Source organism: Leptosomus discolor, chromosome 9, assembly GCF_034619465.1.
Source record: "Leptosomus discolor isolate bLepDis1 chromosome 9, bLepDis1.hap2, whole genome shotgun sequence".
Taxonomy (NCBI): domain Eukaryota; kingdom Metazoa; phylum Chordata; class Aves; order Leptosomiformes; family Leptosomidae; genus Leptosomus; species Leptosomus discolor.
Window position 1 is genome coordinate 28,914,283 of NC_141399.1, and position 60,948 is coordinate 28,975,230.

Below are 60,948 nucleotides of genomic sequence, written 5' to 3' on the forward strand. Positions count from 1 at the left end.
CCAGTAGTAAAGCAGCTTAGTTCCCTCTGAGCCACTCCTATACCTGGTCAGGGGAACAACACAGGACTGACTAGTGGACATTTCCAGAAGCAATGCTTCAAAAAGAAGTTTCAAGTTGCCACAGGGTAAAATGTAGTGTGCCTCATCATGATATTCCTGAAAGGCAGGGAGCACATGTTAATCTTATGGGCTCCCTGCCCTGAGGCAGATTTAGGCACATCTACTAAGGCTAAATTGCACTGCAGGAGCAACAGTGAAGCATTTATTTGCTAAATTATTTCTTCAGAGATAACTAAATCATCATGAAATGTGCTTGCATCACAGAGATACTGCAGCGTGTGTAGTATCAGCAGAATCTGATGAAACTAGCTATCTCATTACAGGGTATTTTATTGCAGAAGCCACACTCGTATAAATCCTGAGTTTTGAGTTGTAACTGCACTAAAAGTCCATGCCCTTATCTTTCTATCCAGCACAAGGATATTGACTGTGGAGGTAAAACAAAGAAGCCGTTCAGTCCAATGCTTTAGCAATAGGGGAACATTTCAGCTACTTGCATACTGAATTAGCAAGACCAAGATCTGCAAGACCAGAGAGGACAGAGGCAAATTTTAGAGACTCTCACTGAGCCTGAGTAAACAGCACAAGGAAGGTAAAACTCACAGACGAACATAACAACACAACACACATCAGAAGAGAAAAAAACCTGAGCTTCTTGTAAGGTTCACAGCCCAGCTCCTGAACAGAATGATGCTACACAAGGTCTGCTCAGGAATGTCTGTTCTGACCACTAAGATTTACTCTCTTTATAAGCTTTCTAACATAGGCTTCATTTAGTGAGGCATGTTTGGCTATAAACAACAGCAATCAGGCCATAGTGTCGTGGTTTCACTAGTTCTAGTTGATCTCCCATACAGTGCATTGCTATGTAAAGGTTGCATGAGCAAAACCTCCTGCTCATCAAAGCTCTGTATCTGTCGATGGGTCATCCTAAATTTTGTGTATGAGAAAGAGGGAGCACAGCAAAGAGAGTCAATGCAGACAGAAATCTTGATAACCACTGGCTCTTCTCGCTGTGCCCCAGCACCTGTAAAACCCTGCTTGTTTTGTTGCCGGGAGGGGAGATACTATTTTAGTTTTGAAATTTGAATCTCTGTGTTTTGGCAGAAGTTCTCATCAGCATGCAATCCTCCCTTCAATGAGACAAAATGAACTAGCATAAAGTGGGGGTTGTAAATTACAGGTCATCAGTATTGGCAGGGAAATTATAGGTGCTCGGCAGCACGATAAATACTGGAGGTGAACCCGGCCAATTGCTTTTGAAACTCCTTATTTAGTGCTGGCCCCAGCTGCAGGGTCATGATGGCTGTAAACATCACTCTTGAATAATGGGACATGGATCACATAGAACATCTCTCCACAGGGTATAGAGGCAAACCCATACACAAAACAGTGGAATGCAGTATCAAAAGTAATACAGATATATAGGGTGTCTGTGTCAGTGCAGCTGCGCTTCATTTGGTTGAACACATCATTGAAAATAATTTACATTAAACTACATAGCAAACATTTTCAAAATATCCTTGAAAGGCTCCTGGAGGTGATTGCAAGCACCTGATGAGCAAGCACAGCTAGGGCTCCTTTGTGCCATTAAAACCAGAGGCACAGAAGCGAGTGCTGATCGTCTTTTCTCCAATGTTTTGTTCTCTGGGTTTCCTGATGGTTTTTCATGTGATGACTGGAGCCTGCACAGCTGGGAATTCTGGGGACTTTACAAGGCAGATACTTTTTTTCTCTTTCAGATGTCCTGGATGTCTGCTCTCTAGCAATCTTTTCAGCTCCAGGGAGGCAGCCTTAGGGAAGCTCTAATCCAGGTGGTCAGAATGAGAGGGGAAAAGAAAACTGTTTCTACATTTCCCTTCAGGAGCAGAGATTGCAACGCGCTCAGTCCACGGGCTGTGCCTTGCAGGCAGCCCTGTTGAATCCAGGCTCAAGGATGCATCTAAACGTCCTTTGCCCTTTCATGACCGAGCACGATCCCTTGACATCACGGGTGCCTTCCCGATGACCACCCTGTCATGTATGGGTGTATTTATCACATCCATTTAACACCAAAACTCTGCCTCCCCTCCCTGCCTTGACACACTTGCCACTATCCAGCGGAGGGGCTTTTGCTGTTCCTTTCCACCCACATGCCCTGGGCACACCAGCGGCAATCAATTTTCCTTGCATGGGCAGATGTGCCACTGCGTGTGGTTTCCAGCCTGCTGGGATGCTCAGAGCCATGCTGGGTGATGCAGGGCTGCCTGAAAATATTGTTGACTTTATTCCTTTTTTTTTATTCAGTGAGGAATTTAGAGCATTTTTAAAAAATACTTTAATATATGTGTTACATTTTTCATATCCAACTCCATTTCCTGGCCAGCCCTTGCGTCCCAGTGGGGTGACGTGCCTCATCTGTGACTCCTCCTGGCAGAGAGTCACTTTATTCAAAAACAAAATGAGGATTCTCATTAAATGAGAAAAATCATGTTCATCCTCAGAGCTGTTCTGTCTCAAGGCATCATTGCTGAGCTGCTTAACCCTCTTTTCTGTCTCCCTGCATGAATCGTTTGTATGCAGTGCCCCAGAGGCAGCTCCCAAAGGCCCTGGACTCTTCAGGAGAAAAAAAGACACTAAGGTACTTTCAGTGATTTTTTTTTTTCATCAACAGACCTACCATTAAAAACACACATTTCTAGCAGCAGAAACTTTTGCTGGTTCCACCACATCATTGGCAAGGAAGCCTGAAAAGAGAAATTACTGCTTGTGCCTCACTACATCCTTCATACTTGCCCATGGTGCTGCTGATGCTCAGAAATGCATACAGATGTCCTGGATGCTGCTTGCTTTTTATTATCTAGCTCCTGAGGGGCGGTAAGGAATGGCACTTTAATCCAGTGCATCTGAATTTTAATTGAATTGTAGCCTGCAGCTAAGTGCAAAGATATTAAAATCAAACTTCAGTGTTCCACTGTATAGTTGATGTTCCGCCATACCTCTGAAATAATTGATCATCTTTACTCACTATATATTGGCTCTTTCTTCACCCATGGCTCTGTGAACCCCTGCCAGCAGCCTGATACCACTTCGCATGCAGGTCACAAAGATGAGGACTGTGACCCAGTAACACCTGCTCAAACCACTGCCTGATGCTGACAGTGCTGGACCACGCATATTTTCTATGTAAACTATATTTGAATGAGGACTGCTGTAAGGGCTTACCCTTACAGATAATCCCTCAGTATAAAGAGGGATCATGACCGCGTAATCTGGATCTAAGAGAAAGACACTTCTCTAAGGAGGTTGTCTAAATGAACAGCAAAACCCCTTTAGGTGGGAGGTTTTAGGCACTTCAGCTCACTGTTTTTGTTTCAGAAGAGAAGGGCAGCTATGGCAAAAACATAGTTGCTTTTTTTCCAGCTAAAGGAGTCTAAGGAACCATCTCTGCCCCAACACTTCCCAACTAGAAGCCTCCACCAGTGTGGAGCCCCTGCTTAGCCAAAGTGGGACAGAAATCAGCATTGCGCCAGAGGAAGGGGTCTGGCCAGCAACATGGGCCATGTGTCATCAGTCCTGCTGCACAGTGTCAGCAGAAAAGCTTTTTCAAAGAGCCACAGCCTTCTGCTCCCTTCTTGGTGCCACAGATGGGAAGCAGCCTCCAGGCTGGCACCTCTGAGGGAGCTGGGGAGCGTGGACCGCAGATAGACCCATATACACACCGCAGGTGCATACAGCTCCTGCAGAAACCAAACCAAAAATAAATATTATAGGTACTAAAAAGCATAATAAATCAATAGCACAGACCACTTCAAAAAAACGTATGAGTCACTGTGCACTTTATAGCTCCCCAAATCAATTGCTCTTTGAATACAATTCAGTGACAGCTGCAAATTTATTTGATTTGAATATACGTTGGCTCACTTAATTCATCCTGCCTGGGTCTTGCAGCGTGACTCGATCCTGATGCTGCAAAATACAAAGCAGGTGTCAGAAACAGAAAGGTATTAGATACACCCATCCCCGTGCCTGGGGTTTTTGGGCACACAGCACCCCAGAGACAAGAGCAGCCCGGATGCTTGGTTCCCAGAACATCCCTGACAGTTTGGTGATGCACGAGAGGTGCTGGTGGTGGTGACCATGGTGGTCAGTGGCGGCTCTTCCCCCCGCAAGCAGCAATTTAATATAACCTCCTTCTGCTACAGCAACTGCATCCGCTGTGCCTCTTTTCCAGGCATGATTTAGTTCTCACTGAGTGCTGTTGTTCTTGGTTACTCTACATGTGACATGAACACGGAAAATGTGCAGAGGAGGATTGTAAAAGTTGCTGGTTTAGCTGGAACTCAACAAAAGAACAGGAAAAACTGTAATCAGAAACATGGAGCAGCTCTAAATGAATAGACACACCCTTGCAAGACTGGAGATCCAATAAATATTTTAATATACTGACCTCTGAAATCAAAACGCTAAAAATAGTCTCTAGCTTTTATTTTTCAAAAGGAGAGTATCCTGTTGCCAGAAGAGGTTTCTCTAGCACTTGAGAGGAGAGATTAACAGCACACTTTCCTGCTTATGTGAACCTGCTGCTCGCCAGGAGCAACAGAAGACATTCGAGTTTTGCAGATGCTGCTTCCCACAAGGCGTAATTGCAGTTTCCACCCCGCATCCATTCCCGCTCCATCCTTGACCCTGCGAGCCGCAGTGGGAGGAAAGGGCCTCTCACTTGCACTCCAGCCACTTACTGGAGCAGGCGAGGAGGAGGAGGAAGGGTTCTGGCAGTTCTGCTCACTGCAGAGGCAGCGCCTGGAAGGAACTGTCACATTTTCCCTATTTTCCCTGCAGAACAGGAACGTCCCGCTCCTGTTCTTTTTTATATATTTTAACATATTATTTATGTTATTTGTCCATATGAAATTGTGAGTACAGGTGCAACATTGCAGTGCAGCATGGCTGCCTGTGTGGGTCCCGTGCAAAGCATCACTCCTGCTCCATGGGGACTGATCTTTTTTTTTTTCTGTGCAGTTTCACTGCCCAACATTGTCAGTTAAACCCTGGGCACTTCTTCTCCGTTTGCATTTGAAGACTGTGGCTGCTATTTCAGACCTGAAGTATGGGTTGTATGCGCAAAAGCATGTCAGTTCCTCCAGCTCTAACAATGTCACAGAAGAAACTTGTGTCTTCATGAAACTTGTCCCACTTCCCTTCTTAAACCACCACAGCTCCAGGAGTGCCAATGCTAAGCATTTTCTACCCATTTTTCTGTTTTTCCTGTTTTTTCAGGGGGGTCTTGCTTTAAAGAAAGTCATAACAGTATAAGAAGCAGCTTTACATTAACAAGAAAAACTTCCTTAGTATGACCTTCTTCACCACTGGAAGAGGTAGCGTTTTCCCAGTTTAGCTCCAGGGATCCTATCCAGCAACCTCCACAGATATTTCATAATTCATTGCCTAGTATATTTGATGAGCCATTTAATGTGAATGGAAGAGATGAACAAACCAGGGTCCACACACCAAGTCTTGAAATGCCTGTGATGTAGAATATAAATATTATTTGTGTAGAAAGAAAAGAATCATTCTCCTAAGAAAGAAAGGCCACTGAAGGAGCCTTGCACCGCAGCAACACCAGATGGCTCATGGTTGGCCCTGCTCCTCAAGGCAGTGAGGAGGGATTTAAGCCCTTCTGCCGCTTCCAGCCAGTGGCATTGGGGTAGAAATTGCTCACCTTCCTGGGGCAGCGTCTGGAGGCTGGCCTGAGCTCATTCCCTCACCTCTTGGGTGCTCAGGAGATCACTGTGAGCAGCAATGGCAGGAACATGGTCCTGGCTCACCCCAGCTCCATACAGGGGCCCAGGCACAGAGTATGTCCAAGGTCAGGGGGAGAATGCTGTGAAGGGAAGATGCGGACAGCCAGGAAAACCCCAGCTCCTCCCTGGGAGACCTGAGATAAAACAGGCTTTATTTTATAAATCTTTAATAATGGTAGAGCAGCATTTAATTGCAGAAATTAGTATGGAGGGTTACAAACACACAAAGCAAAAATGCAAAGGCACCAGTCACTGTACAGCAAACTGGGGCATTTGTGTTAGTCATCCCAAAGGGCACACAGCACCTGCTCCAGTGGGAGCAAAGGACAAGTGATGCTCCAGACTCCCCCTATCCACAGAAGCCATTTCAGACCTTGGGGGACCACAGAAGACTGAGCTCTGCTGTCCTGTGTACGTGTGCCAGCGCCCTGCGCGTTGCCTTTGGCCCTTGTGAGCATTTGCAAGCCACAGGAGTAATAGCTGAAGTTCAAATTCAGCCAAGAAAAACATCCCCACAAAAGAGGTGTTACTACCTGCACTTGAGTGCTGCACAACTGCAAAAAAACTGTTCACTGAAATACTGTATCTTACTGGAAAAATCGTAAAGTGAGAAATTAAAAGAAACCAAGTATCATGATAGGGAAGAAAACATGTCTGGCTGGGGAAAGGAAATCTCTAGGAAGGGATACACAAAATGCAGCTGATAAAGGTCAACTACTGCCCTGTGGCAGTTTCTGGAGGCTATCGAGCAATGTGATCTACAACAAAAAAACCCTGAAAGTCAGAAAAGAGATGCTGACATGCCAGACAAGGAAATATGCAGAGAGAAAATGCAGGTTGAATATGTGCACACAGTGGTGATGCCCAGTGCAGCACAGACCCCTGCCTCTACCAGTGAACTCCTTTGAAGGGAGACGTGGGTCTGAAATGATCATCTGAGGTGATTTCCACTGAGATCTGGTTACATGCAACTGCTGGCTGATGGTCAAGAAAATTTATAGACTACACTGAGGCCTCCACCAGGCATCATTCTTGCTGCTGCAACCTCTGTAGTAGCCTTGACCTGTAAAAGGACACTTAAAAATTATTTCTTTATAGCTTTTTACTTTCTATGCCACAGCTTCAGGTTTTGGAGAAATACTCTCAAATAGGATTTCCTTGCATTTTTTTAAAGAAAATGGAGATAAAGTGCATAGTCCAACAATAGGACAGCCGTGGCCAACAGAAGGAGGGAGAAGACTACGTGGAGGTAAATGCAGGCAGAAATATGGTGGCACTGTGTCAGCCTTGAGCTTCTGTTCTGAAAAATGCCTGGGCCTTACTGAAACATGCTGCTGCTACCTCTGTCTCGCTCATCCCAGGCATGGCTACACCAATGGCCATGGGCATTAACATGCTCCCTTGTCACAGCCATGCAGCAGCGCTGAGCTGCATCCATACTGGGGTTTTTTTGCATTAATTTGAAGTGCTTTGTGTGACTCTCATGCCTTCACAACTCTCTGTTCAAAGCATTTGCCCACTTCAAGGAGGATGGGGCATCTCTGGGGCTGGGTTCTGCCTGCTTTGGGTATCTGCCTGGGGCTTATGGGAACCACAGGGAAGAGTGGTCCATTTTCATTTACCTATCAGCCTCAGATTGAGACCCATTTGAACGTACACATACCATCACAGAAGATAATTGTGTTTACAAGCGTGAATGAATCTCATCAGTTTTGCTTATTATTTCAAGGGATTTTTGCTTGCTTAATGCTCTGTAGTCATTATCTCTGCTGTAGAAGAGATAAAGCTATTGCTGTGTTCTCAGTCACAGCTATTTATATCATGTAATAACACTCTGCAGGACACAAGGAGAGGTATGAGACCAATAGGGTAAAATTAGGACAAAGACACAACCTCCAGGGCCTTTCTGCTCAAAAGCTGTCACTAATGTTAGCACGTTGCTTTCGTTTTCTCTGCTGGATTGCTCCCCCGCAATCTTTCAGGTAGATGCTCTTTAATTCTATTTATTTAAGCTTAATTCAAAGCAAAAGGAGTCCATGCCTTTGGGGAGATCAGTCCCACATTCAGCACTAGACATGCTGACACCTCCCAGCGGCCAGTGATAATAAACCTTTTAAGAGCCTCTAAATGGTGGGAAAATTAGAGGTAGCTATTGCCAGCACTGGTCAGACGGCACCCCAGCTCTGCCTTTGATTGCAGCTCTTGCTGTGTGCAGCCACTCTGGGTTGGACATGTCCAAGCCTCCTGGTCAGTGTGAAGCCACTTGCTGGTAAGATTCCCAAGGGAGTAAAGGGAAAGCAGACCCGTGGAAATCCCGCCACATCTGAGCACTTGGCACTTATTGTGCCTTGGTAAATGCTTTCTCTGACTTTAAAACCACAGCTTGTCTTTTCAGGAGCTTGTTGAGATACTGCTTTACTGCCCTCAGGATGTTTTTCCCTTAACGATTCCCTAAGGAGAAACTGGCTGACAAAAATAAGTACTTGGTGATTCTTTGGAAATCAGATGTGGATGCCATTCCCTTAAACCTCTGCTGCCAAAACATATATGTTTGTAGCAGATACGTAGTTCCTGGTGGCAACATTTATACAGATGATTTTCTAGTTGTTTCTCCTGCTATTAAGCCCATCTGCTAAAGTTTCACAAACATAACATCAGAGGTCCCACTATCTGAAAAAGATTTCTGTGCTTAGAAGTGAGTCATGAAACCAGATGTGCCACAGTGTGTTATATGCATTCAGTGCTATTTTTATGCCTCTCTGTTTTCTTCAATGAGCAAAGCTTTTATCATGTAACCCAGCACTTTGAAACAGCTGTTCGAGTTCGACACCGCAGTTCAGTGCTCCATCCCACATTAATCTCCCCCTGATTGCAGGGAGATGATGCCCTAAGTGCTCTGGGCAGATGGGGCTGTGCTTTGAGCAGAGCCTTGATGCCACCTTCTCTGGGTTTTGCCTCCTCTAGATAAGGATGAACTATGTGGGGTGTCCTTCCGGGTCTCCTTGGGCCTGAAACAAGCCAGTCCACGCCAGGAGAGCTACTGGGATGTTCCCAGACTGCTCTTGCGTCGTGCCTGCCTGCCAGTTGTCGCCCCAACATAACTCACTGGCCAAACAGCTCTGCAGCTGCTGGCCAGGAAAGTTACCCTCAACTCTTTCCCTTCCCCTTTTTCCTACATTTTTTTCTTTCAGAACATATGCAAAGGGTGATTGAAATTGTACCTGGTTTCAAAAAAATTTCAATTGCCTGATAAATGTATCAGAAAAATGTCAATTTAAAACCTCCAGCTGTTGTGTGAGGTTTTTAGAAAAACAAAAAACAAACAAAAAAAAAGCTGTCAATATTTCAAACCCCAGCATTTGTGATCAAGAAGCAAGGAGGGGAGCTGGGCCTGTGCATTGCCCCATGTCCGCAGGGAGCACACCTGGGGCTGTCATGCTAGTCCAGGAACCAACCTGCCCCTATGTGGTTTCTCATCAGCTGAATGCTGTTGCCTCAGCACCTGGCTGCAGGAGGGGTGTGTATTTGATCTAGATTACAAATATGCCTTGTTCAACAAACATTTGACTAGAAATGCAGACAGCATAATCATGATACTGATCTGCTTCAGAAAAGGCTTCTGAGGAGTTAAGTTACACCCTTGCTATGTCATATATCCAATTATAATTCAGCTACCCCCCTGGGAATTAGCATAGAAGCTAATCACTATGTAAACTGCAGAATGTGTGGGAAATTGTCTTTTATCAGCACCAGTGTTACCTCTGGGAACGGGAGGGTTCAGGCACTAGTATGCAAGGTCCTCCCTGCAGCAATGCCGCCTGCTCCTCTTGGCTGCTGGGTGTTTCAGGGCTTGGGGAAAGCAGCTTGGCCCAGGGTTTTCCCTGCCCCAAGCCCTGTGGGTTGGACACCACAGACTCTGTCACATTAATGGGCAAAGAAATTTGGCAGAAAATAAACCCCCTTGCTTTCCAGCTTGTCCTCATATACCAGAGGGACTGGGGGCAGCTGGGCTTAAATTCTGAGTGATGCCAAATTCAGCTCTAGGAGTCCGGTCGCGCCCAATATCAGTCTAGCAGCACTTAACAGCTCACACATCTAGATAGATAATTGAACTATCATGATTACAGAGTCCCTGCACCATCAGTCTAGTGGTGCTCGACAAACTATCACAGCTACATGTAGGAGTGTGGTCACGTTCACAAGAGCTCACATGGCTGGACTTATTAGAGCAGCAACAGATACACAAGTTGTTTGGATTACCAGTGATAAATTCATCGTCTGCAAAGCACGTGTAAATTTAGGTAAGAATAACACAGCCTGGCTATAAAACATACTAAGTTGTAAAAGCTACTCTATAGAGATTTCTAAGTTTCCCAGGGAGCACTTGGTGGAACCAAGTGTTCGAGTCTTACCCAAAGGCATCCCTATGGGGGGAAAGAGAGGCTCAGCCCATTGACTGATCCCAGAAATCTAAGATGGTCCGTGACTTGTCATCGATGTTATCTTTCCTAACATTCTTCTCTCATAGATCATTTTTTGTACTAATTTTTACCTTTCAAGTGGAGCTTGAGTGACTCTAGTCACACATACCATTATTATGATCAGTGTCATATTCTCTCACTTTGCTTTTAAAGGCACAGACTACAGAAATTCAGGGCACAAGCTCGGTGAGGGGTGGTCGCACCTTGAAGCTGGGTAGCTTTTGGGATGGGGGTGTGTTTTGGTGTTATAGTGAGATTATAGTGAGCAAAGTTCACCCAAAGGGTGGTATTTTGTCAAAAAACAACAGTGTTGGTGAACAACCAATCATGAACAACCCCATGTACCAGTATAGGTTGGGGACTGAGCTGTTAGAGAGTAGCGCAGGGGAAAGGGACCTGGGAGTCCCGGTGGACAGTAGGATGACCATGAGCCAGCAATGTGCCCTCGTGGCCAAGAAGGCCAATGGCATCCTGGGGTGTATTAGAAGGGGTGTGCTCAGTAGGTGAGAGAGGTTCTCCTCCCCCTCTACTCTGCCCTGGTGAGACCCCATCTGGAATAGTGTGTCCAGTTCTGGGCCTCTCAGTTCAAGAAGGACAGGGAACTGCTTGAAAGAGCCCAGTGCAGAGCCACAAAGATGATTAAGGGGGTGGAGCATCTCCCTTATGATGAAAGGCTGAGGGAGCTGGGTCTCTTTAGCCTGGAGAAGAGGAGACTGAGGGGTGACCTCATCAATGTTTATAAATACGTAAAGGGCGAGTGTCAGGAGGATGGAGCCGGGCTCTTCTCGGTGATGGCCAATGACAGGACAAGGGGCAACAGCTGCAAGCTGGAGCATAGGGGGTTCCACATTAACATATGGAAAAACTTTTTCACTGTGAGGGTGACAGAGCCCTGGAACAGGCTGCCCAGAGAGGTGGTGGAGTCTCCTTCTCCGGAGACATTCAAAACCTGCCTTGACACATTCCTGTGTGACCTACTCTGGGTGGTCCTGCTCTGGCAGGAGGGTTGGACTAGATGATCTTTCAAAGTCCTTCTCAACCCCTGACAGTCTGTGATTCTGTGATTCTGTGATTCTGCGTTGGCCCAGGGTAGCAGCTGTGCAGCTTATCTGTTCCATGGTACCATCAAGTTCCCATCCTGGCAGTGGTATCACAGAGCCCGTCCATGGTGATTTCACTCTGCTCCACCCTCTACACCGTTTTCTCTTGGAGTCAGCACATCGAACTCCCCTGATGTTGCCAATAGCCAAGGTTGCCTGGGGAACTTCTATGGGATGGATGAACGGATTCCTTGCGTACCCGTTGCAGTCTGTTCTGTGTCTTTCTGTAATGTGTGAACAATGCTGTATCTTTAATATAAGTTTAATTTTCAAGTCACCTCCAGTAATTATTCCACAACACCTGACACAGCTGTGGTCTAAAGCCAGGTCTGCTCCTCACTGTGGGTGGGAAAAAAAACATGCGAGGGCTGGTGGTGTGCACCTAAGAGCCCCTCTGGAACCTTGCAGCCAGTGGCATAAAGATGCACATGGGGGTCAAAGTGGGAGGAAGGCTCCAGCCCCCAGGGCGGACCCACTCCTGGCACACACTGGCCATGCCTGAAGGGCAGGTTAATTCTCCTGAGCACCGCTGGGGCATCTCTAATCCCCACAGCGAATGATGGAGCAAGCTGCTGCTCTGTAGATAAAGATGAGTCACTCCTCTCCAGAGCAGCAGCTTCCAAGATACCAGGGCAGGCAGGGTGGTGGGTTTTTTGTTAATGTTGATTTTTTTCTTGATCTTAAAGGGTGCGATTGAGAGAGCACAACACAAAACACATCTATCTGCATGTGAGAAGATGGTGCAACTTCACTCTGAGCAAGCCCTGGGAAGCCACTGCCACTGCACATTGCCAGCAGGACTCAGCTCAGGATTTTCTGGTTGAACTTTCTTAGAAGATAATGTGGTATCTACTAACTTAGTGTTTTCCACTGCAACATTTTGGTTGCATTGAAACACTTCTTTCTCACCAAGAAATTAAACAATTCATTTTGAGCCAGCTCTTTGAGGTCTGATGCCTGCCATTCTGCAGCATCAAATCAAAATCTTTTCCATCCTCCCTCCAACTGAGTCACCATCATGTCAAGAGAAGGGTGGTCCTAACCCCAGCCAGGGGCTGTTTCCCATGAGGAGGATGCAGGCAGGAGGCCCTGAACTGCCTCTTCACAGGCGTGAGCAGGTATGTGACACACGGAGCAAACACCCATATCTATGGAGCAAGGATATACTTTTAGAGTTGCCAATGGCTGAGGAAGTACCTGGCACCCCAGGAGAGATTGGTCGTTGAGTCCTTACATGATGCTTTCCTGGGCATCGTGGCAGGGCAGGCAGTCCCAGTGCAGTGTTGAAATGTTTTGGCATTTCCTTGTTTACTCTTTTTTTTTTTTTTTCTTTAATTTTTCATTTAATAAAGGCATGATACGTCCACAGTGACCTGATCAGGGACATAATAATATATAGAGCTGCTGGCCTCTCCCCAGGCCTCTCCTCATCACTGCTGACCTTTGCTGAACAAAGATCTGCCCGAGCATCATATCCTGAGACAGCTCTTGGCTCCCACGAGGCTGAGGCTGAGGGTACAAATGGACTTGAGCTTTTCCGATGGACAGTGCAGACAGGGTGCAGTGGCAATGGGGATGGACTGGTGTTGGCTCTCCAGGACATTTCAAAGGACATTTGGAAGAGGGTATGGGTACATTTGCATGCTGTTATGTTACAGAAAGTCTGTGAGTAATGTTCCTTGATTTCTGAAGTCACTTTGCAGAGTTGCCTTTGTCCTTTCTACAGCCAGGTATAATTTGTGGTTTCTTCTTGCTAATGTTGGCCCACGGCAAATAAGCAGCAAAAGTCACATTAGCATTTTCCCACAATAGTCTCCTTGTGAGCCAGGACTGCGGTGTTATCTGCGTCGGAGCAGCAGTCCGTCCCTGAGTCAGAGCCCTGATGTTCCCTTTGATTAGGACTGTGGTTCTGTAACAGGAGTGCCTGTGCTCAGCATGGCACAGCACAGAGAACACGGAGAGCACTGAGGTGGGCATCCAGGCACAGTTTGGTCCCAGAGTACTCCAGATTAGTGGGCTCAAAGCAAATATTGCCATAGTTTCACATTCCTGACTGGTTTTGGGTCAGTGTACATCAGCATAAAATATTGCATGAGTCCTCAGGTTGAAGCAATATGCTTATTCTTTAGATCTAATGAACTACAATGGGCAGAAATAGAGAAAGCTTTCCTGGCTGAGGAGTAAATCAAATGCAAGTGGCTGACAAGACACTGGTCTAAATTTCAATATGCTGAAGGCCAGATGCATCCGACAAGAGTATGAACGTTGTGTTTCCTAGTGAGTTGCTCTTCCCAGGACACACCTGAGTTAAACGCTTCAAAACACAGACTGAGCTATGCTTTCTGCTGCATCCATGAGACTACAGCTCTGTGATAGCCATCCCCAGTGAAAGTCTCTACTTGGCCATCACCTACAGAGAGGTGAACAAGTCATTTCTGCATGTGAGTGCGCACAGCTCTGTGTGCTGTGCAGGGGTTTTGCAGGGGCTTTAACCCTCAATGAGATTGCTTTTTTCAGTCCTTGACTAATGGGAAGTAACTTGAGCATTGGTGTATCCCTGGGTTCAGCAGAACTTCTGCCGCAGACAGGACTGGATCTGGCCTGACCCTCGTTGACAGAAATAAGGACAGACTGTCACAGTTGCCATCAGGATAAGTCCTCTCCTGCCCCTGCCGCTGCACCTCAAAGGTTTCCATCCTGTATAAAAAACAAATGCAATAAGCCAGGCTTGAATTTTCCCCTTGAAGACTAAACAAAGCTCCGTTCAAACGAATTAAATCTGCTTGCTCTCTTTTAGTGATGAACTTGGGATTGATGAAAGTGAACTATTTTTAGTGCTAGCTAGAGGCACAAGCGAATGGCTGGCAAAGCGCAGAACATGTTTCTCTGCCCTGCCAAGTGCATCCAGCCAGGACCTGCACCGCCCAGGCACGAAGGATGTCACAAAGCTCAATGCTGTTATGCAGCCCCGCTCAGCCTTGCCCCTTTTCATTTAAAGTATGCTCTGCAGGGCCTGTTTCACACAGAGAAGCTCCCTCCAGCTCAGACCCTCCTTGGGTAGGTGGGTGCCCATCTTGCTTCGCCAGTTCCAGGGGTTAACATCACTGTGTTCAGTCCTGGGTTGCTGGTGTGTGAGCCCCATTGTTTTGCCTCTGGGGAAACACTGCTTTTCTGCCTTGGAACATCACCATGGAAAATCCCCCTGGTGCAGCTGGTCTGTGCTGTGAAGCAGCACGCTGCCAGCATCGCCATGCGCTGGATAAGGAGGAGAAATCATCTGTCTTTGGTTCAGGGTCATCCTCAGTAGCATGAGCTGGAAATTGGCTTCTGCTGCACGTACTGCGCCTCACATCATTAACGGGAGGGAAATTGGTACTGGAACTCTGCAGAAGAAGCTTCTATTTCCTCAAGTGCTCTGAGGGTTGCTGATGATTTCAGCTTTACTTATTGTAATGTGTCCTTTACCATGGGCATTTGTCTTGTTCTTTAAAGGCTACGGTCTGACATTTGGTCTTTGCTGGATTTTGCATTGCTTGTGAGCATAAAGGTTCTGTCTGCTTAAATAAAGTTTTATCCCAGATGCTATTTACAAGTTTCTCTTCCCTCCTCACCAAAATGTCAATATTTGCTTTTACTGCAAGCTGGCAGGGCACCTTACCTTTACTGCTGAATAGCACTGCAAACTGCATATGCTCAACTGCCAGCCAGGGTTTCTGAGCCCCCAGAAGAGGCTTTCTGAGGCCTGAGCTCACACACACTCACACACACACACAGCCAGCCACCGCTCCTCGAGGAAGGGTCTGGCTCCTTTATTTCAAAGTTCGTACTAGTAGTTACTCACTGGGCTTTTTATACACAGATATTAACTCTTCAAGTGTTTTCTTCTGTTCCTTGACATTTCTTTGTGCCACATGCATGGAGCTTATCTGCCTGGGGACATATAGTCAGTCCCAGAAAGGGCAAGTCTTCCTCTATAGGCCTGATAGAATTAACTGCTCATTTTGCTATTGTAAAAAAAAATGATGGGTTAAAATCTGCAAGGCAGGAAAATCCTGTCCTGTGTTTCCATGCACCTTGTGGGGCATGTAGAGCCTGCACTGAAGGAGCAGGATGGTCTTGGAGGTGGTGGCCAGACGCAGCAGCGAGGGTGAAGCAGGGTCCCTACCTGCAGCAGCTGACAGATCCAGGCACAAGCAGGGATGGGTGTGTGGTTTATCCTGCCAAATGGCACGGTGGGAGCAGTGCTCAGTGAGTTTTCATCCATCCTGCTTACACTGCAAGGTTTTACGTCTAAAAGCAGTAATGGCTGCGCCACCTGAGAAACAACAGAAAAACAATGTCTTGCCAAGAAGCTCTTGACAGAGATAGATAAAAACCATAACGAATGTGATTTTCCACATGACACAGGTTCTCTCTTTGTCACACCAATCTCAATCACAACAATGTACAGAGGTCCTTCAGTTACAGGGACTTGCCTTGAAGTCACAGGAGTTAATTCACTTACATGACTCTGCCCTGCTGTAGGACACCAGACATACTCTGGAGGCCAGCGCCAAGGCCTTCCCTCACATAAGCTGTGCTGACAGTGGATTTACCACTGACAATCGTCTGCAAGCATAACATGGATAGCATCTGTTAAGTTCTGCAACATTATTCTGGAGATCTAGAGGCTGGGATGGCTGCAAGACTCCTAGGATTTTAACTATGCGTTTGCAGTATTTTCCTAACATCAATGACAGCAGTTGATAAAAATGTAGTTAATAACATAAGGTGTCAGAAAGACCTCAGGGGGTGTTCCCGCCATGTAGCCCACTAACCCTTATCCCTGGCAATCCTTGCAGGTTTTACTGCACTGCAGCAGTGCCCATTCTCCTGATGCCAGCATCACCCTGCGAGCACTGTGCCAGGGAGGAGCAGCCCTCCATGGCTTTGCAAACTGCCTTCCAAATCAGGTGTTCAGACAAAACTCCAGCATCTTGTATGCCAAATGCTCAGGGGCTTGATGCTGCTTTGGCTCTAGAGGTAGAATGATTCTGGGGGGGATCTGGCAGCAGATATCCCCCCTGCCTGCAGCGTGGCTCTTGCACTTATGAACACATGGTACCCTGCAGTGGTGCCATCTGCACGTGGCAGTGCCATGGCACTGTGGAAACACCCAAACCCAGTTGACAGGAGGTGAAAAGGAGCCCATGGGTGCCATCCTCAGCACAGCACACAGTACTGGACCCCCTCCTGTCCCTGCTACCCAAGGGTTGCTCTGCCCCAGTGCCAAGGAAGGGGAGAGCTCCACTTCCACTGCACCAAATTGCATTTCTTGACTGCAGCAGTACTTTGTTCCAAGTCATCACTGCAGAAGCAGTGGTGTTTTTCTTTGTACCAGAATTACCTTTCACTCCTGACTGAGGAAGGGTGTAGTGAAATGTTGTTTGCTCTGCTTTAAGACATTGTGAGGGGAGATAAGCACCAACCAGCAACCCAAGCAATATAGCAAGCTCTTTCCAATAGACATTGGCCTGTGCTGAGACCTGTGCTTTGTGCGATGCATCAGGGTCCTTCCCAGAGATCTTACAAAACAAGATTTCCTTAACTTCATAGTGTTCAGGATACAGAGCTAAACTCACAGGAGTTAATCTATTGAAATTACTCTATGATATATATTCAAGAAAACAGAGGTATACTCATAAGAGTTAATCCATTTTAAATTGATTTTGCCTTTCAGCCTTTCTGAAATATCTGTGCAAGAGAGCCCATGGGTTTACTGCATTTCTTAGAAAAGAGACCAGCCAAGCCAAACTGCACACGGGGCAGGGGCAGACCTCAGTTTTCTTTACTGCAGGCATACTGCATCCAGTATTTCAACTGGTACCGAGAACCAAACTACTGGAATTGAGCTGGGAAAAGCCACCAGGATCTTATTTCTTGCATAGAAATTCAACATATAAGCCCTGTGAGCTGCCACAAAGATGAATGGAAAGGTCCCAAGGGAGAGAGCACACTCAAGCTCAGCTCTCATGTGGAAGCAAAGAAACGGCTTTGAGTTAGCTCACTTTGCCATCCCCTGGAGGGACGCATGATCCGTGTTCCCCTAAGGATGACTTTAGCTATCGGATACCATTGGCAGGACGTGGTCTCTTTCCCCTCCGAGTATCAAACCCATGTTGACCCAGGGGAACCAGCGGCCCCAAGGCCTCCAGCGGGGTCGGGAACAGGGCTCCGCTATGCAGCCTAGCTGAGGAAGGACCGGCCCGGTTCGATGGGCAGAGGCACTGGTGTGGGTGCAGGGGCTTTGTGCTACTGCCGCGTGTCTCAGTGCTGGGGGTTGCCCCTGAACCCCACCGCAGCCGTCTGCTTGCTGCGGCTTCATGCAGCGCGCTGCTTTGAAGCAAAACCAAGGGAATTTCAGCCGGACAAAACACTTCTCCCATATTTTTAAATCAGTAGCCGTGACCCTCTGCTTTTTCGCTACAACCCAATTTATTGCCTCTCCGATGTGCCCTTGCTCTGGGGAAACCCCCTCAGACCGCTGCGCATCAGGAGTTTACGGGCTGCTGAAGAAACCCCAGGGCAGCACGCATCCCGTTCCGCCTCTGGCTGGTGGCCGCTCGCTTAAAGCCGACCTCGGCGGGAGCGCGGCGGAGCCCGGCCCGCTGCCGGCTGCGCGCACGGCGGGGCCCCAGCGCCACCGTCTGGGGACGCGCCTGGAGCCGCCCCGGCCCCGGCTGCCCCCCCGCCGGGTGAGCCCGTGCTTCCCTTTTCAGCATCCCTCTTCTCTGCATTTTCGGGGTTTAGCGAAGAAGCCGGTTGCCGTGGATGTGCCACGCTGTTGGGAGAATGGGGCTGGGTGCGGGACTGGCCTCCAGCTTCCCGGCAGCGCTGGTTCCCAGCCCGTTCCCTTGCCCTGCTGGAAATGCCCGGGTTTGCTGACCGCCTGGCCATGCTCCAGAGCTGACCTGTTTGCTCAGCGGTCTCTGGGCTGCGCTCCTTGGAGCCCTTTGCACGGCCGTGTGCACGGCCCTAGTCCAGCATCAGACATAATCGTGCATTTAATCACAGCCGCGCTGTTCCCAGGACACTTCTGCTAGAGTGGAGCCAGGTCAGGCTGGCCATGCCCTGGCACGCTGCTGCTGTGAAGCAGCCTAGCCCTGCTAGCCCACAGTAAGTGTGCCGATGTAGCCCACAAGCCTAGCTGCTGGCCATCGCTCTTGGTTGTTGTTTCCACTGCTGATGCTGTCAGGCAGAGCAACAGCCTGTCCTGACATGCACCCCAGCCCCAGCAAGAGGACACCATCAACCAGTGTATAGCACTTAGTCTGGAGTGTGTTTACCGACTGCTGTGCAATCCTCTGTGACCAGCAAAATACTGTAGACACAGGTTGTATTCTTCCTTTTATGGAGTGAGACTGTGCCCATGGACAAGTGCAAGGCTGATTTTCCAGTGTGCCTTCTACTCCAGGGAGCTGCGCCAGCAACACAGGACTTTGCTTTGTGCCCTGATCACCCAGCCTGGATAAGCAGGGCTCCATGAGTGTGGGATGCAGGCACTGTTCCAGAAAAGGACATTGCAAGTAGCTGGCATAAGCTGCTCCTGCATAACTCAGAGCAGCCCTGTGACATACATCCAGGCTCCGCACTGCAGGTTTCAGAGATGGCGCTACTACACCCAGGCAGGGACTGTAAGTTTGGGCTAGATCTCCTGGCTCGTGTGCTGTGGCTCCACAAACAGCTCCTGCTTCCCACAGCTGGAGGACTGAGCCTCCACACCTCTGTGCTGCCTTTTCAGTTGTGGAAAGAGGATATTTGTTGGTTATTGCAGAGCCAGCTGCACTGTGCTGCTGTGGTACCCCATGAACGCCTAGAGGGAACAGTATCTGCAACTGCTACACACCTGGAATTATCCCCCCATATCACAGCACCCTTCCCCATGCTGCCTGACTGGGGACCTACTACCTCCAGTCCTTACTCCTGTCACTTTTTGCTGGGACCAGCCCTTGCACAGACACCTCCAACTTTGGTCCCTTACCAGCCCCTTCCTCCTCTGGCCTTCTTCTCTCACATCCTCTGGCCCAAGACTGTCCAAGACACCCCACCACCACCACTCTGCCAGGTGATTGCTAACACTCAGCACTTGATTTTTTTCCTGCAGCACTTTGGCCTGTCCTCTCCCCAATTCTGCTCTGTCCTCACAGACACTCCTGACATCTCCAGGCCATCTGCAGTGGCTGCTGGCAGTGCCGGTGCTGCCAGTGCCAGGACCAGGTGGTCTGCATGTGGTGGTCCTTTGCTCTTACTGCCAAAAACACAGCGAGCACAAAGCACACAGGGGCCACCGGGGATTTGGATCATGCCAAATAGTTGCCATTTATCCAAAACATTTGTTAGAAAGAAGCTGTTAAAAAAGAGGTGTGTTTACAAAGATTCCTAAGTCTCCTTTTAGGTAAAGAATCTTAACGGTTTTGAGGCTTTTTCTAAAAAACTATAATTTTGTTTCGCTTGATATTTTTTTCAAATAAAATGGTTTTTTGCTTGTTTGGTTTTTTTCCTGATCAGCTCCAGATCAAGAGAATTACTCTGGGAGGAAGGATGCTGCTGCAGAGGGAACCTTGAAGGAGAATTGAGGCATTCTGTAGCACAGATCCATCCAAATGTTGCTCATACCAACAGATACTCTGAGAAAAAATTACCATATAATTTTAGTAATATGCCACGGATGTGAGTACTTTATATCTGCTTATAAATGACTCCTCTTGTTATTTATTGTCCCTTTCAGGATTAGAAGAGGAAGGAAATGGGAAACTGTACTCACTGGCATGTCACGAAGGTGGCTGAGATGCTGAGGAGGAAATGAAACGGTGGCCAGCTGAGAACAGCACCTTCCAGCTGAACCCCGCAGGGTGATTTTGGCCCATGTGAGGTCCAAGGCAGCTATTGAAAGACTCGTCCTTCCTCAGATGAAAGTTTAAAACCAAATCAACACAGCGAGGAGCGTTTCTTTTGCTTTCTTCCATAACCACCAACCCCGGCCCAGCCACAAGCTTGGACAGAGGATATCACTGCAGAGCTGAAGATGGTGACAGGCTCCCAGTTGCCTCAGACTGACAGTTACAGATGCACCATGTTGTCCCTAAAAGCCAGCCATGATGTGTCCCTCACCCCTCTGGTGAAGGTCACTGCTGTTCTGCATGCTGGAACACGCAGGGAGGGTCAAGCACGCTGGAAAGGGCATTTCCCTCCCATACTAAATATGGGAGCAGACATAAGTAACCCTCTTGTTCTTCCTGGGGTTGGCTGGGGCACAGGAAAGTCTGGAGGAGGCTCTTCCTTAGCCTCCGCTCCTGGCTGCCTCCCTCCCACTGCTGGCAGGGCCAGAGCCGGCACGACAGGGAGGGCTGGCCTTTAACACCCCACTGCTTCCTCCAAACACTTACCTGAGAGCATGCCTTTTCTCTGGGCTGGCTCCATGCAGAGGGCACGATGCAGTGACAACCAGATATTTATGTGGGATATCTTTCCCTGTACCCAGTAAACGTTTGTCAAAACTCTGACCCTGCAATGCAGTATAACCGTTGGCAGGGCAGTGATTGCGATGGGTGTGAGCTCCTAAATCACTTACAGCAAGAAATAGAGAAGTGATTGCAGAGCTTGCTGCGAGCAGTAGCAAGGCCAGTCCCACCAAATCAAGCACTATGGGATGTCTGGGATGAACGCACCACATCTACACAAGGTCCACGCATCCTCCCTGGGAGTGCACCCCCAGCTCCAAGCCACCAGAGCCCGGGGCCGAAGCAAGAGCTGCTTCCTTCCAGCAGAAAGCTGGATCTAAAATAAGTTACATCTCCTTCCTTGTTTCTTGGCTCCAGCCTTTAAAAGTTCAAACTGGTTTTGTTTTTCCTGATGTTAGTCATGCACACAGATTGGGAGCCTAACCTGTAATTCTGGCTTTGCTGCTGCTATAAAACATTCACGCTGTGCTCTTCTAAACCAGGAGCAGAAACCTTTAATTTAATTCCACTAGAGGAGTTTAACCTAGGACTACGACATTTGAATTACTTAGTAATGCATATTTAACATTTAGCTGTACACATCCAAAATTAAACCAAGAAAAGGAAAAATGTTGTATATAAGCAACTACAAGGATTTTGTTTAAAGCCAATACGAGCTGAAAATTTAGAACAAAGATCTAAACAAAGACCTTATAGTAACCCCTTTCGCCTGTTAGCCTGCGTGATTTATGGAGCTCTGTTCAAAACAAAATGTTTGAGACTTCCATTTCTCCCTAGCTTTGAATTTTTGGCTGAAGAGGGACAGAAAAATCTAAAATATTGAAAATTTCCCCAAGATGGGAAAACCATTTCTGTGGGATGCTGGTCCTAGTCTGGAGCACACAGATGTTCCTCATCCACAGGGGTTCAGTGCAGGGATACAGGAAACCACTCGAGTTTGTTCCCATTGCTGCCAGAGGGCCAGGTGTGCTGGTTTTCAGCCTAGCAGTCCATAAAATAATAGGATAAACACCACACTGGTAGTTTTGCCTCTCACACAAAGAACATAGGCTCATTGTTCCCTGCTTTGGCTTTATCTCCTGGTATCTATAGGTCCTTTCTTGGCCTTCAGTGGGGCTGTGCATTCCCTAGGGCACGGTGTTTCTCATTGTCCCCTGCTGGTGCAGATGCTCATCCAGCAAGTTGGTCATTTAGAGCTTGGCGTTGCCATGCTGCAGTATGCGAAGTGCTCAATGGCTTGGCTTTCTTGAATAACTACGTCATTAAGAAATATATTCAATATTAGATTCTTTAACATTGCTGCTTTCTGCATCCCCACAGATGGCTGTTTATTGCCCACTGCCAGAGGGGTTTTCGCTCCTCTGTAAAGTAAGCACAACAAATCAGGCTTTTTTTAGCATAGCCTCAAGAATTCCCAGAGCAGTTTCAGCTTGCCCAGACCCACACTGTGACTCGAAGTGTCAAATAGAAAATGAGACTTTCCCAGTAAACCCCCGTTTCTACACAAAAGTTATTGCTGGATATGGTTTGGTTTAATTTCCATGGCGGTTGGTACTGGGGATCTTCAGCCTTTGGCTTAGCCCCTCCGAGCAGGATGTTGCAGGGGAAGCAGAGTGGCAGTCCTGGCCCCAGAGAGCCCACGGAGTGGGCGCCAGGTGGGCTGGAGTGGCGGCTGAGCAGGGCAGGGTTGATGAACGGTAAAGGGATAAAGGAAGAAATCCTGCTGGGCTGCAGAGGTTTGGAAGCAGCCCTGTGGTAGCAGCTGTTCAGGAGGGAGAGGAGCTTCCTGGCTTGGACTTACACACACACACTGGCCCACCATGTGCAGGACACAGCTGGGTTTCTGCACTTCCTAAACGTTTCTGGGATTATTATTATTTTTAATTAATGCAGGAAATTAAGGGAAGCAAGAATGAAAGTGCAGGTGTCAGCAAAGGAGCTGCTTTGTTATTTCTCACCCAGAGCACAGCAGGGACCCAGAACTGCGGGATAAGCCACAACAGTACCAACATTAGAGTCTTGGAGCTGCTTTTGCAAATGACTGCTAGTGTCTCTATTAGCTTCCACAGCAGATATCAACACCTGTAGAAGGAAAGAGATTTATCCCCACTAATAATGCATCCTCTGCTAGCAATGGAGACTAAGTCAAATACTGTTAGCTTCAACTAAGAATTAAACATACAGGCCACATAGTGCCCTTTTAAAGCTCAGATGTGATGGTTGTGCTAAACTCACCGCCTCTGAGATGGGCAGGCTGCTCTCCTGGCTGCCAGAGCATACAACAATGTTAATGAGGTCCTCAGCAGTCTTTAGAGGAAAAGTAAATACTGGCTCTTATTAAATATAATAACATACAATAACCTGATACTCATTTACATAATGGTCATGCTATTAATAGCAGATACTGACCCAAATGTGGGAATTGCCTTATCCAATGTTCTATCATCTACCATTAATCCTTATCAGCTTTGTGGTCATGTTCAGAGATCTCCTTCAGGCACATTTCCTGGACACTATTAAACAAATAAATTGCTTCTTCTGGCTATAATTAAAGAAATATATTCAGCAGCAAAGGTGCACAAATGGAAATGTACGTCAGGAATTTTCTGCACCCTGTGTTATCCTTCACATAGAGCATGATGGCAAAATAAGAGACATTCCCTACTGGCAAGGGAAGAGCAGAAAAGAAAATGAGATTAAACACAGATGAGCTGCGGTGCATTCTCTGGGGTGCCCTGGAGTTACCACAGCAAATACTTCACTGACGTGGGAGGGCTCTGGCTCATTTGACCCCAGCACCTCTCCTCTCCACTGCCATTATTCCAGCTTTTGCTGCCACCTTTCATGGACACCTCTCTGCTACCTCATAGAGTTTTCTCTGCCTGTCCTCTGCCAACATCTCTTCTTGTGCCAGAGAGTCCATCTCATCTCCAGGAACAGGGCAGGTAATACAATGAGTGTTTTTTTTGGTAGATTCTTTTCATAAAAGCTTAAAAGGCCCATTTTAGACTGTTCTCCCACATCTGGCCAGCCAGGTTTGCAAATATTCACCACATGCTGTTGCTGGGCACTGGAAAGAGCAGCAACAGACTATTTAATTGCCTCTGGGACCTGGAATCCATCAAGAGAAAAAGCAGCAGAACAAGACACTAGAAGTAAATAGTAATTATCATCAAAAGCACAGATAGATATATATATATATACAAACTAGGGTTAAACTAGTACTAAGGTCGAGGCAGAAAACCATGAAAGCAGAATTCAAAGCTGGGGCTGCCATGGCAACTCTGACTCACCCCAGCTCGGTTGGGCATTACAGCATTTCCCCAGGACCTCTCAGCAAATGCCCATGGTTGCTTGGCATTTTATGGACAGGTAACTGGCTGCTGGAGAAAGCAGATGGTGCATTTGTGGAAAACAATGCAAGTTTTGAGGGAAGATCTGGGAACCCAGTCCTGGAGGGGGCAAATACATGCGCTGGTAAACCTGAACTCACAAGTGAGGTCACACATGAGCTTGTGAGGCCACAGCCCCAGCAAGCCATTGGGACCACTAGAAGCTGGTCAGGAAAGCAAAAGTTTCAATAGTGGAACTTGGAATAACGGAATCCCAGCTGCAAGCCCTAAATCCCACCCAGCTCCAGCGCAGGTCCTGCCCACAGAACTACTAACTTCCAGCTCCCATGCTGGCTGGCAGATACCTCTGTGCGACAAAACAGCTTTATTTTTCTCCAGGTAAAATCCCTTACAGTCATTCTTCTCTTCATGCAACTGAGTCCGGTTTGCAATTGTTCTGCGGAGTAATGGAGTCTAAAGTAGAGACCAATAGTTGATAAAATTGCAGTTAAAAACAGTTTGACCTGCTGGTTATAGCCCAAGAGAGTCTGGGTTCTCTCTGAACCACATCAGAGAGGCAACATCCAGGCAAGCAGCCACGGGTTATTAAACACAGGCATGATGACCAGGAGCCAGAGAAGAAGTTTTCCTAGTTCTGACTGGCTTCATGTTAATGGCATATATAGTTAGAACACCTAGACACCACAGTACTTTGTGATGTTATTATATCTTTAGAAATCTAACTGATTTTTGTGAGCATTTTTAGAAAGCAGCCATTTTGGTGTGAATTTGGGTCCAATACAGAAAATTTATGCAACGTAATTCCTCCAGTGCAACGTTTGTGTCTTTTTTACTTCTGCTTTCCTTTCAAATATAAGCCTTCCGTAGCAAGATGTTAGTAAAAGCTACATATTTGTTTCTCATTCAACACATGTTAATTTTGGATATTTTTTTAATCTTCACAAGCAGCAAATTACCTTTTCAAGCCTGACAAAATTCCGTTCAAAGCAAGCTGCTCGCAATTCTTCCTTACAAGAACAGCAAATGCACCCTCTTTGAGCGTGCATTGCTTTGATCATGATTTTTGGTGAGCTGCAATGAAGAACAGAAGTAGATCTCCAGAGGAAAGCATAACTCGTGGCTCCGCTGCACAGTGATACACCAACTCTGATTCATAAGCCAGCAGTTTCAGCCATTTAGAGATGGAGCATAGAGAAAACAAAAAAATGTAACAATCGTATATTACAGCATACGCATCCACTGAGGATCTTCAGACAAAAATAAAACATGGGAATTTGGAGGACAGAGCATTTGCATTGGCAAAGTCTGAGACACAACTCATCTGCACATGCAAAAATTGCCAACATGCCAGGAAGAAGGAATAAAGAGCATGTCTGTGTAATTACATTGGTTTATTTGTGAGAGCAGATGATGTAGTGCAAGTCAGAGCAGCAGGAAAATTCTCTGAATACAAATCCATGCACAGTCTGAGCTTTGGGAGGGCACCTCAAGAGACAGACGGGCCTTTTTCAACCGTTTCTTACTCCATTCAGCAAGCATCGGGTCTGCACCTCACTCTCGATTTAGTAGCTGCACTCCATCCTGTTTCACATTTTGGGTAGCTCCCCATAAAAATAACAAGGCTATTTCACTTCCAACAAACCATTTTGATGCTCTGGTTCTGGGAGCAGGGAAAACCCCCAGATACTGCTAGTTTTGCTCAGCTCATCCTGGCTCCTTGAGAGGGACCAGCTGCCGCTGCTCAGCTCCAGGCACAGTGTCCATGTGCCTGCAGGATGGAGGAAGGGATGGAGACAAGGATGGAGACAAGGATGGAGGCAGAGATGGAGGCGGGAGTGGAGACAAGCATGGGGGCAGGGTCTAGTCTGGGCTCACCCTGTGCTGGGAGCAAAAGGGCACCGATCTCCCAGTGGATATTACACCCTCTTCCTCCCACCTCTTGGGTCATGGAAAGGAGTCTCCCCACTGCATTTTCCCAGAGTGGGACTGGCCTTTGCAGAGAAAAATCAAGCCAACAATTCCAGCTGCATAAAAAATACCCTGATGAGCACCTCCGGGCATGGGAAGCGCAGCCCTGTAAGGAAGGAGGCTGCAGCCCTGACTGACTGCTCCTCTCCTCATGGCTGCAGGGCTGTGCTGTGACTGCTGAAGGACCGGAAAAGTTGTATTATGGGAAAGTCTTGCCACCCATCTGCAGTCATCTGTGCCTCAGGGTATGTCCTTCCAGGACATAACTCCTCCTGCCTGGCATCTCAGGAATAAAGGGAAATCTGCCTTTCCTGAAGACCTGCCACTTCATCAAGGCTGCAAACAGAAGAAAATCAGCACTAAAGAAGGATGCTGCAGCCTGTCTTGCTCACACAGTTCAGTGGGAGCCTGTCCCCTCCAATATAACCAATTCTGCAAAGTCTCTTTATGTCAGAACAGATTTTCCTCTTAATCATGGCAGGAAAAGACTATCCAGTCCACTCAGGTTAAATATTTTCCACATCTGCATTTCACAGCTATGTGGGATATTTTCTTTCCTACAGCGTATCTGGTGCTAAGCACTTCCTATGCTCCCAGAAAGGAAAGGCACATGTTACAGTATCGCGTGCTCTCTGCCAGCCTCATAACCTGCATGAACGCAAACCTGTTTCATCACTGCTGGTGTAAACAGATCAGGCACAGGTCTTGCAGCGTGACTTAGTGATCAGCAGCCAGTGAATGCCACCATCTCCATTTCCACACCTGCCGCACACAGTAGCAGCCACAGCCAACATCGCTATGTCTCTCTCCCTTGCCACACCTCTTCAGGAAACATTTTGCTTGATATACTTTTGTTGGTGTGTTTTCAGTGATCTGATTTGGTATTTATGGGGGGGTTGTCACTGTTGTTACCTGTATGACCAGGGAAGGCTGTGAGGGAGCACTCAGCTGGGTATGAAGCATTTCCCAATGCAGGTTTTCCACTCCTCCATGCCTGGAGGCTGGTGTTGAATCACATTCCTCCAGTTGTCCCTGTGTTTGCATTTCTCAGCATGTTACTTCACCCCCTTGCAGGATGACTGGAGTTCCCCCATAGGGTTTGGCTCCACACTCGCAAGGATCCTCCCTCCCCCCCTCCAGTTTCCCCTGGTTCTCCTCATTGCCAATGTCCTCACAAGGCTGCTCATCCTTCCTCATCCTCCCATGACCCTCCCAGTGCTCCCGCATGGTTTTGGGTGGTGGCAATTTCTGGACGTTCTGTAACAGCCTGCAGCAACGGGGTATATCAGCGTGCCAGGGAGCAGCATATCTGCTGGGCCTCCACCTGGGACCAAGGCAAGGGAGAAAGCAAGGAAAGGTAAAAGGAGATACAAGTGATGGAAATCTAGACCAAAACACACAAGCACCTCCGAACATGAGCTCTGTCTGACCGCCTGAGCTGTGCACAAGCAGCGGTTGGATGGTCATAGCTGGGCCACAGCTCCTCGTGTTCTCCTCAGCCTCCGCTGCATCCTGCATCGTGCTGCCTTCCTCCCCAGCGTGCATCCCTGGCATGTCAGCTGTAACAAAACACTGCGTGCACGTGTGTCTGCACACCTACACCCGAGTATGGATGCGTGTGCCCCTATGCACGTGCATGCGCACAGGTACGGGATGTCATTTGCTGCAGCAGAAGCCACAAGGCACCTCTGAAGACAGGGCCAGGCTGTTGTTAGCCTGGTGCACAGTTAAACCTCCTCCTGTGTGACGCCATTTGCACAAAGCTGCCTGTGCAGGACAGCTATGACCCCACCAAACCTCCCAGCAACCCCTCTCTCCGGGACAACATAAGGGCTGGGGTGCAACCATGTGACGGCTGGGGGAAGGTGCCCAAGCAGCTGCGGTGAGTCAGCAGCGGTTTGCATCACTGGGAAGCAGTAGTTCTCACAAAGAGAAACAGAAATCATGATTTACATCAATGGGCTGTTAAGAGTTGACAAAGATAGGTGCTCAAGGTATGCAGCTTTTCCTGTTTTCCTGCTCCTCTTGGACCAGCACAGCCTTCGTGCTTAGGTCTTCAAATCAGAGGGAATCGCTCTCTTTCATTTGACCATTGATACTGTTCCCAAGCCACACCACAGCCCCACAGTTGTCACTGCTGGTCATTTTTGTCTCTCCTACTCTCACCAAACCTGGTATCCCAGGGAAGCATGGGATAAACATCTCCAAGTCCTGGGATGGATGCAGGAGACCTTGATGTGATTCTTGCTTCAGCCACATGTTTTGGACTTGACTTTGACGCTCCTGTCCCCATGGGTGATGCAGGACCAGAAGCTCTTCCACCACATCTACCCCTTACCTCTCCCTGCTCCCAGGGCTTTGCTACTGGCTATGCTGCAGGAGGGAACCAATTCCAAGTTCTCTCTAAGGATATTTCTTGCCCTTATTTTTTTAACACAGTGATACAAAATAATTTTGCTTTAAGACCTTATGTCCCTAGGTGACCAGAGGAATCAGGAGACTGGCAATATTTCGCAGAGGCTGCAAATCTAACCCTGTATCTGTCTACAGTGACTATATTAAGATTTAGTGGGAGCAAGACCTATCTGCCGACATCAGCACTGCTAGCAAATGAGCAGGTAAACAACTGAGCGGGACTCCAGCGCTTTCTGGGCCTCTGAAGTAGAAAAGCGGCACCACCCTCACTTAAGCAGCCACAACCCTTTATGCCAGAAGTTTCCTGGCAAAAGACCAGGAAACTTCCACACATCAGTGGTGATTTCAGTACAATGGTCCTGCTGACACCGCAGGGTGCTCGGGACAAGCTGACAGGTGAGCTCTGATTCACAGGAGTCCTTGGAGGAATTTGCACCTAAGCCAAAGAAGATAAAAACTATCATCACCTAGTTAGGAGCAGACTGGGCATGTAGGAACTTCAGCTACCAGGCATGGGCCTCAGTCATGAGGTACTGGGGAAGCACTGGGACCAGTTTGTGCTCACTCGAGTGTGAAATGCATAGACTACCTGTTAAGCATCTATAGAAGCTAGAAAGTAATTCAAGTAATTTGATTGTGTATGATTTTATGTTAGAAAATCCTAGCAAACTTACTATCTGCTATGCTGAAGAGCCTGCCATTCATAAGGATTTTTACCTATGATCTCCTCTTCACTTGGGTTTGGCTTTTGGGACAGCTGGCCCAGGGGTGATGTTGAGTATAAGTCTGAGGATTTAACAGCCCAGCCCTTACAGAGCTGGCCATCGCAGTCCCTCCAAGACAAAGCACGCCAGTTCCATGGCATGGTGAGACGAGCCCTGTCTAGGCTCCCTACCACCCAGGTGCTTGCTCATCCCTGCCTGCAGTCTGGGAAGGGGCTGTGCTAACCCTGGGGGGAAAACACCCAGGTCATTTGTAAACACTAATTATAATCTTTATCTTCTATCTCTGAAGACTTTGTCCCTGTTACACCCAATTGTCCTCTTGCTGATCTCCACAAACAGCAAAGCTAACAGCAGCCCACCCTGGCAAAGCTCAGCAAAGCCCCAGCAACGCCCTGCAGAGTTAGGAGCCAGCATAACCACACTGGCACCTGCCAGCCAGCAAGAACTCCTTCTTGTCCGGGCTCTGTCTTGGCCAGTGGGCTTCCAGATGCTTGGATGTGACCTTCGTAGCCAATATTATATTTGTCTCCATGGACAAAGGCAGGCTGGGCTGTATTGACAGTGGAGCCGTGGTTGTAATCATCCTGGTCTGGGGGCTTCACCAGCCTCTGGGAAGCCACTCAGATGCAAAAGGCAAGTGGGTTTGGAGCAGGAAGGTCAAGACACTGCAGTTAAGCTGAATTCTAATCATCATGTAGACCTGACTAAATCATAGAATCATAGGAATCATAGAACGGTTTGGGTTGGAAGGGACCTCAAAGATCATCCCATTCCAACACTTCTGCCCATGGCAGGGACACCTCCCACTACACCAGGTTGCTCAAGGCTCTATCCAGGTTGGACACTGCCAGGGAGGGGGCAGCCACAGCTTCTCTGGGCAACCTGTTCCAGTGTCTCACCACCCTCAGAGTGAAGACCTTCTTTCGTGTATCTGGTCTAAACCTGCCCTCTCCCAGATTCCAACCATTACCCCTTGTCCTATCACTGCAGGCCCTTGTAAAAAGTCCCTCCCCAGCCTTCTTGTAGGCCTCCTTCAGGTACTGGAAGGCCTCTCTAAGGTCTCCCCAGAGCCTTCTCTTTTCCAGGCTGAACAAGCCCAACTCTCTCAGCCTGTCCTCGTAGGAAAGGTGTTCCAACCCTCTGACCATCTTGGTAGCCCTCCTCTGGACTTGCTCCAACAGCTCCATGTCTTCCTTGTGTTGGGGGCTCCAGAGCTGGATTCGGTGTTCGGGGTGGGGTCTCAGAAGGGCAGAGTAGAGGGGCAGAATCCCTTCCCTCAGTCTGCTGGCCACACTTCTCTTGATGCAGCCCAGGATACGGTTGGCTTTCTGGGCTGTGAGCGCACACTATTGGCTCATGTTCATCTTACCATCCACCGGCATGCCCAAGTCCTTCTCCCCAGGACCGCTCTCAATTCACTAAACGCCAGAATTGGGCTTTTATTTGAATGTTCCTTAATTCTGCAACTACATAATCTCCTCAGTCTACCAAAACATGAAGTCGCGCAGCTACTGTCAGTCACCGACAGAACGATAAACAACTCGAGATGCTTTTCAACAGCATTTTTTCCCAGTTTCTAGAGCCGTCTGCCTTCCCAGCTAAGGTTACATCATTGTTGTCTTTAATAATTTAGGGACCATCCTACTTGCTCCGATGCAATCGTCACGTTTGGCTGTCAGTTAGAGCAGGTGCAGTGAATCACGGGGGGGGGGGGGGGGGGGGGGGGGGGGGGCAGCGCATGCGCACGTGGCGCCACCGGAGTCCACGGCGCTGCCCGGGGACACCCTCGCGCTGCGCACGCCGCCGCCACGCGCTATTCCGCCAGGTGGCGCCGCAGCGCGGGTACTTGACGAGGTCGCCCCGCGCCCTGACGTCACGCGGCGGAGGCAGGCCCGGCCGCCGGGCGCCATCCTCACCGCTCTGTTCGCACTTCCGCCCGGCAGGGGGCGGAGTCGGCGCAGCTCTCGCGAGAGCCGCGCGGCCCCCGCCCGCCCGCCAGCCCGTCCTGCCCGGAGGTGGCGGCGGGAGCCCTGTGCTGCGCTGCGCTGCCGGCGGCTGGGCCCGGCGCGGCGCGGCTCGGCCCTGTGCCGTCATGGCCTCCGACAGCGACACCGAGGAGTTCTACGATGCGCCCGAGGACGTGCACCTGGCGGGCGCCTCCCCCGCGCCGTGAGTCCGGCGCAGCCGCCCTGCCCTGCCCTGCCCTGCCCTGCCCTCCCCTCCCGCAGCGCGGCCCTGAGGGGAGGCGGCCGCCCCCGACTCTTGCAGCCGTCGGGGAGCTGCTGGGGGGAGGGAGTGGGGGTCTGCCGCCAGCCCTGCGCCCCCTCCGCCTGAAAGCGCGGGGCTCTGCGACCGGGGAGCGGGGTGCTCGGCCGACCTGGCCGGGGGCGGGCGGGGCTGCGCTCGGCGGTGCGTTGGTTGAGCGAGTGGCAAGCCCGAAAGTCCAGAGGATGCGAAGAAATCGAGCAGTTCTCGATATACTTTCTTAAGGCTTGTGGGGATGGTAGTAGCAATTCTCTTGATGAGATCATATCTCCCTTCCTTGGGCAGGCAATACGTAATTTTTAGAAAAGAGTTGGGGAGGTGAAATTGGGATTGACAGAACTGATCCCTGAAATACGATAAAAGTAACAGATTTTTAGGAAGAAAAAGAAAACGAGCTCCTTCAGCAACAGGCAAACTGTTACTGTGTGTAAAACACCTTCTAGTCTCCTCTGTCATTTGTTTTTAATGGTGTTGCTTTGATGCTTCTTGTATTTAGCCAGCATATGGTTCTGTGTAGTGAAGTTTTAACAGCATTTTATAGTGTAGATTCCTTGTGCTGTTGCCTCAAAACTGACTGTGTCACTATATTGTTGATGTTAGTCAAATATGCTCCCTCTTTTTAAATTGTAAATATCTCTTTCTGGCTGTGTGCTAAACAGGTTACAATATCAGTTCTGTATCAGTTCTGTTTTTCATGTAGTCTGGACCAAACCTCTCCATTATTTGACCTTGCAGGATGAGGTTTCATGTTGCTTGTTCAAAGAGCAATAGGATATGGATTGTGGGGTCCATCCATTTGAAGCTTTAGTAGTTGACTAAGGGCTTGTTTTAATCTGAGTGTCAGTGGTTGCTGGATGCCTAGAACAAAGGAAAGACTAGATCTGTTCTCACCCACACATCCTATATCAAAGCTTTTCTGAACTTAGTTTTTTTACGTAGCCTGGTGAAAAGCACATCTTGGCATACAGTTCCACAAGATGTGGTAAGCCACATTAACAGCACTTGTACTGAAACGAGGTTTTGTTCCAACTGCTTACTTTGCTCTGGCACCAGTGATCATCAAACTCTTCTATGGGTTGCTTTAACTTAAAGAAATTGAAAATAGCTGAAAACTAACAGCAAAAACTATTCAATAGGTTAAAAAAGCTGGAACCTGTCGGGGTGGGGACAGGAGAGGGTGAAGGCGTGTGGGATTTTTGTGTCTAGAAGCCACAGGCAGGAAGGGGGACCCAGACCTTTTGGTACAAGTGAGCCATTAAATCTGGCTCAACTGCACATCCTACTTTTTATTTGATATAGATAGTGCCATATGTCTTGACCTTGCAGGTTTCCACCACCTATATCTAAGCAGAACTTGATAATACAAAGTCACTCACGGGAAATTAAAATGGAAGATGCTTTTAATTTTTCTGTTGCTCTTCCATAACCTATAAGGATGCATCACTGACTCAAGTCAATAGAATTCTGTCAGCTTGAGTCAAGTAAGGAGGTAATAGACGCTGAGTTTGCAGTAGAGAGACTGGAGCTGTAATTCAGCCTGCTGTTGAATCCGTGCTAACAATATGGAGAATATTTTCTGTAAATAAGCGTGGAGATTTCTTAAGAGCGAATTTCACATTTGCGTTGGACTGTTCTTGAAAGCAGGCTGGTAGACTGGGGTTTTGAGACCCATGTGTGTGTAGTGGCGTTGAGTTAGAAACCCCCAAAAAAACCCTGAAACCTTCTCGTGGGAGGAGGGACAACTGAAAACAAGTGCATATTGCCCTCTGCAGTTTGAGGCATTTCCTTGTGCATTCAGGGTTCTCATGATCAGCAAAAACACTTGGGAATCCTTTTTGGCAGCATATGCTATAGCCAGTTTTTAGCAAAGCGGTGTAGATGTATTTGCTCTCATTAAAAAAAGTGGGGTTTGTAGCTTCACACCACCCACCCCCCCAGCCCCGAGTTCCATGTGGGAAAGTGTAATAACTGTTGGTACAGAAATTCTGAAAGTGATGACAACTGTTTATGTAAACTTACTGACTGCTTTGCTATTTATTTGTTTTATTGATTGTCTCATGTGATGTGTGAGAGTGGAGTTTTCAAGTTGGACATAAGCTCCCAGTTCCCACTGTATGTCAACAGGTACTGAGGCTTAAGCCCTTCTCTCAAGGAAAGCAACATATCTATGTCCTCAAGTACATATATAACTGATGCTTTTTAAGAATTAATTAGCAAAAATTATAGAACTTGCTACAAAATGTTTCTTTCAGATGATAGTGGGCGGAGATAGCTCTTCTGGATTGATGACTTCCATAAGGTGAAGTGTGTTTAAACCAGATGTTTGGAGACTACTGTATCCCCTCTGGCTAGGCCAGTATGCTTCAGTATGAAGTACGCTTCACTTCTGCTGTAGATCTTGCCTCTTGTAATTCTACTTTTGACAAGATGTGTGGAGAGTGTCCATCTGTTAAATAAGTAGGTCCCAAACAGTGTCTGTTCCTATAGGCTTTTCTAACCTCTAGAAAGAAGATCTAGCTGCCGATGTGGACTGGTCAGTGAAGGCATCTATTTGTTTTGTAGCCAGAGGAGTGCAGAGGTAGTGTGACAGAAGATGCCCTTACTTAACCCCTGTCTCTCTGCTTTCAAAAGACTGTAACCACAGAAGAGATTTAGAAAAAGACCTTGAAATTCATAAGTGTGGGCTGTCCTATGAAGGAGGATGTTAGTTTTGAGAGAAGGAAAATATGAAGTAAGGCACACTTGTTTGGATGTGACAGACTCTTATATTTTATTTATAAGAAAAGTGACCCACCCACTCTGAAATCAAGAACTCCCAAGCCTAATAGTTTGAAGATCATATGCCTAACAGTAAAGGGCAGGTTTATTCCTAGTGCACTTGTATCCTGAAAATTTTATGAGAAACCAAACAAAAGGCACTGGACTTGGGAGATGGTGTAGATAATGAGAAATATCCTCTGGTAGCTTAAGTTAGATTCTTGAATTCTGACTTCAGTAGTCCTATCTTTTTGAAGTTGCTTTAATGCTTTTCCTGAAGAATCTAGTTTTCTTCTGTGTAGGAAGCTAGATAATGTTAACTTGTGCTCTGTTGACACATGGGACGTGCTTAGTACAACTTTATTGTTTGTGTGTATTTTAGCCGGCATGCAAAACTGATCTTGGCAGCAAACAGATGGAGTGTGAAGTGTTGGTTATGTTGCTCTAGTGACTTGGAGCACTGCAGACAAGTTTCTGTGTCCTGAGTTAGCTGAAGTTCCCCGATGCTTTCCGAGGGTAGCCCAGACAGCGCATAGCATTGATGAATCCTTGTGGTTCTGAAGGTGTGGACTGCCACAGAGAGCTGCAGCAGGAATAATTGTATCTTCAAGGCCAGCCGTAGGTTAGAGGGAGGAAAGCCTTGTGTGCCTCTGCAAACTGAAGGACAGCCATAAATACAGTTACTGGGCTGGCTGTTGAACCTGCGTGTTCCATGCAGTGTGCTGCTATTATACATACGCTGTAAACCTCTTTCTGTCTGCCTGTTGGCACACCTGCTTTGTAACAACGTGCGTCCTCCCAGGAAAGCAGGCAGCGTGGTTCTGGGATTTGACCAAGGCCAGTCATTCACATCATTGGGTTTTTTTGAAGTACTAAATGTTTTGTTTTCTGTCACAAAACTTAGCTTCACATTTTCAACATGTTGCTGCTTATTTCGAATAGGTACTAGGCTGAAGCTGCCTGATAGTGGGAATGGCAGCTTCCTGTAGTCTGATAAGTATTAGGATGACTTTGACAGCTGAATAAATAATAATAAAAAACAGTTCTTCATGAGTTTATTTGACTTTCAGGTTAATCAGACATCTGGTTATGTTTATGCAGATGAAAGGGGATTTTTCTTCGACTTTTGTTTAATCTTTGTAGATAACCTTGAACCCCTCCTTTGTTAAACTGGTGTTACAGTGATATCATGTAAGAAAACTTAAAAGTATTTTATGTGAAATGCAGTCTACAAGATCTGTTGCTGTCAATTTTTAAATCCCACTACTTACTAAACAACCATACTAGACAACAAAATTATTTTTTTGCCTCACATTTTCTGTGGAATATGTCAGTCTTCATGTTCTGCTGATAACCCTGTAAAGCTACAGATCTTTCAAAGCAAAACAAATATTTGATCATTGAATCGATCTTCATATAAATCTTTCCAGATGCTCTTGCCACTGTATATACTTTTTAAAAAATGCAAGCATTTCAGGTACTGTGTCCGTAAAACCGGTGGCCTCCAAGTAAAACCGAGCAGTGGAGAAAGCTAGTAACTTTGGGTGGTTGGGAAGGCAAGACCATTGCACAGTAATGTTGAAGTACAAGAGACTTCAGTTAGAAAACTTATTCTGAGCCTGACTAGCAGCAACTAATCACGCCTAAGAGAGCGATGGTGCTTACAAACACATAGTTCAAATCATCTCAGGCAAGCCACTAAACTTATTTGGCTATATTACAAACCGATCTGAAAGAGTTGTTACTGCCAAATAGCTGTGGAAGCTTTGCAGTGTTTTAAAAGCATGTAATTTCAGTGGTAAAGCTGCACCTTAACAATGTCTGTGTATGCTGTATCAAGCTATCAGCTATGTTAAATTCTATACCTGCTAGCTCTGTAACCTTTATCACTTGAGCAGCTTTTTCCTGAGGTATCAGAGTAAGCATGAGAGTGGGAAATAACCTCTGTTTTAGTTTGAGTGTGGATTTTCCACAAAACTAATTAGCTACAGAAGTCTGAAAGGGTAGCAATGTCTTTTGAACCTCGTGTTTTGTGTTACTAGTGGAAGAGTGATTTGCCTATACCAGAAGTGACATGCTAATTGGTGGGAAGTGTCACAGTAGAAAACTAAAGTATCTATTTGCAGTTGAGGGATTTGCATTTTATTTAGGTTGTAAATTCTAAGCAGTGCCTTGTACAATAGGACCCTACACCTTGCTGAAGCCTAGGCGTTAATGTGGTTATAAATATATTTCATTGTTAAAATCATCTTGTGGATTTAATGAACTGACACACATTTCTGCCACTATCTTTAAGGAAATCCAAGAGCTGATAGTGGAACTGAAAATGTTTTAGTAACCAGAAGTTCAATACAGGCTGTGGCCTTTCCTGCAGTGTATTTTGGGAGACAAAAGATGTGTTTGTTTTTCAGGTCAAAATACTGCTTTTGCTCTTTTTTGCACATTGGGGTTGAAGCCTTCTAGGAGGATTATGTCTTGAAAGAGTGTTACTGGTATTGTGCATCTTAAGTGTCAGTATCTGGATAGAAGCAACTAGGTTTAAGGTGTTAAATTAGTTACAGATGATACAGTGTTTATATACGAATCTACTGTATCTTCTTGTTTACTTTACTGTATAAACATGGTCTTTTCTTTTTGTGATTAAATGCTTTCAGAACTGAAATTCTTAAAAATTAAATGGAAGTTGGTTTTTTTTTTCAGAAGGTATTGTCCCTCAAAACCATCATTTTGGAGGCAGGAGGGGCAGATTAGACTGAGACCTCCATATTTGTCTGTATTGCTTGGTACAAGCTGATGTTCATTGACCTTGGTAGCCAGCTGGGCTGCTTGTATAAACCAGGTTGTAGTCAATTGGTGGTAAGCTTCTAAGGAAGTAATGTGTAACTTTGCCTGTGAGTGACAAACTGATAAAATCATGGAACAGACCTCGAAAGATCATCTGGCCCAACCTTTCAACTTCTTTATATATGAATAAGGTCCTGTAGTCAGAGTAAGCAGTGTGACTCAATGTTTAAATATCTTGTAGAATTCTGAAAATCTTGTGGAAAATATAAGTTCAGGATATAGTAAGAGTTGACTGTTCATTGAGTGGTGACCTAAAGAGAAATAATTAGTTGATGCCGTTCCCCTAAGATACCTTGTTTTTTCATGTAATTAGTGAAATGAGAGGTTATGTGTGAGTGGATGCTAATGCGAATTCGCTGTTTCAGAGTATACTTTTGGAAGGTAGTTCGAAACTGGTTCCCTTCTTTTACTATGTAAGTACTTATATTTATGCTGAGGGTCATGATTAGAAACAGGACCTTATGTTTACCAGAGAGGCTGGAAGGCAGAATGGCTACAATAGTGTTGAGACTACAGATTAGGGGTCAGGCACTTGATGTGCAAGCTACTAACTAGAGCGTTTGTACTTCTGCTTTCTGAGAATTTGGGTTTCTTTGATGTCCACCCTGTGTTTCCTGTACATGTTAATTTTAAACTCTCTGCAATGCAAAATGCTTTGAAACGTGTACTTGAAATAGCACCAGTTTATTAGAAAAGGATGATAGAAACATGTTTTCTAGAAGATTCTACTGAGAAACTTTCAGGGATTGTGGAAGCTGTGGATCCATGCGTTGTGGACAGTTGGGACCTTAACTCTATTTGAAGCCTTTTCTGTAAAGGAGTGGTATGGGAAACATTCACTTTGTTGCTTGTCTAAAGCATCAAGTATACATTCACTGTAAAGGAAGACTGTACTGTAAACTGTTTAATATGCAGCTTAGTCTCAAGAGATTTTTTTTTTTTTCTTTGAGCTTTACCTAAGTCTGTCTTGTCTTTCTAACAGGTCACCGACAAAAGTTGGATCCCATGTATTAAAGGTGAGTTTCTTCTTAAAAACAATCAAATGTTTGTTGATGAACAGTGTTGAGTGTTTCTACCTAAAGCAGGTGTGCTACAGTAGCCCTAACATCTACACAGGCAGTAAATTATAGGTTTTCTTTGTTGTATGTAGCAATTGTTGTGCTTGTATCTCTTGAAGTTCCAATTTTACATTTACTTAGGCTATGTTAACATGTCTTGAAGCTAACTTTATTCTGAAATGTATATGTGCAATTTAATTGAGCTGTACTTAATTACTAGACCACCCTCTTTCAAGTGATTTCTGTGTAGTAAGCAAGTCTGCAGCACATGTTTTTGGTCTTGATTTATATGAAATAGTTGACTTTTCTCTCTTCTTTCTTCAAAATAAGAAAAATCTTAGTGTTTGTACTTCAAAGCCTCCCCTCTAGCTTAAGTGAAGATAAAACACTGTATTTAGCTTAATAAGACAGCATTGCTACTTCCCACGCAGGTAATTGGTATGCTGCATCTGTGCATAGTGACAGTGCGGCTGAATCTGGCACACATTCCATAGGTGAGGAGTTGGAACCTCGCACAAACAGCATGCGTTTCCTGGTCTCAGAAGGGCCAAAGGTGATGCTATGCAACACTTCTACATAGAGAAAAGAAGGCTTGACGTTTCGTCTGCAAAGTGTCAGGAAAATAGTGTTTCTGATTTGTCAGCAGCACTCTGCTCTGAATCAATGATCTTTTTACAGTGATCCCATATCGTACGATATCTTACGGAACAGAGTCTTAAGCCCTGTTTTGTGTTCTATTTAATGTCCCTTTAATGATTGTTACATGTGTAAGCCTTTCAAGAAATATTACTGTATCATTCTGACTAAAGTCAGTGCAACCAAACAACTTCAGAACTAACTTTAATGTCTTGACTGAATTACTACCTCTGACGTTCTCTGTACGTTGCTTGTAAGTAGTTTTTTTTTTTTTTTTCAATTTTTTAAATTACCTTCCTAAGTCACTTGTTCAAAGCTAAGTTTCTGAAGGTGGAAAAAGTAGTTGCTTCTCTGCTTGGTACTATATCAGTTCAGTGAATGTGTGACTAATGGTATAGTTTGTCTTGGAATGGGTAAGAAATATTTCCTGAGTCCAAAGTTTAACAGGTGTGTGAGTTTAGTGTCAACAAAATTAGAAATTGATATGATGAGCTTCTGTAGACACTGATTACACCAAAGTATTTAAGGTGTTTTACCTCTGAAGATAGATTTTCGTGATAAAGCAAAGTAGAACTTGCATTTAGATTACAAAAACTTTGTGGAAGGAGGGGGAGGGAGTGGAGAGGGAGGAAGATTTTTTTCTGTAATTGCAGTTGTGTCTGCATAATATGCCACTTCTTGAGGTCAGAACTGTGAAAGATGGATGTCTACAAGAGTTGTGTGGTTTTTTTCAAACATAACATGTTAGTATGCTACAAAGATTCTGTTTGACTAGCTGAGTGTCTAAAAAAAGTCTAAGGAGAAATTTCTTAGATAGCTGTACTAGACAGTCACTCGAAATCTTGTCAAGGTCCAAAAATATGTGGGGAGGTCTTTTAAAATATCTGTTTAATATAGACATTAGGTATCTTGTGCACATCAAAAGCTATGTAAGTGGAATTAAATTAATAATCTAACAAAATTAGTTTATGTTTGTACCAGCTAGCCATTGGGTGCTTTAACATTATGGAGAGAGAGTTGAGGACTGCTGACTTCAACAGTAGAGAGTTTCTTATCTGTAGACAGGAAGGAGGAGTAGAAGAGCAGTTCTGTATCTCAACTCAGGCAGTTAGTTAAGGTGTGTTTTAAGCTTGGTACCTTAATTATTTGAGTCAGTTGTGAGGAGTTTTTCTCTTTTGTGAGACAAATACAGGCTTTTTTTCTGCAGCTCTGGTCACCAAATAGGCTATACATGATGGTCAAAGAGTTGAACAAGTGGCACGGAGCTGATGTGTAGTATCCTTGGATATAGTAAAAACCTGACTGGACACATCTCTGAGCAACCTATTCTAGTTGTCTCTGCTTTGAGGACTACAGGATCTCCATAGGTCCCTTCCAATGTCAAGAATTCTATCAGATTCCCCTTTAGATATTGCTGATATGTATGTTTGTAGGCAACATGATCTTGCGGCCTTTCAATACTTAAAGGAGGCTTATAAGAAAGATGGAGATGGACTTTTTAGTAGGGCCTCTTGCGATAGGACAAGGGCTAATGGTTTTAAACTAAAAGAGGGCAGATTTAGACTGGACATAAGGAAGACATTTTTTTTGCAATGAGAGCGGTGAAACACTGGCACAGGCTGCCCAGAGAGGTGGTAGATGCCCCATCCCTGGAAGCATTCCAGGTCAGGTTGGACAGGGCTCTGAGTGACCTGATCTAGTTAGAGATGTCCCTGCTTACTGCAGGGTGGGTGGACTAATTGACCTTTAAAGGTCCCTTCCAACCCAAACCATTCTGTGATTCCAATAATTCATGTAGAGCAGGAGGCATATGATGAAGTTCCTACTAGACCATATTAAGTGAGGTTAAAGCAGGCTTCTGGTTAAAGTGATATCCTGCTGTGGTATAAACTACTTGCATTTCTGAACGTAAGATTTTTCAGGATTTGATGAATATGTTCACTCGCAAATAGGGTATTTTCAGTTCTGTATTAAGGCTTTGTATAAAATATCCATGCTTAACATGCCCGAATTGTAATCTAATTCTGATATTCCTAGGACTGCCTATCTTAAATATGATTTATTTAATGTTTTTTTAAAAATAATTAAATAAGACATAAAATTATTACAAATATTTACTGCATTATTTTGGCATACGAGGCCAACTTTAGTGAATTGCTTTTATTAATTCTTTCTTTGGTAGGATATGCCAATGTGTGGATGCTGTTTGCACACGAAACTGTACTTAAACTGCAAGCTGACTTCACATCAGTAGTAGAATTCATTGTACATACATAAAGAATAAATAAATAGCATACTCTGCTTCAAATATTCATGCAGTCTTTCATCCAAATATTCTGAAAATGTTCTGTTTTTTTGCCTAAATCCAGTCATTTAATTTATTCTGCTGCAATTTATTTAGATTTCGGAAGGATCTGCATGAAGATGACTGATGGCAAAAATAGACAATGTGCACTAGGAATAATTGCAGAACATAAGATTCCATGTCAGAACCTCAGAGGGTTATTTGTGACCACTTGATAGATCTGCCTGACTTAACCTGGAATTTTTTAAAAAAGTTTCTATTGTCCATGGTGATAGTACAGTTCTTGCATCCTAAGAAAACAATCTTTTGTTATGGATTTTCCTTGCTGCAGATTGTTAAATGTGTTATGTTTTGTTAAACATCGTGCTACCTTCAATTTTATTTTGGTTACGGTTGAAACCTCTTAAGAGTAACTGCCTTTTTTGTTTAGTAGTGTGCAGGCTTTCTGTGTGTGGCACTGTGAAACACCCTTCATGTCTACTGTGCATTACTGTTAAACATCTGACAGCAGTAATGTCTGAAAATGTAGCAGAATTCTTGGTTTTATGCTATTTAATTTGTTGTAGCTATATTTTTGTTAGATCATCTTACTGAAGAACTGACTACCATCATTTTATGTCTTTTCTTTTTCCACAGGATATGGACAGCAAACTACACAAAGGTGGAAATGAAACCTTTGTACAAGAAATGAAACAAGATGATTCAAAAGAGGTTAGTTAAATATTGCTTTGTGCTTCCAGCATCACACTAGAAACACTAAATAATTTAATAATCAGTCTTCATCCTTAAACTAACATAGGTTAGAATTTGTCGTTAATGTTAGTAAGAATGTTCATCTAAAGGCTAAAAATCAAGCTAGGTGTTCTGAAAACATATTTAGGATTCACCAATGTTAAATTTGTCATTTACATATTCAGAAGTGCATGAGAACTCTGTAGAGTTCAAGGGCTTTTGTTTCCTAACTTTCTTTTGAAGTATATTAATGAGGAATGGAAATTAGTCACTTTGTTTTATTTTTTGGATATGCCTATTTCTGCAGCTAAGTTGTGGTCTCCAGAATTTTTGAACAAAATGTATTTTGTATATAAAGCAACTCTTCAGTGGGAGAGTTCTTGTGGGTGTTGTACATGCTAACTGGTAAGTGTACCCTAGAAATGCCATTTAACAGTAGAATGGTTTGGTTTGGTTTTGTTTCTTTAGATTATTGACAGTATTATAGAAGAAAGCCAGAAGGCACAACAGCTAGATGATGATTCTTTAACTTCTAGAGGAAAAGAACTGACTGTTCCAACTTCAGATGCAAATGCTTGGATTTCTGGAGCAGGTATCATGAGTAGTATTCCAGAAGTATCAGCTGCTAAAATATCGTTACAAGAAGACCCTAGAGAACCAGTGTATCAGAGTGTGTGTAAGGACAGTGAATTGGAGTCTGGGAAGCTTTTGTTTAGTTCTGAGCAACAGGAAACTCATAAACTAACAAAAGTAACAGACGCAACTGACCATAAAATGGATGAAACTGAAGCACAGGAAGAAACATCAAAAAGCGAGAACATAACAGACAAGAAAGAGTCAAATACTTTAGAACAAGTGGCTTCAGATTTATCTGCCAAAGACCTTTCTACAACAGAAGAAATGCCTCCAGCAAAACCGCCAAGGCAGCTTACTGTAGAACCTGATATAGTTGCTAGCACAAAGAAACCTGTTCCAGCGCGGCCACCACCTCCAATAAATGTTCCTCCTCCGAGACCACCACCACCTGCCCGGCCAGCTCCTCCACCCCGGAAGAAGAAGAGTGAACTGGATTTTGAAGTGCAAAAACCTGTTTTAGAAGGCAAGTGATCTATTTTAGATGGGTTTATTTATCAACATGGTTACTATTTTTGTGTTTTGAGTGAAGAATCATTTGATCTTGTGATTTCAGTTTAGTTGACATGTAAATGAGGAAAAAAAAATTCTTCAGCAATCCTAGCTTCTTACAGTGGAGAAATACCCTTTTGCATTACAGCGTTCCTAATTCATAGCCTTTCTTGTAAAATAACACTTCCTACCAAAATAGCTACTTTTGTAGCAAGGAGAAGTTGCCTCATTAGTACAGAAACTAAAAATGTTACACACTTCAAATAAAATGCCTGCAATCTGTATTTGCCCAGAAATACAAGTCAGGATGTAGACTGAGGTCTCATGAAAATGAGTAGTCCTGGGTTACTAGGGAAACAGGTAAAAAACCCCAGATTGTTAATAAAACTTACGAGGATTAGGCATGAGATCATGCCTGTGCCTCCAACTATATATGAAATACATAATTGATAAGTCAGGTTTGGTGGCAGTTGATGTTTAAAAAAAATCAAACTTGTCAGAAACGGTGTTCAAGAGTGTCACTATATTGTTAGGGTTCTAACAATCTATGTCCTGTCTATGGCAAGTGTTATGTTCTTCTTTCTAATGTGAATCTCTTTTCAGTTTCTCGAGAGAACTTCACAGCTGGTAGTCTTTTGGCTCCAAGTACAGTAACGGAGGGCATGCCCAAAGATTGTCAGCCTTCTTTGGATTTGGCAAGTGCAACTAGTGGAGATAAAATAGTCACTGCACAGGTATTGGGAAATGATTATAACTTAACTGTTAACATTTACTTCACTGTTAAAGTAGAGATAATGTATTCTATGTCTGCAAAATTTCAGGAAAATGGGAAAGCAGCTGATGGCCAAACAACAAATGAAGTACTTGGACCACAAAGACCTAGGTCTAATTCTGGAAGAGAGCTCACAGATGAGGTATTAATGAGTGCGGTCTGTACATAGTACATTCTTGTGCTTGCTTTTCCAGCCTGTCGAATGAATAAGAGTAGACGCACATTACTCCTTGTGCTCTGAACCACTACATGTGACTAGTGATGCAAACAGGAGCGATGGCATGCCCTCTTTGTCCACCTAAGCGGTTTGTGGTCCCTGAGTCATATGTGGTATTAGTTTTCGAAAGCGTGAGGTGTAACGGATCTGAAATGATCTGAGTTTGTGTTTGTAGATATGCAAACACATTACAAAAATTCAATGTGAGGGAACACCAGCAAACATGGCGTTTTGTCATGCATCTAAAAGGGGAAGGAGTCAGCAATAGGAGAACAATAATCCGAATATTAAAAAATGGTTTCTTTAGTTAATAACTTCCATTAATCTTGGTGATTGGGCTAATAGAAGTTTTTATTTGTGTTTATCTATGTACAGCTTTTTCAACTATTGCTGAACGGATGTATGTGTTCATGAGATGCTCCAAAAAAACCTTTTCCTTTGCATAGTACTAGTTAGGTCTAAATGCTTTTTCTCTGTACATAAAGCTTGTCTTTGACTAAATCTAAACTACAGCTGTTAGAATATCTGAAAGCAGAAGATTTCAATGTCTTTTCATTACATAATGTGTTTGATATTAGCATGGAAGGTGTCAGGCAGTGTCTGATGTCTCTATAGTTGCATTTCTGGTTTATGAAATTGAAGCTTGTGATGACATGTAATTGTTCATCTGTGTATGGTGGTGGTTGATAGTGTTTGCACTAACACACTAATGGCAATTTCAACTTAAACGTAGTCTTCTTAAAACAAATGTGTAGCAAGTTACACAATTTCCCATTAAGATAAATAATCTGTAAAATCAGATAATTTCTATTATGCTCTAGGTTTTGGAGTCTAATCAAGTCATCTTGATTTCACATCTTATTTTTTCCATAGGAAATTCTAGCAAGCGTAATGATAAAAAACCTTGATACCGGTGAAGAAATACCCCTGAGTTTGGCAGAAGAAAAGTTGCCAACAGGCATTAATCCCCTAACTTTGCATATCATGAGGAGAACTAAAGAATATGTCAGGTACGAACGATGATAGTTTTCAGCCCTTTATGGTGCTTTGTTGCATCGTAAAGATCTCGTTTTTGCTTATATGGAGGGTGCTCTTACCCCAGTAAAGAGAGTCCCAAACTATCTGTGTCTGACTAATTTGAGTGCTAATTCCCAGTTTTTTATGAATTAGGCTGTTTATTGAATTCTTTTAAGTTAACTGAAAGTTGATGATGTTGCTGGAACTCGATAGGCCAGTATCTCTGAAAATCCAGCTGAACTCCAGTTAGCACTTGATGTGCTAAATGTTGTCATTTCTATACTGAATTAAACAGTTTCTGTTCAAGTACACACTCATGCTGCCACCTCCTGTAGCTATTTCAGTGTTTAATTTAGTAGACTTTGGTCCTCTGAAGATCTGTCATCATCAGTGTGACTGACTACTTTGAGGTTTTCCTGTTCTCAGCAGAGCGTTATGCCCTTTCGATGTTTAAAACTGAGTCTGTCTGTAAACTTTGATAGAAAAATACAGTTTCTCAATGATCAGGAAATCGTGTCAGTCTAGATGTTTCTTTTAAAGGCCTAGATTTATGTGAGTTTATACAGACAATTTTTAGGTTTTTTGCATTGCTGTGTTATTGAAAAGCTCACTTCTGTAGAACTGTACTCTTCTGTGTAGAGACTTCTTTCTGTTTCAGAATTAACCACTATTAATTTATTTGATTTATGGAAAGCAAGCTATGAGAACAAGGTGGCATGTTACCAGTTACTGGTAATGTATTTTGTGTGCTCTTAGCTTTCAAAGCATCACAATAAACTTAAGCTTGAAATTTGTGGGAGTAATATATCTTTGGCATCTGGAGAGTGTATATAGTTTTAGTATCAAGATGCCTAAGAATGGAAAGATCTGTTTTATTACTTGATCAACATCACGTCCATATTTTTCCAATGTGTTACACGAAGGAATAAAGTTGGATCGTAAAATGCAGATTCTGCTTTACTAATGTTTCATTCAATGTAGATTCATTACGATTTTGTATTAAACGATCACTTCTGTATTTCCTAGTAATGATGCCGCACAGTCTGATGATGAAGACAAAATGCAGACACAGCAAACCGATTCTGATGGAGGAAGGTTAAAACAAAAAACGTAAGATGCTGTTTCATGTCCCTACAAAGAAAAGGAAAGTTTTTTGTTTTTCTAAGCTGAAGCTCCCCTCCTGACTTCTGAACAAGTCACTTTTTTAAGTAAAAGTGATACCTGAGTTTACATCAGCCCATTGCCCTGCAGTCAAGTTGAAGATTACATGACTGCTGGCAAATTAAATGCTTATTTTAAGAAACAGTAATGAAAAGAGATAATACTGCATTTCAAATCAAAACTATTGATTCGTAATAGCAAAAAATGAGAATTTGCCAGTGTCACATGTTGAAAAAGTGCCTTTGCTTTTTAAGGACCCAGCTGAAAAAATTCCTTGGCAAATCTGTAAAGCGAGCAAAGCACCTTGCTGAAGAATATGGCGAACGTGCTGTAAATAAAGTTAAGAGTGTTCGAGATGAAGGTAAATGACACTGTTTGTTTGGGTTTTAATATGTGAATTTTCTAATAGGATAGTCTGTTTATCCTTGGGCTTCTAGGAATGAAAGCCAGCTGAGGGACATATACTGCTGTATTCTACCACTGTATAATTGATGATGTGACTTGTAGCTTGGTACGCATTTTGAGACTAGCGGGTTACAAGGATGAATTCTTGTAAAGTAGTAGAGAGACCCTTTCAGCTAAACTAGTTGAATAGTGTAATTTTTGTTGTGCTGTTAGAAAGCTGTCTGGATATCAAAATGTAAGCTTTTTTTGAAACGTTATTCCAGCAAAGGTGGAAGTGGGGGTTGTCTTCATTACTTTAATAAAATCAGATTGTTTTCTGCCAACCAGTGCCACCATTAGAATTCTCCTACAGCTTGAGCTCCTGTTAGAAGATTTCCCAACTACAACTGAATTCTCCCCTTCTTGTTTCATCAATGTTTCTTTCAGACAGACATCTAGTACTTCAGTAAGCCTATCTAACCACAGCCTAAGATAGAACTGCTGCACTTCAGCATCTAGTGTTGCCACTGGCTGTTTGCCCCAGCTCTTTTGCAATTAATATGCACCAGGCCATTTCAGTGTATTCAGTCACAAGAAACCAATACAATAATTTTCAGCACACATTAAACTGACAGAAATCACTTCGTGCAGGATCTGCTGAATGCAAGACCCAATGCAAATAAAGGGGCAGAATGAAAATGGATAGCAGTTCTTGTTTTGGGTGTTCAGTGTTTGGATTCACTGCAACCTAAAATTAGTGTAGATGTATTTTTAGATCTTGATGCAACAGTACTATTGTTTTGCTTTAAGATCTTAAAATTGCATATAAAAATTTGCCCCTTCAGGACTAATCTGCTACCAAACACTATTGGTAAATGCTTACTAATAGATTAAATGTGTGCTGTGATACATACTGCATTTGTGTTCCTCTTAGTCTTCCATACAGATCAAGATGATCCCTCTTCCAGTGATGATGAAGGGATGCCGTATACAAGACCAGTTAAGTTCAAAGCAGCCCACGGCTTCAAGGGACCTTATGATTTTGAACAAATAAAAGTTGTTCAGGATCTCAGTGGAGAACATATGGTAGGTTTCAAATTTCAGCTGTGATTTTGCTGAATCTGTTCAGCCTGAGATTCAACTTTTAGTTTTCCTCTACTTGGTGACCTCCAGAAACAACTGTCAGGTTTATTCTTCTTGAAGAGCAGTTTCATTCTGGGAAAGAACATTCTGGCAAGAAATAAAAATTTTGGCCAATTTGATCAGATCTTCAGGGGAAGGGGAAAAAAAAAAAAAAGTCTGTAGATACTCAGGCTTCAGGGATTCTCCAGAGATTTTCTTTGAAGTGTTTTAGTATTGAGTGGTACTTAGTTTCTTGATTCCAGTGATTTCAAATTTAAGCTGAAATAGTCTGTGTTCCACTACCAGAACTGAGCACAGTGCAGCAAGGTTGAGCTACTCAGCAGCAAATAAACTAGTCTGCCTATCAGAGATGTGAACACAAGTATTGAACAGAAATACTAGATAGGTTCTGGAGGCAAAAGTGAGGGTAAATTAATGGGGTATGTGGATCAGAACAATAAGGAGGGGAGAGACTGGGATATGATATTTGCAGAGATACCTGTGGAGAATCATAGAATGGTTTGGGTTGGGAGGGACCTCAAAGACCATCTAGTTCCAACCCCCCTGCCATGGCAGGGACACCTCCCACTACACCAGGTTGCTCAAGGCTCCATCCAACCTGGTCTTGAGCACTGCCAGGGATGGAGCATCAACAGCTTCCTTAGGCAACCTGTTCCCAATGTCTCACCACCCTCAGAGTGAAGACCTTCTTTCGTGTATCTGGTCTAAACCTGCCCTCTCCCAGATTCCAACCATTACCCCTTGTCCTATCACTGCAGGCCCTTGTAAAAAGTCCCTCCCCAGCCTTCTTGTAGGCCTCCTTCAGGTACTGGAAGGCCTCTCTAAGGTCTCCCCAGAGCCTTCTCTTTTCCAGGCTGAACAAGCCCAACTCTCTCAGCCTGTCCTCGTAGGAAAGGTGTTCCAACCCTCTGACCATCTTGGTAGCCCTCCTCTGGACTTGCTCCAACAGCTCCATGTCTTCCTTGTGTTGGGGGCTTCAGAGCTGGATTCGGTGTTCGGGGTGGGGTCTCAGAAGGGCAGAGCAGAGGGGCAGAATCCCTTCCTTCAGTCTGCTGGCCACACTTCTCTTGATGCAGCCCAGGATACGGTTGGCTTTCTGGGCTGTGAGCACACACTGTTGGCTCATGTTCATCTTACCGTCCACTGGCATGCCCAAGTCCTTCCCCCCAGGACCGCTCTCAATCCACTCATCACCCAGCCTGTATCTGTGTTTGGGATTGTCCCGACCCAGGTGCAGAACCTTACACTTGGCCTTGTTGAACTTCATGAGGTTTGCACGGGCCCACCTGTCCAGGCTGTTGAGGTCCCTCTGGATGGCCTCCCTTCCCTCCAGCGTGTTGACCTCACCACACAGCTTGGTGTTGTTGGCAAACTTGCTGGGGGTGCACTCGATGCCACTATCCGTGTCGCCAACAAAGATGTTGAATAGCACTGGTCCCAGTACTGATCCATGAGGAACACCACTTGTTGCTGGTCTGCACTCAGACATTGAGCCGTTGATCGCAACGCTTTGAGTGCGACCTTCCAGCCAATTCCTTATCCACTGAGTGGTCCATCCATCAAATCCACGTCTTTCCAATTTGGAGACCAGGATGTTGCACAGGACAGCGTTGAAGGCTTTGCACAAGTCCAGCTAGATGACACCTGTTGCTCTTCCCCTGTCAACTGATGCTGTTACTCCATCATAAAAGGCCACCAGATTTGTCAGGCAGGATTTCCCCTTGGTGAAGCCATGTTGTTTGCCACCAATCACCTCCATGTTTTCCATGTGCCATAGCAGAGCCTTCAGGAGGATCTGCTCCATGATCTTGCCAGGCACAGAGGTGAGACTGACCGGCCTGTAGTTGTTGGGGTCTTCTTTTTTCCCCTTTTTGAAAATGGGGGTGATGTTTCCCCTTTTCCAGTCAGTGGGCACTTCACCAGACTGCCATGAGTTCTCAAATATGATGGAAAGTGGCCTAGCAACTTGGTCTACCAGTTCTCTGAGGACCTGGGATGGATCTCATCAGGTCCCATGGACTTGTACACCTTCAGGTTCTTTAGATGGTCACGAACCTGCTCTTCACTTACAGTGAGCGGATCTTCCTTCTCCCAGTCTCTGCTTTCGGCTTCTGCAACTTGGACAGTGTGGCTAGAGCCCTTACTGGTGAAGACTGAGGCAAAGAAGTCATTGAGAACCTCAGCCTTCTCCATATGGCTCGTGACCAGTTGTCCTGTTCCCTTCTGGAGAGGGTCCACAACTTCCCTAGTCTTTCTTTTATCACGGACATACGTATAAGTTTTTCTTGTTACCGTTGATGTCCCTGGCCATATTTAATTCTATCTTGGCTTTAGCTTTCCTTACCTGATCCCATACTGCTCGAACAACTTCTTTGTACTGAATGTGGAATGAGGCAGAAAAACTACCTATTCATCACTGTTGGAAGTGTGCATGCTTCCCTGCAGAGTCTGAAATGCATTCTAGTATTCCTGACTTCTTAGATTCTTCTGCTAATAGCAAATGTCTGATAACAATTGAAACAGTCCCCCATCTTTAAGTGTTAGGCTAAGGTTAATGACCTCCAGCAATCAGTTTGGTGACCAGAGATTTCAAGCTTGTCATCCACAACTAAATTTTCCAGTCCTAGTGGTTATCCATATCTGTGAGTTTCCATCATGCCAGTATTTGACTTCTTAAAACCTAGGAAATTCCCCAAAAGCATCCTAAAAGGGTTCTAGGTTGGTGGAATCAAATGTCTAATAGCTGTTCATTAGATAACAGGAGGAAATGGACTGGTTGTGTGGTCTTACTGACTACTGACTCTTTGGGCTTCACAAGTTGTCTTCAGAGGCTTTGCAAAATTCTCATGCCAATTCTGAATTTAACCAATATATGTAGTACTCATTTTGTCTGGCAGAATTGATGTAACCAAGCACAATTTCTACTTGGGGGCAGAGGGTGGGAGGGGATGTTGGCACAGCTTGTGCTAACTTCAAGTGCAGCCGCAAATACTTACGAGTTCTACAAATCAAATAGCAAGTCACTTGGAAGCCTGTACTAACTGCACCAGTTTTATGTAGAACGCTGTGGTAGTGCTGAGCTCCCTCAACTCCTCTCCTACAGTAATCTGCCCTATGGGCCGTTTCTTTCAAACTTTTTGCAAGTATGTTATACGATCCACCAGTTTTAACAGTATTTCAGTTGACATTATAGAAAGGCTTTTTGATGTGGAAAAAGTCACTTTATGTAACTTAAACAATGATCTCTGTATTTTGACAGGGTGCTGTTTGGACAATGAAATTTTCTCACTGCGGTCGATTACTTGCATCTGCAGGACAGGACAACGTAGTAAGAATATGGGTTTTAAAGAATGCTTTTGACTATTTCAATAACATGCGAATGAAGTACAACACAGAAGGTATCTTTCTATGCATCGATAGAGCTCTAAACCACTAGAAATTCTAGTTATTTGGGAACTTAGAGTTGACCGTAGTGTTTCTGCCTGTGTTCTAGGCCGTGTCTCTCCCTCCCCATCTCAAGAGAGTCTGAATTCATCAAAGTCTGATACTGATGCAGGGGTACGTACACTAGATACTGGGAGGGGAAGAGAGGGGGTTGCAGTGTTCTGTAATGCCAGATTTTCACTATTGCTTTATCCAAACACACATTAAATAGTTCTTGGCTTGTGTCTTTGAGGCATAGATAAACTGTCTTATCAATAGACATCTTCAGTCAAATACTGATATCCCACGTGTATGGGGTGCAAGCAAGAAGGTAAACTTCAATGCATTACAAAATCTGCATAGCTTTGCTGTGGCCTTCTGGCAGAGTAGATTTCTGACTGAAATGCTGAAGGGGAAAAAAACCTCCATTGTTGAATTTCCTGTCTTAAGTGTTTTGCCTCGGAACGTTGCTTGTGGGTAACATCTAACTTGATGATGTGTTTGCTGAGGAAGGCCAGACTGAACAACGGGATACTCAGGTTTAACACACTTCTGACTTACTTACATTTTTCACATCTGTGTAGAATAAAATGCAACATGACTGACAACAAGTATTAAGACATTCTTACTTGCAGAGTGTTCAGATACTTTGGGAATCTTGCCATTAAAATTAATGTATTTAAGGTTGGTTTTTTCCATTTTTGGTTTTCAGTACTCTAAGAAACATGACAAAATCAGGGTTTAAGCAAAGATTTTAGCAGTAGCATTATTTGACGTGCACTGTTTTGGCGGGGCGGAGGTGGAAGGGTGCAAGAATCTTTCTTTACCTTAAGTGAATAGGTTTGCTTAGCCACGCACACCAGGGATGTTGTTTGAAGTGATTTTTTGCTGGAGAGGAACTTCTAGGGTGTTGGGTTTTTTTATTTTGCACCTGCTAACTCTGAAAGGGTTTCTTCTTGGAAAGTTGTCATTCTTGATATGCACTAGAAACATGGAAACTTTAACCCACAGTTCACATTCTAAATTGGAATGCAGTTTACAAGGTCTATACGCTTCGTTCCAAAAGCTTATCTTCAAATGTTTGCTTAAATTGCTGTCAAGCTTATCTCATTGAATGAAAGCTGTATGGATGGAAAATGTACAGCTTATTTTGCAGTTTCAAGATGATGCTTCACAGCCCATTGTACTTGAAATTTACTTTGGTTATTTGTTAGTGCAGTGTTGTTTATTTTAAAGTCATAAGAATTGTTCTTCAAATTGTTATTGGCCCTGTACTTTTTGTAAGCAGTAATTGCTTTTTGTTGATTTTTCCAGCTAACATTTTGTAACGTTTCTGTATGTTTCTCTGATAGATTTGCAGTGGAGTTGATGAAGACCCAGATGATAAAAATGCCCCATTTCGTCAACGGCCGTTTTGCAAGTACAAAGGGCATACAGCAGATCTTCTTGATCTTTCCTGGTCTAAAGTAAGGCGCCTTAATACAGACTACACAGTTCTCCTGTGCTTTCATTGTTTCCTTTTGTCAATTTCCATTGGAACCATACTTCTAAACAATATGAAACCATGATTGAAGTTAAGAGAAAAGATTTGTAAAGACAACGCTTATTTTGGCTGAAATAGTTGTGGTAAGATGAACACGCTTCTTGGGCTAGTCTAATTAAAAGTGGCCTTAAAAAAAAAAAAAAACAAAAAACAAAAAACAAACAAACAAAAAAAAACCACACAAAAAAAACCCACCAAACAAACCCAGCCTCAAGCTATTAACAATTGTATTCAACAGTGAAGTTAAATTGTTTAGAGTGGGAGGAATTTCCTTTGAGCTGTGTGATTTCCAATTTATGCTGTTACTGCTTTTCTTGTCTTCAGTATGCTTCACTGTTTTTATGCAAAGTGTACAGATTCTAAAGTTGCCAACTATATACATATATTTTAGAGAATTACCTTGTGGTTAACTTTGAAAATGTTTTACATAAAGCTTATTCAGTTAATTTTCCACATTGGAATACAGTTGTAATTTTAAGAACTCAGTCTGCCTGAAGGCTCTTAAGCAGGATAAACTCTGACCCTTCTCTGAAGCCTCTGAATACTTTAGCTACTTTCCAAGTATTCATTTCCATTGAGATTCTTCCAGAAAATTTTCTGTGACAGCATCAGGGTACTGATCTTAAGGAAAGCACTGATTAGTAGTGATAATTTAGATAAAACATCTGAAAGGATAAAATTTTGAATTTCATAGCAACGGAGAAATTGGTAAGGCTTTAGCAACCAGATTGCTTCTGTATTTTCTGTTACTTTTGTGTCTCTTAATAACCATGGAATTCTCTTGTTTCACAGAATTACTTCTTGCTTTCTTCTTCTATGGACAAAACTGTCAGATTATGGCACATATCAAGAAGAGAATGTCTTTGCTGTTTCCAGCATATAGACTTTGTCACTGCTATAGCATTCCATCCAAGGGTAAGTGTCATTCCCCTTTTTCTTCTGGAGAGGCAGAATTTGAAATTACAAGAGTCCTCCTCCTTTATTTTAAATTAAAAAAATAATAATTGAATAATAGAGTTTGTGCACTTCAAAAATATCCCTATTGGATAGTATTTCATAACCTTCAGTGTTCATCTTCACTAAACTTCTCCAGGAGGGTCCATGTGGTTTAACCATTTGTAGGCATGATATGGAAAGGGAATTGTCGATTGGCTGTAACATCACAACTGGTATAGTTTAGATGAACTTAATGAAAAGTCAGAATTTCCAGTGAAGGATGTTGTGATTACATGTTAGTGCCAAAAACATCATAATGAAATTGAACAGATTGTCCAGAGACCACAGAATCCTTGGGGATGTTTAAAACTTGACAGGATATAACCCTCTACAGCCTGACCAAACTTTTGAGGCTGTCCTTGCTATGAGCAGGGGACATGGACCAGAGACCTCCAGAGATCCCTTCCAACCTATCTTATTTTATGATTTTTAAAAAAATACTCTAGTAAGCACTCCTAATATTAGTAAAACTCAAGCAGAGAAAAAGCGATTTTCAGTGTTCCCTGAACATACACAGCTGGTAGATGTCTAGGGAACTCTGAAAGGAGCTTTCAACTCCTTGACGAGGTTAGTATTTTTCTAACTTATCTTGAGAAGGTAAAAAGTAACTGTGGTAACAGTTTTCTAACTTGAGGTATACACGCTGCATGTATGTATATAATCTTGTCAAAAATCTGTAAGAAATGGAACTCTGTTTACCAGTAAATTTGACATCCTTTTTTCAGACTTTACTTAAACATGGTTATCTCATTTGAGAGTTCTTATTTGGGAGATTCTGGAGAGAAGCTGTTTGGAAATGGGGCGGAATGGTTTTCAGGAAATCAGGGCACAGTCATGGCATAAGCAGAGATTAATGTAGTGTGTCTTCTCAGGATGACAGGTACTTCTTAAGTGGTTCATTGGATGGGAAACTCCGACTCTGGAACATTCCTGACAAAAAAGTGGCATTATGGAATGAAGTAGATGGGCAAACAAAATTGATTACAGCTGCCAACTTCTGTCAGAATGGCAAATACGCAGTCATAGGCACATATGATGGAAGATGCATCTTCTATGACACGGAGGTAAAAACTTTTTGAGATTTGTATTTTTTTACTGTTAAATAACAAACAGATTTAAAAGTCATGCTAATTTAAATGTCAAGTAACAAACCTGTTAGAACTTGAAGCAAAATAAGTTTTTACACAATTGTTTCAAATCAGGTTATGTTTTAATACCTTTTCAGCACCTGAAGTACCATACACAAATACATGTGCGTTCTACCAGAGGCCGAAATAGAGTTGGAAGAAAAATTACTGGCATTGAACCCTTGCCTGGGGAAAATAAGGTACTGTCTTTCAGTGCAACTTCGGCTCAGTGCTGGAGTCTGATATTTACATCTAATGCTTAGTAAGTTTGTGGTAAGTCTTATTTATAGTCATTGACTTAAATCAGAAGTCTTTTAACGCTGCTGAAATGAAAGCTACTCTTTGCTGATTTAGACTAATACAATACTAATAGTGGTAAAATAGATTTATTTTTTTTTAAATGATGTTATGCTCTGATTAATGTAAGGGTGAGAAAATAGCTTTCAGTGAAAACTTCTTTGACACAACTAACCTCTCTTGCATTTAATATTAATTTGGAAATGTACTTCATACAGAACCTGAAAAAATGTTGAAAGCTCAGAAGCTGTTATCCAAACCAGTGTACTCTGTTCTTCAGAATCGGTCCTTTTGTTTAGCTTCAGTCTAAACTGAAGTCTTATGTTGTGAAAAGGTCAAGCAAAGAACATGCTGTTGAATATTTAAGTCATAATCTAAAGCTGGAGAGTTTCTCACTTTATATAAAGTGTCAGGGGTGATGTGGGGTCAACAGCTGGCTCTGTTAGAGTAGATCACCAGCTGTTATCACTTGTATTGGACTCTCTTATCAATAACACAGAAATGACTTAATTCCGAAGACATACAGAAGATTCAGAAATCAATAGTGCCTTTGGGTTTGCATCAGATGCTGTGTGTTGCCATATTAGATGATGTAATAAAACAGAGCTCAGCGTGAACTCTTTTGAAAATAAATAGGAAGTTCTGTAATCCAATTGTGATGGTGTTCCAAGAGTTTTCACAGCTTTGTTGCATAAATGATTAGATAAGTAGCGGTCAGTACTTGACTGCTACTCTGCATACCCTTTTCCTGGCACCATCTCGAGGCTTACTGCTTACCTACAGTCTGGTCTGCTTCTAAGGTACCATAAAAGGGCTAATCAGCTGAATGCCCTTACACGTTTTGACAACCCTTTCATAGACTTCTCTGTTCCTTATAAGTACATTTAAGCTTCTGATCGGAGAAATGTGAAAAGGAAGCTAACTCGCATCAACCAAGAAAAGCCTAGTTTGTTTATATAGCAGATGGTTACCTCTGATCTGTGCTTCATGATTGATAGGTCATGACTCTCCAGAAATTTACCTCACTAGAATAGCTGTTTGGCTATATTATTGTGGAATGTGTTCCAAAATTTCCTCTGCAAATTGATGACTGTTCTTTGGGCCTGCATTTTACTTCAGTAAAGAGCAGCTGTTCTGGTTCAGACCAGTCAGGATGATCTTGACAGTGAAGTTGTGTTCTGTCCATTGACAGAAGACAAGAGAGAAAAATGTCATTGTCCTAAAACTTGTTCAGCTTCTCTGGGCCTATTCTTTGTTTATGTCTCTCTTTTTTAATCAAAAGAACTGGAATTCTGACTGTTTGAATTAACTCTGTTGCTCCTTCTTGGGCATGCTAATGTTTTCCACTCCTAAATTGTATTCCTTTCTTTTCTAGATACTAGTGACATCAAACGATTCCAGAATCAGATTGTATGACCTAAGAGATCTGTCTTTATCTATGAAATACAAAGGTTATGTCAACAGCAGCAGCCAAATCAAAGCCAGCTTTAGGTAAGACAGTATCATAACAATGGAGTTGTTGGATTTGGGAAATGCTGTGGCTGAAGTACAGAGGCTTTTGTTTAAATAATCTGTTTACCTTGGTATTAAACTGAGACTCTGAAATGTCTCTTGGCTGGGAATACAAAGGCTCTGGTCAAGAATGACAAAGCTGCAGATAAGCAGGGAGCTTCTGTGAATGGGTGAATCCTTCTATATTGACAGTACGATGCAATGTCTGTTACTATTGCTGTAAATGCAAGAACTGTGCTAGAACTGATGGGGCTGGGACACCGCATCTTTTCTCCCTGAGAATAGGTTTGACTTCCTTATTCTTGTCAGGTATCGTTGCAGATGTGTTGGTCACCAAACTGTTGCCCAGGCCTGTTGGTCATTGCTTGTGTATTATCACTGGCAGGAAACAGCCTGCAAATCTGAGTTGGAATTCTTTTTTCGTCTTTCTCTGTGCTGGCCTAAGATGCTTTTCTGAGTTTGAGTATGTTACTGTGACTGTCATGGAAATACTGTTTTTTAAGGTAGCAAAAGAGAGGGAGTAGAGGGAGAAGAATATTTGTTCTGTTCCCTCTTGGAGTCTTGCAGAAGCTGAAGGAGAAAAATGCTTTGGTATCTGTTTAACCTGGATGTTTGAGCAGAGGAGCATCGAAGTGCTTAAGGAATAATGCCAAGTTTAATCTTGATTGTCAGCTGTTGGCCTTTGAAAGCATCTGTAAGGTTGACCCAGTATTTCACAAAATGGCTGAGGTTGAGAAGGAATCTCTGGATGTCATCTTGTCCAGCTCCTGTCCTCAAGATTAATTTCCCAAATTAAGTCATGTCTACATGACAGGGCTGTATCATAGTTAGCGTTAGAGTTTAGGTATGAGGTATACTCATGCAGTAGGTAAATGAAAAGTAAATACTTGAGTTGGATTTGCAGGTACTGTTCTGTCTCTGTCAGTGTGCATTATACAGTCATCTGGTTACAATCTTGTTGAATGCCTTTTATCTTCTACCTGTGTAGATTTTTTTTTGCCCATGATTGTGTTGTAAACCGTTCGTGTTACACAGTCTCAGATGTTCCCACAGGTTCCAGACTCAAACAGATGCAAATTGCACTTAAAGATATTGCCATTTTCTTGTTGCTGTGTATAGCTGTTAGACCAACCCTCTTCTGTGTCAGAAGCTGCAGGAGAACAGCTTCTGTGTGCTATTCATGAGAACTATTTTTTCTTCCAGAAAGAGAGCATCAGGAAGCTTGCATGCATGTTCGCTTAAGGACTGTGTATTTTTTTGAGCTTCAGTCACTAAAATAAAATATCAGTTTGAATTGTGAACTTAGCCTGACTGTGCTTGTAAAGCTGCAAGTCATCTGGAGAGCTACTGTAATGGTTACTGGAACAGCTAAGAAAAGTAATGGTTTTTCTTCTTTAAATCTTAGCCATGACTTTACCTACATTGTAAGTGGTTCAGAAGATAAATATGTTTATATTTGGAGTACGTACCATGACCTGAGCAAGTTTACCTCTGTAAGGAGGGATCGTAATGACTTCTGGGAAGGCATTAAAGGTAAAAATCAACTTTTGATCTTTGTTTTATCAAAGCTCATATAATTTTAAAAAGTAAATATTTTTATCTTCTAGTTTTTATTTGCTCAGCAGTACTATTCATTTAGTTTGAATAAATTGTTAGCAAGATACATTGTAAGTGGTGGATTTTCAGTAAGTGGACTGTCAGAAAACCTTGTACACAGGAAACTCTCTACAGATGCATGATTGGGATAGCAAGAGACAGAGTAGCTTAGAGTTTGTCCAACTTCAGTAAGAGATTCTGAATGAATATAATGTTTTGCTGGCAGAACTTGATGGTGTAAGTGTAGAAAGCAAAATAATTATCAATCCTTACATCCTTTATGGAGAAATGACTTTGAAAACAAATGCAAGCTTATTTTCTTCCATGGCAGGATTTAAAAAAAAATAAAGTAAAAAAAAAAATAAAAAAAATAAAAAAAGAGCAACTCTCTTTTATATCCTACAGACACACAGTTTTTTGGGAAATGTGGAGCCATGTTTATATCAAACGTGTTTTGGAGCTCTTGCCAGTTAGTTTTGGGCACTTACAGGAACTTCTGGGATCCCTGAGCTTATAACACAATGACAATTGCTCCTTGAATGATGACCTTACCTGGTGCCACTAGCACTGAGGTTCTTGTGTATTTACTAAAACTTATGCCTGCTATTCTTGTAAAATTAACGATTCCTTGGGACAAGGTAATCAAAATTGGATTGTCTTTCTGAAGCGCACAATGCAGTGGTCACATCAGCAATTTTTGCTCCCAATCCCGGTTTGATGGTGTCACTGGAAACTTCTGAAAAGCAAGAAGCTGAAAGTAAGGGAGAAGATTCTGAAACATCGGATACAATACCCTCTGGTATGTGTTTAAGATTACTCTATTTGATACCATGGTATGAGGAGGAAAATATTATGAAGGATACTTTCAGGGGGGTTTCTTGAGAAGAAAAGTCCTTGTGGTGGCATGGATATTATATTCCTACCTTAGCAGTCCAACATTTTGGCAGCTGTTGCGTTCTTAAAACCTGACAGAATGTGAAGTGAGGGGCATAGCTGCTGTCTTGTGTACTTTAGAATTATTCTTTTTACACTTGAGCTGTTAGGAAGTAGAGCTGTACCAACATAGAACGGAAAAGTCACAGGTTCTGTTTCCAGGTACCTTATCTTTTAATGAGAGCTTGATTTTTTTTTTTAAATTTTTTTTTTTAATGAACTAACAGTTTATTCTCTTTCCTTATTAAGGAGCTTTGAAGACAGATCACACAGAAGTGCTTTTATCGGCTGACTTTACTGGAGCAATCAAAGTCTTCATTAACAAAAAGAAATACTTATCTTAGTTGTTTTTCAACTGACAGCATAAAGCTATGGTACTGTAGGATTAAAATTCCATAAATAATGCGGGCAAAAGCAAAGTATCTAATATAATAATGTTACAGGCTGATTTATTTTTAAATCTTTATTTTAAGGCTACTCAAATATTGGATCCTTGGAAAGCAGTGTCTACCTATTAACACCTGGGCTTGTAGAATAGAAAGGAATGTGTAAGACCTGCCAAATGTTAGACTTTAAACTTTCTATGAACAATTGTTTTGCAATGTAATTGTGAACCTGCACAGGTTTCTGCACGAAAATGTATTCACACATGTGTGTGCCTTTTGGTTACATGCACTGATTTGAACATATATCAAAAGATTTTAGTGGTGCTTGTGGCCACTAGATGTCAGGAATGGGGATGGGAAGGGAAGGTTGGAGGTATGGCTGGAAAAATGCTGAATGATCTAGTCTGATCTTTGCACAAAATTCCATTTGAGAAAGATCTTGAATTTGTAGTAGCTATTGTTCAGATTTTTAAGTTATGCAAGTTTTTGATGGGTCAGCAACCATGTGTAAATGTTTTTATAAATTTCTCAACTTCAGGACGTGAAAAAATTTTTGTTGTCTTTTAATTGTTGTGGACTTTAGATTCCTTTCTTATATATAATTTTTTGCACACTGGAGCACAATACTTGTGTAAAGAATTCTCTCATTCCTTGTCACGGGCACCAGGATATATTCACCTTCCAGATAAAATTAAGCTGCATTAGAAAGTTCTTATATTTTACAACTATGTAAAATAAACTGTTTACATTTTTTAAGCATTGTAGCTTAAAGTTTTAAGTTCTTCTGATTTGTTTAGTGCCATTGAATTTTGAAAGTCTTTGTAAATATTCGTATAAAACACCTATGAAGTAACATTCTGGGCATCATAACCCATGAAATGTTATTGATGGTCAAGTGTTTCAGAGAACAGATGTATCATTAAACTTGGTCGCACACTTGGAAACTGTTGCTTCTTTTCCATTTTGATTCATAAGTTTGCCTTTTGTCTACGTACTTTTGATCTGTTTTTCAGATCATTGATCATGCATGTACTTTTTAACTTTTGGGTTCTGCTTTTCCTGATCTTGTCACTTTTTTGATGACAGCTTTTTTTCTGAAGTAGTGAGGAATGGAGTACTGCAACTGGATATTAAGCAGAATTAAGAGTAGTTATATGATAGTTTAGTGTGAGGAGGAGTGTGTAAAGAATCCTCTCCTTCCTATTAGTGGAAGAATGAAGGAATGGAAAGGCAGGAAATGAGTCTTACTCTTAATTCCTTTTTTACTCAGGTGAATTTGACCATGACTTTGTGTAAAATTGTCATGAGCAAAAAGGCAGTTAGTTGCAAGGGGT

At 43.7% G+C, this 60,948-nt stretch overlaps 1 protein-coding gene across 2 annotated transcripts; it reads left to right on the forward strand.

The window, feature by feature from the left end:
• The first annotated feature begins 31,477 nt into the window (after positions 1–31,477).
• WDR44 (WD repeat domain 44) lies at positions 31,478–60,558 on the forward strand. Of its 2 annotated transcripts, XM_086470184.1 has the most exons (21): positions 31,478–31,554; positions 33,137–33,139; positions 38,234–38,267; positions 41,887–41,961; positions 42,451–43,081; positions 43,711–43,841; positions 43,929–44,021; positions 44,970–45,106; positions 46,140–46,223; positions 46,529–46,635; positions 47,593–47,744; positions 51,061–51,199; positions 51,295–51,359; positions 52,577–52,690; positions 53,560–53,682; positions 54,636–54,827; positions 54,989–55,090; positions 56,563–56,678; positions 58,105–58,232; positions 58,963–59,094; positions 59,478–60,558. In XM_086470184.1, the coding sequence occupies exons 1-21, from the start codon at positions 31,478–31,480 to the stop codon at positions 59,570–59,572; spliced, it is 2,730 nt and encodes a 909-aa protein (XP_086326310.1). In that variant the 3' UTR covers positions 59,573–60,558. The 2 variants fall into 2 exon arrangements, with proteins under 2 accessions (XP_086326310.1, XP_086326309.1); XM_086470183.1 differs by lacking the exon at positions 33,137–33,139.
• The last annotated feature ends 390 nt before the right edge of the window (positions 60,559–60,948 follow it).

Bases quoted from the DNA above. Each gene is read 5' to 3' on its own strand.
- WDR44 (XM_086470184.1), top strand. From the start codon at position 31,478: ATGGCCTCCGACAGCGACACCGAGGAGTTCTACGATGCGCCCGAGGAC. The intron at 41,962-42,450 runs GTTAGTTAAATA...TTGTTTCTTTAG, and splicing joins AACAAGATGATTCAAAAGAG to ATTATTGACAGTATTATAGA. The intron at 55,091-56,562 runs GTACTGTCTTTC...TTTCTTTTCTAG, and splicing joins CCTTGCCTGGGGAAAATAAG to ATACTAGTGACATCAAACGA.